This window comes from Lycium barbarum, chromosome 8 (assembly GCF_019175385.1).
Source record: "Lycium barbarum isolate Lr01 chromosome 8, ASM1917538v2, whole genome shotgun sequence".
Lineage (NCBI taxonomy): Eukaryota > Viridiplantae > Streptophyta > Magnoliopsida > Solanales > Solanaceae > Lycium > Lycium barbarum.
In genome coordinates, this window is record NC_083344.1 from 71,055,496 (window position 1) to 71,127,584 (window position 72,089).

Below are 72,089 nucleotides of genomic sequence, written 5' to 3' on the forward strand. Positions count from 1 at the left end.
CATGCATACTTGTTTCTGATTCATCTTCTCGATCTTAGGACAAAAGATAAACTTATTCCTTGGTACTAATACAACATTGCATGACTTGAGTGCCTTTGAAGGTCTGCACCCAATTTCTTTTGTAGACTATATCATTCTGGTCCGTATACCTTAGAAGGCATACTATATACTTTATAGGCTACTCACAGATATTCCTGTAATGTTCTGCTTAATATCTTATTTGCTCTCCCGCATTAGAACATATCCATTGGTAGAACACATAATTCGGGCCTTGACTTTCTGTCAAGACCCAACCCTGTGGGCCATGACTAGTGCCCGACCTGGACACTCGTACATACCTGTTGGATATAGTCAAACTGAATCTAAGAACAATATGGAAACTTGCAAAAGAACTCCAAGGTTCATAACGTCGTCACGTATATATATATCTAGATAAATTGTCTCCTGAGGAGTCACAACTAATCAAATCATAAAACGATACGCAAGCCGACAAGGCTGCTATACATATCAATATCATATGCAAGTTGACAAGACTGCCACTACAGACGAACATCATATCATAGCACATCGTACAGACACAGCTGAACAAAACTTATACACAACCCACACATATGTCTACAAAACTCTAAGAATATCGATAGCGAAATATAACGGGACAGGGCCCCGCCGTACCCCTGGATAAACATATACGTATACTTCATAAGATCTGTACCAAAAGTCTAGGATCCGGAACAACGGAGCTTTCCAAGACAGCTGAGTAGAAGTCCTATGCTGAAGGGTCACCAAACCGACTATCTGTACCTGCGGGCATGAAACGCAGCCCCCCAAAGAAAGTTGGGTCAGTACGGAATATGTACTGAGTATATAAAGCATGAAATACAGTAAAGAGAATCATACTGAAATAGGGAGTATAGGAGACAAGTATAACATCCAGAATACCAAAACACTTGCCTTTTGAAACATAAATCATACATGTCAATATCATATATCATACCCGGCCCATTACGGGACTCGGTGAATAAGGTCGCCACATACCATCCTTGGCGCCATAAACACATCATAACACCATCACATCATAACACCAACACATCATAACGCCATCACATCATAACACCATCACATTATAACACCATTATATATATACCGTACCCGACCCTCTAGTAAGGGACTCGGTGAACAATGCAGTGAAATTGTGCACGAAAATGTATCCTGGCCCGGGACTCAGTGAAAGATATGTTGAGGCATGCACGAGTAGAGTAGTGAGCAACCATATGCAAATTAAATCATATTTGAGACTTAATAGAATAATCAAAACGAACTATCATTTGAAAATCAAGACAATAGTCATATCAAGTACCTTTCGAATATCACTATGGATTATATCCAAATAGAACACCTGGAATCATAAACACGTATCAAGACATGATGAAATAGATTTTGGAAATAAAGAACATTAGCCATCCTAGTGGCTCTAGGAATAGGAACTTCTTTGGAATCATATACATGTCGTCTGTTTGTTTCATAAAGATCATGCCAAAAAGAAAGAAGGGTTAGCTTTACATACCTTTAACGCTTATCCGTAACACAATACGTATATGCTGCCCGAAGTGTCTCAACCTATATTAAGACGTCAAGAGCTATGGTTAAGCTATGGGAAGGTTCAAAACGTATCCCAACGTTAGTAGTTCATTTCTAAAAAATTAGGCGACGTTTCCCTTATATTCAAACCAACCACATAACAACCAAGTTAATATCAACAACCACACATTCCAGTACTATATTAAGAACAGATTCGAGAATACTCCGAACAGCCCACACGACATTCCAATCGGCCCACATATTACAACATTCGATAATAAGCTACATACGATTACGGCCTATTCAGGTTATCCTTAATGGTCTATAGTCATAACATTTTATCGAAACGATCTTATAACAGCCCAACCAACACAACAACACAATGTATAATTTTAACTATACTTAATCTTCCGATTCAAACAGAATAACAACCTTAATATCACCATAAATCCTTTCAGCAGCCCATAAAACAAATACAATTCCGACTTTAACCATTTAATTCCTTCATTCTTATCATATAATTCATGATAACAACAACCACAATGCTAATTAGGATCTATTAACCATTTCCAAATAAAACACGTAGGAAAAAGGATTGAATCTTACCTTAAGCTATAACAACACAACGTTGCTTGAAATTTGAGGACCCGATCAACAAATGTTTTTGCTTCCCCAATGATCCAATTTACGTTGTTATCACCTTGAATATTTACCACAACTTGAAACCTTAATTTTTCTCCATCAACACCTCAAGTTCGGCTAGGAGTGGCCATGGCCGAAAGCCTCCCTCTCACTAAATCTTCACCTCTCTCTATAACTTGTCTTTGTGGAAGATGAAATGAATGTAAGACTAAATGTATTAGTCATCAATACACTATTTATATAGTGTCCAAGGGCTAGACACGTGCCCCACTTATGGCATGGGCCAATCAAATTTGGCCATGCCATGGTGGGGTCCACTTGGCCCACAAATTGCCTAATTAATGACAATTAGTCTCTAATCCCCACTTAATAATCTAATCATGGTTAATTAATCCCTAATCTCCGCTAATATTTCTATACCAAATCAAAATTTATAAGCAATTCGTGCATTAATTAAAATTGAAAATTAAAAGTTCTGATTTCATATCCAAAAATAATCCTGTCCTTAAATTATGTCGATTAGCTTGTGAATAATTCGACGTATAAAAATACGGGATATAACACTTGCAATGGCTTGGTTCATCACATATCACAAAACTCGCAATCTTTCAAGATGTTGACCTTAACAATTACTCCAACAAGCTACCTTATAAGCATCTTGTAATCCTTAGTCAAAATTATATATATTCTATAATCTAGTCCTTGGCAGGGACCTCAAATTCACTGATTAACTCACTTTCTGATCCTGCTCCTTACTTTCCAGTCTATGAAGCCTTGATTCACATACACTATTAATACAAATCATCCAGTATCCTTTTCTTTGATCACATACCGCAGTCCTTTTCCATAGGTATCTGCAAATCTCATCTACTCGTATCTACTAAACCTTCTATCATTGGTGACTTATTCCTTTATTCGGCTTTTTTTTTTGTTTCTTTCCTCTTAAAGGCCAATATACTATATGCCCAAGGGGTTTCAATCTAATACTGCTAATAAGTGTGGGGGAATGAAATATCACCTCATCTTTCTTCAATTTCTTACAATTCTTATGTCCCACCTTATCTGCTTAGTCATACTACAACTTCTATATCCATCTTTGAGAAATCTCGCTGAGAGTACATAAAATTAAATGACTTAAAATTTCAATTCTCACTTCAAAATCCATGTCCGTAATAAGGATGTCCTGACTATAATTATTCATAAGAACAATCCATTATCAACTTTCTGAGGCCCCAGAGTAACGAATGATCGATGATATCCTGAGATTAGGTCATCTACATATAAACCATAACTGGTTCTGACGGAAAGGGCCATATACCTGTAACTAAGATGCTGGAGAACTTAGGTCCGATATATCTAGGAATAAAGCCCCTTTGTCCTTGTTAAAAGCACTGCTTCTTAACTGACTCTCTTCTTCCTCTCTCTCGTACTCCCCACGATCTGTGGGTAACTCCTGGTTAACTAAATCCCAAGATAGATAACTAGGTACCTTTGTGATACTAGCATCAGAAGCTGGCCTAACACAATGCTGAAACGTAAGGAAAATTTGGATGTGCCAAGCTCTGTACTTCCTCAATTGTGTCTTCGTCCACAGGAGTCTCGTGAACCGTTAAACGGGTTTTTGTCATATGATTTCTCAGTCAGGTCTCCTCCTACTGGAGCCACATCCTCCGATGGGTCTGTCTCAATGGAATAGCTGATGCTCTTTCTTATGCCTCTTGACTTCCTCGATCCTAAGTCGACGGGTGATACGGGTCTCATGTCCACCTTCGGAGCCTTAATTATGCTCCCATTAACTGAACTTGTCCTCTTCTCCAATACAATCTAGCAATTTAACAAAAATCGTACCAAGAACGAGCTTTCCTACCATTAGCTCTACTGCACGATCTTTGATCAGAAAGAAAGATGACCATCCTAAATATCCTACGGCCTCTTGCCTATAAGTGTGGTGCACGACACACCCATAAACAAGACTCTGTTGGATACGTCTAATAGACAAACCTAGGATGAACTGCTCTAATGCCACTTTTGTCACAGCCCAACTGGAGGGCTATGGCAGACACCCAGAAGCTGACCTCCTAGATGCCACAAAACATACATAACATACCTGTTCATGCTCATTCTGGGCCACCAGAGGGCCCTCACAACATGATCTGCTGCTTGATAGATATCATAAACTGGAGGGTCACAGCCCTCAAAATATATATATACATGCATCACTAGACTGAACCGGGGTACAAGCCGACAAGGCTACCTGATAAAACTATGTAACCAAATATGTGCTGAGTGGGCCACACTATCTGACTGAACATAAGCGTCTATGAGCCTCTACTGACATACTAGACATGCTATGTACGGGACAGGGCCCCTGCCCTACCCATATACATCAAAACATATACCCGGTCTAGACAGCAACTCCGGCAAGAGAGGAGTGCTCTGCTATCCAGCAGAAGAAGCAGCCTAAGGATGCGATCGGTCTTCCTGGATATCTGAACCTGCGGGCATGAAGGCAGCCCCCCCCTCCCCGAACAATAGGGGAGTCAATACGGATAATGTACTGAGTATGTAAGGCAGAAGAGTAACATACACATAGGAGTCATGAAGAAACTCTGAAAATCCAAAGCTAAACTGACTGACTGAATACATCTGTATGAATGCATCTATATGTCTGACTTTCTAAACATATCTGTATATCTATGCTTACTGAAAATTCTTTTGAGGGCGTATGATATGCATAGGTCATAGTGCCGAGGAACGTACGGCCCAATCCATATCCTATATAATAGTGCCGAGGAACGTATGGCCCGATCCATATATCATATAGGCCCCTTCGGGCAGCCCCTGCGGGCATCATAACCATCATCACTGTGTACCTGCTGATCAGGTGGTAATGCGTATATAACACCTCGACCTTTCCCTATGCCCCACATACATATATTATACGCGTATATAGCGCCTGCTGGTCACGGATCAATATGCATATATGTAAATGAATGCAATGCATAAATGTGAACTAACATAATCATGAAATAAAACTCATGACCCATTAACAGAAGGGACAATCATAAGAGGGGTACATGAACATCAAAGACTGAAGTACTCCTAGGTCTTCTAAGATTAGAGTAATATGAAAGCTCGTTTACTCGTTGTTCACTCATATCATAGGATCATGCCAAAAAGAAAGAAATGGAAAGCCTTAACATACCTTTTTGGTCGCCTTAACTTTAACTACTCAACGCTTGGCTTCCCAGGCTCGTAAATCTATATTCAAGAAAATTTATACTATTGCAAGACTCATCTTCATAGGCCTATCTTAAGCCCCAAAACTAACTCTTTCTAGAATATGCCGAAATTTCAGCAGCATCTCCCCTATTTATATCCCTAGCCCGAAATAACAATTACCAACAACCAACAACAACAACAACAACAACACCAACATCAACAACATCATCACTAACATCAACATACTCCATAAGATGTTTATCCGATTTCTTAACTGATAAATTAATTATACGCTCATTTAATCGCTCTGCCTTTGTAAATAAACCTAAGGCAACATTAATAAGGAAAGATTCATACCTTATCTTATTAAAACAGCAATATCTCCGATGTTCACTTTGAATCCACGTCAAATTCCACCACAAAACGATGCTATAATCACAACTATTCACCACCCGAGCCTTGATTAGCTAAAGTCGCTCCAATCCCTCAATTTTCTTCGATTTTCTTGATCCTGGAACCTTTAGACATTTTCTTAACACTTGTTAAGAGTGCTCATTAACCTTATAAGGGTTCCATGACCTTTTCGAGCTTATGTTACTTTACTCACAATGCACATGACGCGAAAATTTTCGAGGTGTAACATTATCTAAGTGGAGTAGAGACACATATGGGGACATTTTCAAGAAAATTGCATCTTTGGAATAGGTGGTAAAGGTACATGAAATGGAATTTTAGCAACATCCTTCTTGTGCAAACAAGAAAAGGTTACAAATGGTACAAGCTGAGCTAATCAGATTCTATGCAATGGAGGAAAAGTTCTGGAAGCAGAAAGCTAGCATGAAATGGTTCAAAGATGGTGATAGAAACACCAAAGTCTTCCATGCACAGGTAAAAGAAGTAAATTGCAGATTAAGAAGATAGAAGATCCTAATGGGATGTGGCTTGATCAGGAGGAAGATATCATTCAGGAGGCAATTAGATTCTACAGTGACCAGTTCTCTGAGAAACAACATCTAACTGATTTTTAGATTCTTAATAATATCCCTAGGATGGTTTCTACAGAACAGAATATAGAGATTCATAAATTCCCAGATGTAGATGAATTATGGAAAGTTGTATTTGGCTTAAATGCTGACAGTGCTGGTGGTCCAGATGGTTTTACAGGGAATTTTTTTTAGCATACATGGGAGATAATTGCAGATGATATTGTACAAACGGTGCAATCCTTTTTCTTTTGGCATCAGCTACTTAGGTATATCATTTGCACTAATTTGGTGAATATACCTAAGAAAAAGGTGATTTTAACTTTCTCAGCCTTGAGGCCTATCAGCTTAAGCAACTTTACCAGCAAGATTTTCTCTAGAATCATACATGAAAGGTTGGTACAGTTACTTCCAGATATTATCGCACCTCAACAAGTAGGTTTTGTAAAGGGCAGATGTATAGTGGAAAATATTCTGTTGGGTACGGGAAATAGTGCATGACATAAGGATAACAGGAAAACCTGCTAATGTTGTGATGAAGTTGGATATCACAAGGCATATAACAGGGTTTCTTGGTTATTCTTGACAAAAGTGCTAAGGAAAATGGGCTTTGGTGAAATTCTAATGGATATGGTTTACATGATTGTCTCTAATAATTGGTATTCTATCCTTATTAATGGAAAACCACTGGTTTCTTTAAATCCACAAGAGGGATGAAACTGGGAGACCCTCTTTCTCCAACCCTTTTTATTCTAGTTGCTGAATGTTTGTCTAGGGCATTGACTGCTTTACATCAGAAGGAGAAGTTTAAGGGGTTTGGAATGCCAAAATGGAGTCCTTATATAAATCACCTATCCTATGCAGATGACACGATCATTTTCACCTCTGCTGATGATTACTTATTGAAGCTAATAATGCAGACTCTATCTGATTATAAGAAGTCTAGTGGATGGCTGATTAATAAGGCAAAAAGTGTTGTTTATATGCATGAAAAGGCTTCTGATGTGGCTGTGAACCTAGTGCATAATATTATAAGGATTCCAAGAAAAGATTTCCCTTTCACCTATCTTGGGGTGTCTATTTATGAAAGCAGAAAGATGATAGCACATTAGGAAGAAATTACTGACAAGGTTAGTAACAGGTTATTCTCCTGGACGGGTAATGTTATAGCCTGTATTTTGTACGTTCGGATATTTCAAGGAAGTCGTGATAAGTGAAGGGCAAGACCATTGTCCAAAATTATTTTAATGTACAAGTTGGTTATGAATATTATTTATGAATATTATTAGTAGGAAAATATTGAGAAAGGCTAAGGGCAAAAAGGAAAATTCGCAAAGTGGCTCAAGGTAATATTGTGGAAGGCTAAGGGCAAAATGGGAATTTCACAAAGTATTCAAGAAATTTCTTAAATGAACCATGGTGGTCGTCCAACTTAAGGTTGGCCTTGGCCCACCTAGATGAATTATGTGTATATATATAAGATATATTGGTCATATTCCTCCACAAAAATTCTAGAACCTTGGAGAGAAAGAATAGGGCCCATGTGTCCATATTCTTACTTGAGGGACTAAAATATAAATATGGATAAATGGTGGGAAAAAAAAGAGATAAATAAGACATATTGATCTTCATCTTTTAGAAAGATGAAGAAACTTGGAGAAGGAGAAGAAAGACACAAGGCCATTCGGCCATAAGGGAGAAGAATTGAGCCCTCAATTTTGATCACCATAAAATAATTTCTTCTAGCTTTTCTACCAATTGGAAGGTCCTCTACAACATGGAGTAGTTGTTGGAGCAAGAAAACCATTTATTATTGCAAGTTCATAATCCAAGCCAAGTAAGAAGACAAGTGGAAAAAGGTAAGATTTAATCTTCTTTTATATATTATGGATGGTTGTGTATGTTGTAGTGTGTGGAAATGGTTGAAATTCATGAAAATATGGAAGTTGTGTTGTGACTGTGTATGTGTTGGGGTTGGCCGTGTACATGCTATGTTGTAGGAATGATGAACTAAATTTAATTAGTATTTGATTGTTGTAGTTGTGAATTCCATGATGTGAAATAAGGATTTAATGTTTGTGGATTATGAAAGAAGCTAATGTGATATTAGTATGGTTTCTTATGATTATAAGAATGAATGATATTGCTAAATTATAGATTGTTGATGTAGTTTATGAATTTGGAAGAAAGAATGAAATGTGTCGTTATTATTCTTATTGAATTTGGAAGGTTTCGGGTGGAGTAATATGTTGATTGGGTTGTTGGAATGTTATGTGAATTGTTTGAAGTATTCTTGAATCATGTTAGGAAGATTTCGGATTAATACTTGAATGTGAGATCATTGGTATTGGCTTGATTTCATGTGATGAAATTGAGTATAATGGAATGCCGTCGGATTGTGTTGAAAGAATTGTTAATGCTAGAATGCGTCTTGAATTGATTGTTGATGTTGTTGGCACGATTGTTGGTATTGTTGTTGATAGCTTGGCCGAGTTGCATTCTCGGGTTTGCTGTTGTAAAATTGGCCGAGTTAGATTCTCGGCGATGGTGTATTTACAGGGGAAATGTTGCCAAAATTTCGGTAGAATATGAATGAATTCATTTGAAAGGATAAGACAAGTATATGTCGATGAATCTAATGATTATGTCAATTCTCTTGAATGTAGACTAGCAAGTTTGGACGAACAAGCGTAGCTAATAGGACCTGGAACAGGTATGTAAGGCTTACCCTTTCTTTCTTTTGGCATGTCCTAGAGCTCAGTAAGGTATGACATGACACGCACTTTGGGGTAACTCCACTTTTTGATTCCGAGCTTGGTTATGATGCTTATTCTCTTTGGTCATGAGCATGTTTCATATGGTTGAGTCTATTGTATGATTAATAAATGAATAAGCTACTTCATATGGTTTGGATATGTATCCATGATTCCGAAGCTCCGTTTGATATGTTTCCGAGTTTGTCTATGATTCTTATTCACTTTTGATATGAGTACGCTCGATATAGTTGAGCTTATTATATGATTGAATAACGAGACGAGCATGAAGAATTCTGTTTCTAAATGAGTTTTGTAAGTTTTAATGTCCCTAACTTTCGTAAAAGATCTTGGATTTGCTTTGAAACGTTCGTAAAAGTTCTGTGGTAAAAACGTCCGTTACTTTCTCATAATAACTCGGATTGACCCGAAACATGTTTATGATCCTTCAAATGTCGGTAAGTGTACATATCTATCGAGTCTTGATTTATCTGCATATGGTTTCGCACTACTCTGTTCGTGCAAGTCTCAGTATGTCCTTCACTGCGTCCCAGGCCAGGGTATGTTCTCGTGCGCACGTCTCTGCATTGTTCACCGCGTCCCTCTCACCTGCGGCCGGGGCATGTTATATATGATATGATGCCATTATGATATGATGACGGGGTGGTGGCCAGGATGGCATATTCACCGCGTCCCGCAATAGAGGGCCGGGGCACGTTACATGCATACATGATACATGACATGGACATATATGATTCTACTTACCGCGTCTCTCAATAGAGGGCCGGGGCACGTTACATGCATATGTGATACTTGATATTGGCATACATGACTTCATTCACCGCGTCCCTCAATGGAGGGCCGGGGCACGTTATATGCAAATATGATATATAATGATGACATACATGATTCCATTCACCGCGTCCCTCAATGGAGGGCCGGGGCACGTTATATGCATATATGATACGTGGTGATGACATGCAAGAATTTACTCACCGCGTCCCTCACCAGAGGGCCGGGGCACGTTCTATGATATATGATATACGCTGATGGTATACATGACTTCCATTTATGATTTATGATGACATACATGATTTTCATTTGAAAAGGCAAGTGCTTTGATGTTTTAAAAAGGTCATACGTGATTCTGGTAAATCTCGGTTTCAGTTATAATCCTCTTTTCTGTATTCTATGCCTTACATGCTCAGTACATATTCCGTACTGACCCCCTTTCTTCGGGGGCTGCGTTTCATGCCACGTAGGTACACCTAGATGAGTAAAGGACATTGCTAGAAGATGCTTCAGCTGGATTGGAAACTCCAATTGCTCCTGGAGTGTTGCCGAGTCAGAGTATATGTGCTATGATGTTTTGTTCGAAGTTAGAGACTTTGCAGACAGAGTCGTGGGTATAGAATGTCAGTTCTGTGAGCGGCTCCATCAGCCGATGTGTCATTTATGTTATGATATAAATTCCATATGATCACAGATTTTGTTTGATTTGAGAACGATAAAAGAAAGATTTTGAAAGCTTACTTTGTATTTTACTTTTATTTGATTTCAAAGTCCGAAGAGATTATGTATGTAATAAGAGTCTTTGGGTTCGCTCGACTCCGAATATGGGGTCGGGTGCCCATCACACCCTAGGGAAATTAGGGTGTGACAAAGTGGTATCAGAGCAGGTTTGTCCTAGGGGTTGTCTGCAAAGTCGTGTCCAGTAGAGTCCTGTTTATGGTGTGAAGCGCGCCACATTTATAAACAGGAGGCTACGGGGCATCTAGGGATTGTTGACCTTCTTTCTGTCATAGATCGTGCGATAGAGCCAAGTCATAGGGAAATGAAATTTCATATATAAGCCTTACATACGACGGAAGGAGGCAAGTGACGATATGGAAAGGTCATAAAGGTAAGTCTGGATATACTTGTTCTGTTACCTGAAACTGAAAGCTCTGGATGGTTGGAATGTGATATATAGCTGTATGCTCTGTAAGGCATTGTTGGTATTTGCTGCGTACAAATTTTGAATGGTAAGACTGGTAAAGGAGACCTGGTCAGAATCTTTTCAAAATCAAGTGTGGAAAGGGAATATCGTAAATAGACAATAAGCGGGATCTGATATTTTAGAGAAGCTACGAATTTGGGTATGGCGTGAAGAATGATTGTGAGAAAGATGATTAGCAGCCCAGAGGATTAAAATGGATAACATCCGAGGTTTAGTAAGAGTGAGGTCTGTTGGAAGATTCAGAAAGTCGAGAACCGGTTTTATTGTAGATTATTATGTAAGGATGGTGAGTAAAAGTCCGAACTGGCTAGTAATCGAGTATGCATAAGTAACGGCGACGAAGGAATATTTGCTACCATCGGGAATCTGGGAATCTAGGACGAAAGGTAGTTATATACGAAAGCGAAAAGTGAATATTGAGGAGCGGAAAGGGTAAAATAGTAATTGTAAAGGAAGGAGCGTGTTACGAGAATGTCTCGGAATCTGTAAGACCTCGACTAGCCCCAAATCATGTGATAAAGGTCATATGAGGAAGCGGACGCGAATATATCAGCATTAAGGCACCGGATCGCACTAAAGTTTCGAGGTTAAGCGTGCTAAGGTGGGAGCAATTTTAGGATGGGTGACCCCCTGGGAAGTATGCAAGAAATTCTATATATATAGACATACGAGGCAAATGAGAAGTCAGAATAACCTAAAGAAAATTAAAATATACAGAGTGGTTAGAAACCTTAAAGAGGTCGCGTAGGCTAAGGCAGACCAGATTGGTGGAGAGAAGAAAGCACAACGCAACTCTGGAATCAGAGTAAGTTCGAATAGTGTTTGGAAATGTTTTGTGAGCGAGGTGGGAGTGAATGTATATGTATACATATGACATCTCATCTATGACTGTATCGACTGATAGGTGAAACCTAGCAACCAGTGTTGCGATGTATAAAAGACACTAACTGAATAGACTTCAAGAGACAAAGCGAAAGATATGGTATAGAGGTTATGAAATAGACTGACACTGATTTCACTACAAGTAAGATTGGAAAATTCTAATACAACGATATTTGGAAAAGAAAGAGAGCGAGTAAATGGAAGGTAAGGAGATCAAAATGTCAGAAAAAGTGAGGGGTAAGAAACATGATTGAGCAAAACCTCCAGAAAGAGCCGACGGGCAAAGCATGAAACTATTTGCGTAGAATTTGAAAGGTAGGTCTGTAAGAGAACTAGAATGTGATAGAATAGGACGAAAGAGGAACAAACCTGAGAAAGGTTAACGGTGGAAATAGAACAAGCATATGGGAGTAAGAAGGATACCTTAACGAGTTAGTAATAGGGACCCGATTACGTATCACGGAAGGAATAAGGATTTGGAAATTAAAGGTGTGGGGCGAGAATTCATGTGAGGTCTGAAAGTTTTGATCTTAGAACAAATGCAAATGAAATGCAAGAAACGTGCGTGGGAAATCGCTCAGTCATAGCATCATGAGTATAGTTAAAGGCTCAATGAGCAAGGATAGAGAGAGTGTAAAATGTAAGGAATTTGTGCTAAGAGCAAAAGTAGCGGAACGCTCGAAAAATATGGACGCGCAGTTGCGACACAAGTGCATGGTTAAGAAAAATTATGAGTGAGTGAGCTAAATGGGTGAAAGGGGCTAACAGTGGGATGGAAAGATATGGAAATATTGATAAGAATGATGATATAGGTGCAAATGAAAGAAAAAAAAACTTATGGTAAGAAGTTTCGATATGTTATGCACAGAGTTGGAAAGAGGTTTCACAAAAAGACTATCGACATATGAGGAGCCCCTAAAAGAGGGGGGGGGGGGGGGGAGAGCATATTACATTAGACTTAAAAAGGGAATCGCAGCACTGTAGACAAAATAAGAGTAAGCAACAACCTGTTGCCATATTGGATTGTCAAGTGAACATTGCGTGCCAAATACATGGCTTCTGTTAAGGTGTGGTGACGAAACAATAACAGAAGAGATGACCTGGGAAGGACAAGGATAATGAGTTAGTGCAGTGGATTAGAAAACCCATGACACGGAATGAAGACTCATGTAAAGACCGAGGAGTTCGATTATAAAGAAGATAGGGTGAAAGATAAGGAATGGCCGTGAAGAAAAGGAACTATAAAAAGGGACCCCCCCCCCCCGAAGTAATATGATACCCCATGAGGTCATTTGAACATTCGAGGACGAATGTTCTAAAGGGGGGGAGGATGTGATAGCCTGTATTTTGTACGTTCGGATATTTCAAGGAAGTCGTGGTAAGTGAAGGGCAAGACCATTGTCCAAAATTATTTTAATGTACAAGTTGGTTATGAATATTATTAGTATGAAAATATTGAGAAAGGCTAAGGGCAAAAAGGGAAATTCGCAAAGTGGCTCAAGGTAATATTGTGGAAGGCTAAGGGCAAAATGGGAATTTCACAAAGTATTCAAGAAATTTCTTAAATGAACCATGGTGGCTGTCCAACTTAAGGTGGGCGTTGGCCCACCTAGATGAATTATGTGTATATATATAAGATATATTGGTCATATTCCTCCACAAAAATTCTAGAACCTTGGAGAGAAAGAATAGGGCCATGTGTCCATATTCTTACTTGAGGGACTAAAATATAAATATGCATAAATGTTGGAAAAAAAAGAGATAAATAAGACATATTGATCTTCATCTTTTAGAAAGATGAAGAAACTTGGAGAAGGAGAAGAAAGACACAAGGCCATTCGGCCATAAGGGAGAAGAATTGAGCCCTCAATTTTGATCACCAAAAAATAATTTCTTCTAGCTTTTCTACCAATTGGAAGGTCCTCTACAACATGGAGTAGTTGTTGGAGCAAGAAAACCATTTATTCTTGCAAGTTCATAATCCAAGCCAAGTAAGAAGACAAGTGGAAAAAGGTAAGATTTAATCTTCTTTTATATATTATGGATGGTTGTGTATGTTGTAGTGTGTGGAAATGGATGAAATTCATGAAAATATGGAAGTTGTGTTGTGGCCGTGTATGTGTTGGGGTTGGCCGTGTACATGCTATGTTGTAGGAATGATGAACTAAATTTATTTAGTATTTGATTGTTGTTGTTGTGAATTCCATGATGTGAAATAAGGAATTAATGTTTGTGGATTATGAAAGAAGCTAATGTGATATTAGTATGGTTTCTTATGATTATAAGAATGAATGATATTGCTAAAGTATAGATTGTTGATGTAGTTTATGAATTTGGAAGAAAGAATGAAATGTGTCGTTATTATTCTTATTGAATTTGGAAGGTTTCGGGTGGAGTAATATGTTGATTGGGTTGTTGGAATGTTATGTGAATTGTTTGATGTATTCTTGGATCATGTTAGGAAGATTTCAGATTAATACTTGAATGTGGGATCATTGGTATTGGCTTGATTTCATGTGATTTAATTGAGTATAATGGAATGCCGTCGGATTGTGTTGAAAGAATTGTTAATGCTAGAATGCGTCTTGAATTGATTGTTGATGTTGTTGGCATGATTGTTGGTATTGTTGTTGATAGCTTGGCCGAGTTGCATTCTCGGGTTTGCTGTTGTTAAATTGGCCGAGATAGATTCTCGAGGATGGTGTATTTACAGGGGAAATGCTGCCGAAATTTCGGTAGAATATGAATGAATTCATTTGAAAGGATAAGACAAGTATATGTCGATGAATCTAATGATTATGTCAATTCTCTTGAATGTAGACTAGCAAGTTTGGACGAACAAGCGTAGCTAATAGGACGTGGAACAGGTATGTAAGGCTTACCCTTTCTTTCTTTTGGCATGTCCTAGAGCTCAGTAAGGTATGACATGACACGCACTTTGGGGTAACTCTACTCTTTGATTCCGAGCTTGGTTATGATGCTTATTCTCTTTGGTCATGAGCATGTTTCATATGGTTGAGTCTATTGTATGATTAATAAATGAATAAGCTACTTCATATGGTTTGGATATGTATCCATGATTCCGAAGCTCCGTTTGATATGTTTCCGAGTTTGTCTATGATTCTTATTCACTTTTGATATGAGTACGCTCGATATAGTTGAGGTTATTATATGACTGAATAACGAGACGAGCATGAAGAATTCTGTTTCTAAATGAGTTTTGTAAGTTTTAATGTCCCTAACTTTCGTAAAAGATCTTGGATTTGCTTTGAAACGTTCGTAAAAGTTCTGTGGTAAAAACGTCCGTAACTTTCTCATAATAACTCGGATTGACCCGAAACAAGTTTATGGTCCTTCAAATGTCGGTAAGTGTACGTATCTATCGAGTCTTGATTTATCTGCATATGGTTTCGCACTACTCTGTTCGTGCAAGTCTCAGTATGTCCTTCACTGCGTCCCGGGCCAGGGTATGTTCTCGTGCGCACGTCTCTGCATTGTTCACCGCGTCCCTCTCACTTGCGGGCCGGGGCATGTTATATATGATATGATGCCATTATGATATGATGACGGGGTGGTGGCCAGGATGGCATATTCACCGCGTCCCGCAATAGAGGGCCGGGGCACGTTACATGCATACATGATACATGACATGGACATATATGATTCTACTTACCGCGTCTCTCAATAGAGGGTCGGGGCACGTTACATGCATATGTGATACAAGATATTGGCATACATGACTTCATTCACCGCGTCCCTCAATGGAGGGCCGGGGCACGTTATATGCAAATATGATATATAATGATGACATACATGATTCCATTCACCGCGTCCCTCAATGGAGGGCCGGGGCACGTTATATGCATATATGATACGTGGTGATGACATGCAAGAATTTACTCACCGCGTCCCTCACCAGAGGGCCGGGGCACGTTCTATGATATATGATATACGCTGATGGTATACATGACTTCCATTTATGATTTATGATGACATACATGATTATCATTTGAAAAGGCAAGTGCTTTGATGTTTTAAAAAGGTCATACGTGATTCTGGTAAATCTCTGTTTCAGTTATAATCCTCTTTTCTGTATTTTATGCCTTACATGCTCAGTGCATATTCCATACTGACCCCTTTTCTTCGGGGGCTGCATTTCATGCCACGCAGGTACACCTAGATGAGTAAAGGACATTGCTAGAAGATGCTTCAGCTGGATTGGCAACTCCAATTGCTCCTGGAGTATTGCCGAGTCAGAGTATATGTGCTATGATGTTTTGTTCGAAGTTAGAGACTTTGCAGACAGAGTCGTGAGTATAGAATGTTAGTTCTGTGAGCGGCTCCATCAGCCGATGTGTCATTTATGTTATGATATAAATTCCATATGATCACAGATTTTGTTTGATTTGAGAACGATAGAAGAAAGATTTTGAAAGCTTACTTTGTATTTTACTTTTATTTGATTTCAGAGTCCGAAGAGATTATGTATGTAATAAGAGTCTGTGGGTTCGCTCGACTCCGGATATGGGGTCGGGTGCCCATCACACCCTAGGGAAATTAGGGTGTGATAGGTAAATTGCTTTCTATAGGAGGTAGGATCACTTTAATGAAACATGTCCTACGAAGTATGTTTATTCAGCTTTTGTCTGCATGTGATCCTCCTTCTGGGTTAATTGCTAATCTTCATAGGATGTTTGCTAATTTTTTATGGAGTAATTCAGTAGGAAATTCTAGCAAACCTTGGACTTCTTGGACTGTTTTGTGTCATCCTTATGATGAAGCGGGACTTGGGTTTAGAAGTCTTCAAGATGTATCCAAAGCTTTCTTTGCTAAACTTTGGTGGAATTTTAGAACAAAACAATCCCTTTGGAGAATGTACTTAAGTAATAAGTACTTTCAAAAAAGAAAATGTTGTTGTAGTTTCTTGGAAAAGGGGTACTTATGTTTGGAAAAAGATGTTACAATTGAGAGATCAAGTGGAACATGAAATCTGGTGGCAACAAAAACAAGGGTTGTCTCAGTTTTGGATAGATAACTGGACTGGTTTAGGGGCACTGTACCATGCTACTGGTGCAGATTTTGAATGTGATAGAATTGTGGTTCAAGTTCAGGAAGCTGTGGAAGCAGGGGTATGGAATGACCCTATGCCGAGAGGACTACTCCCCAGTACAATAGTGGAACATATCATGAACAAGATAGTACCACCAAGAGAACAGGAGGCAGTACATAAACCATTTTTGAAGCCTGAACCTAGAGGTAAATATATTGTTGGATCGGCTTTCCAATTAGTGAGTCAGAGACAGGAGACAAGCAGCCTACATAGAAACATGTGGAAGGATTGCCTTGTAAAATCTCATTCTTAATGTGGAGATTTTGGAAATATAAACTTCCATTAGATGATGTTGTACAGAAATGGGGTTTTCAATTTCCCTCTAGATGCTACTGTTGCCAGGTTCCAAAGGTTGAAAACTTTTCCATGTTTTCTTAAAAACCCTAGCAGCTCAATAAATATGGAGACTGTTTAGTGGACCAGTGGGAATTAACATTCAGGGAATACATATAATTCAGGTGATTAATTTATGTTGGGAAGCTCTAGTTAACCCTCATGCAAGGTACATTTTTAAAGCTATTCCAGCAATTATATTGGGGGAATTATGGAAAAAGATAAATACCATAAAACATGGAGGAAAGATGTCTAACGTTAAACTCATTTATCAGATCATGTATATTGTTATTTTATTCATGAAGGTAAGGAGGAGTAACTTTAAATATGCTCCTTACAAGTGGAAGGAACTAGTTACTGTATTACAAACATATACCCTTAAAGTTCAAATTTGAATGGTGATGTGGAAACCTCCTGAAAGGGGATGGGTTAATTGAACTACAGATCGTGCTTCAAGGGGCATTCCAGGAAGACGTTCATGGGGTTTTTGTGTTAGAAATGAAAAAGGGGATATCATACATGCTCAGGCAGAGGAGATGGTAGATGTTTCTAGCACAAATAGCCAAGCTGAAGCCATGGCTATTCTAAAAGCTATGAGGTTTTTAAGAGGCACTCATGTGAACCAGTTGAAACTAGAGATAGATTCCTTGTTACTAGAGAAGTCAATTCATAAAAACTGGGAAGTTCCATGGTAGATTGTGATATTAGTAGAGGAGATTTGGAAGCTTATGGAAGGCATTAACATCACAGCGACTCACATTCTAAGAGAAGGAAACAAAATTGCTAATTATCTTGCAAATATAGCTTTGGATCAGGGGAGTGTATGCACCAATTCTTTTCAAAAAATGGAAGTGGAGGGGAGAAGATTATTAAACAATGACAAGCTACAATTGCCTTACTTGAGAAGGAAATCACGCAGAAGATTAACATGGAAAGTTGCTGGTTTCTTCTTACTCAAATCCTTTGAGAGGAGATCATGGAGAATTTTTTAACTAATTGTTTGTTTCATTTTGTAGGTGTTACATTTTCAAGGAACACAAATGAGAAATGTGGAAGCGGAGGAAACTAGCACAACACACAGCGTATCGATTGATCCTTATGAGGCAAAAATAGTCATCAACACAGGGAAATAACTCGGTGTTCTATAACATATTCACCCAACTGGTAATTGCTCGATATGTTGTATTAGTACCATTTGGTACTCATCCTATTGAACACAAATCAAAAGGATTGAATATGATGCAGATAAAGAGGTTCACATAAAAGACATATAGAAACATTCCTAATACAACAAGAACAGTGCACATCCACAATTTTCAACAATATGCAAGAGCAAAACAAGAGGAAGGGGAGCAGATTCAGGGTGAAAGTACTGAAGCGGCATGGATTCGGTAACAATGGCAAGAAAAATTCAAAAAACATATATGAATTTTAAGATTATATCAAACAGGATGAAAATACTGATGCAAGAACAGGAAAGTGGACAAATTTACCTGAACAAAGATGGATAATTCCATTCTTCAATCGATTAGGCATCAAATGCAAAGATGTTATTTGGTTTACCCAAGGTAAAATTAAGGCTCTAAGATACACTGGGAGCAACATCAATCGGAACTATCACCGGAGAGAAGGACGAATTGCAGATCTTAGCATGAGCTTGAGCTCTTCACTCGCCATTTTAGGGTTTCCTAATCCTGCCTTTCTCTCTCTAGAACATATCTGGTTGATGTTGTTGTTTTTACTTTTCTACTTATGTGTTAAGACTACTTTTATTAATAATAAATAAATAGCTCGTGGGGCCTTGTTTTAAAAAAAATACAAGCAGTCTCAAATCATATCATAAATAGTATGTAAGCGCGGAAATGCAACAACTACCCAAGGAATCTAGTCAAGTCACAATACAAGAGCTACTAAGTAAGTGCATGTTACACCTCAGAACTTTGGGTTGCTGAGCAGTGGATGGACTAACGTAAGTTAAGGTGTACATGATGTCCCTACAAGTAAGAAGGGATGCTTAATAATTCTAATAATGATTCCAAAGAAGTTAAAGGCAAGGGAGAAAAGTTCATTAAATGAAACTTCACCGCAGTTCTGCGAAAGGGGAGTTCGACGGTCGTTCTTTGTACCGTCGGACGAGTCAACGCTTCGTCGATTGTGCAGTAGAATTGAGCTAGAGTGAAGGCCATTCGACGAACAGGTCGACGCTCCGTCGAGCAGGTCGACGCTCCGTCGATCAGGTCGATGCTCCGTCGAACAGGTCGACGCTCCGTCGATCAGGTCGACGCTCCGTCGAACAGGTCGACGCTCCGTCGATCAGTTCGACGAACCGTCCTTCTCACCGTAAAATGAAAGGAAACAAAAGGTTGCTCACTGGAAATTTAACGACTTCGACGACCAGATCGACGCTTCGTCGATCATACCGTATATCTCGGTCGGGACAGATTTTGTGATTTAATATAAGGACCATTCCCTCATTTTATTTCATTTCATCTTCCACTCTCCTCTCTTCAAGAAACCTCTAGAACCTTCTCCATCATTCACCCACAATAAATCCAAGGAAATCCATGATCAACTACACCAAAACCATGAAACCAAGTGTATGAAACCCATTAAAAGTTCATCTACACCAAGGAAACTCAAGAGAAGAGAGTTAGGGTTTTGGTGCAAGAAGAGGAGTTCCACTCAAAGGTTGTTCATCCATCATCCAAGGTAAGATTTATGGTATTTACATGTTGTTGAAGGTGTTGAAAATTTGAAACACTTTGATTGTAGAAGGAGGGAGGAAATGGGTCATAAATATGTGAATAGTGACATTGTTGAGTAGTAGTTGGAATGAATCATGAAAATGGATATGTTAAGATTTTAAATAGGTTATTAATGACATGTAGAACATGGAATGAGTATTATATGTGAAAGAACATGATAGTGAACTATGGTCATGATTATGGATGAATTAAAGTGAAATTGTGAAATGTGGATAATAATAAATGAATGATGCTTGTCGTTTATAATATTGGGAACGTTGTTATGAATGTTTGGGAGTTGATATAGAATATGGGAAAAGTTGTATAAACGAAGGAAATGTCGTCCAATGTTCTTTAGCTTTAGTGAGCACGTTCAAGTAATCGATTAGCTAATGTTCATGCGACTTCTCTTAAAGGTAGAAACGTGGGCATTGAAGGAGAACAAGCAAACGATAGATTAGTTAATTGGAAAAGATATGTGAGGCTAGTCCTTTCTTTCTATGGCATGAATCTTATGGCTTGGCTTTTCTTTCTTCTTCATGAATCTCCTACATTCCGGAAAACAAAGAGTCTATGTTCATGACAAGCCATATGAGATAAGAGATATATATATCATGAGCCCAATAATGATGATGAGTTTAAGTCTAAAGATTCTAGAGTTCATGATATAATATCCCTACAAAGTTAATGATGTTGTTTATTCTATACACTCACCTTATATAATATTTCCTTCAAGGTGAGGTAGAATACTTATAAATGATCCATAATGGAATTGAGGGTCCACGACTTTATGTCACCTCGATAAAGTATAGCTACCTCTGAGTTTCTATGCATGCATTATGATGAGTACATGTTGATGATATTACACCGCGCCTATATAACCGGGCAGCACCGCTAAGGCGGGCGACTTATAGATGATTACACCTTGTCTATATGGCACGGGCAGCACCACTAATGGGCGGCATGAGAAGGTACCCCGGACGCGGGAGGCCTGGACGCAGGCTACTGATTATCACACCGTACCTACAAGGACGGGCAGCTTATACATTTATGCATATATGATATGATGATGATTATGAGTAAGACAACATGTATTATTATTTCTTTTATAAATGGCAGTCAGATACAGATGTTCGTTATTGATGCTTCCTTTATCTCGTTGACGTATCACTATTGTTTATGCCTCTCATACTGAGTACAATGTTCGTACTGACGTTCATTTTCATTGGACGCTGTGTTCATGCCCATAGATAGACAGGGAGGTGGTGATCTTGATCCAGACTCGTAGGAGCTATTAGCGGCTTTGAAGAGCACTCCATTTTCCGGAGGTGCCATTGATTATTCTTTTGGTATATATGTATATGTATGTGTATGTTTTTGGAACGACGGGGTCCTGTCCCGTCCATATGTCTAGTACTCTAGTAGAGGCTCGTAGATACGCAGTGTGGGTTATATGGTCTCACGAGAATGCTATTATGTATATATTATTTTGATAACCGAAAGGCTTGCGTATATAAAAGTATTTATGTTTCCGAATGAAAGATGATTTTCTTATAATTTGAGTATGATTTTGATAAAAGAACGTTTAATGAGCATGATAAGTAGTAGAACGAGAGGTGCTCGGTGGTTAGCCCTGGGTACCCGTCACGGCCCCTGGTCGGGTCGTGATAGTGCAAAAGTCTGAATAGTAGAAATACATCTAGTCTATACAATATTGTCTCGAATAAAAGGGACATATATCATGATAGAAGAGTTTTTCGGGTAGCGGATGGGAACATGGCTCACCCTGGAAACTCCAACTGACTGCCTCGGGAAACTCACTCACGAGGGCCTGATGTGAAATTTGTAACAAACTCTGCACTAAGAGTAGAATATAGCCAGGTAGCATTAGTACAAAAAACAAGTACTGGTAAGCATCATAGGCCGACTAGGATTAGCTCACGCATATGAAACACAAAATCAGACAAGGTAAGCACACAAGCACAAACATCCACACAGATCACAAATGATCAATAGTCGAGTCATAGCCTATGGTGAAGCACCTAAACTATCACGACCCAGCCCCGTGGGCTGTGACTGGCGTCCTAATTGGACACCCAAACCCATTCACTTACCAAATCGACATATCAAAGACTTATTCAAATTTAACATACGTTACTTTGCACAGATATTGAGAACACATGTCATCTTAAGCGGTCACCTGTACAAAAATATCTTACAAAAGCCGGCTGGATGGCGGAACACACATCGCCCGAATATACATACATATACAAACATATAGGCCGTTTTGGCCATAATAGCAAACAGGACCGCTTAAGGCATAAGTCACAGACATAATCAAACAAACACGACCCATGACCCACATATATGTCTACAGGCCTCTACAAACCATAACAGAAACATATGACAGGACAGGGCCCCGCCGTACCCCAAATAGTCATATATACAGAAATATGTGTAACAAAAGATATGTACTAACAATATGAGCTCCGGATCAAAGGAGTACTCCAAATAGCAGAATAAGTGTCCTACACTGGCGGGTCACCTGAATGAACGGCTTTACCTGCGGGCATGAAACGCAGCCCCCGAAGAAAGGGGGTCAGTACGAAATATGTACTGAGTATGCAAAGCATGGAATACAGAAATCCAAATCAGAACTGAAGTGAGAAGTACGGAAAATGGATACAGAATTAGTATATCAAAACCTGTGCTGAAAACATAAATAATGCAAATACAAATCATGCATAGGGCTCAAGAACGTGGTCGCCACTCCGACGTTGGCGCCACAACACATTATACTCCAGAAGGTTTCAAATCTCTGTACAATCCCCGAACATATCGTATCATTAGAACATATCACAACATCATAACACATCATATGCCATATCACATCATCACGCCGTATATAAGAGGTACCTGTTATATCCCGTGTTTTCACACCTTTGGAAAAATTGGAAATAATCTTCTCTTGTAAGAAATAAGGCCATAACTAACTTTTATTTGACATAGGAGTTGTATATGAAAGAATATTAATGTGAAAGTGTCGAATGAGGCCAAGGACAAATTTGGAATTTTGGAAGTTAGTTTCGGGAATTACAAAAATATGGTTCATAAGTCATTGGGGTCAAAAAATTGAAATGAAATGAGGCCCAAAGACTTTAGGGGTGGCCGGCCAAGTCAATGGCCCAAACCCATGGTTCTTTTAATTTTCCATGTGCCTAATTAATATAAGTGACCTTATTTTATATAGTGGTCCTTATCTCTTAGATGAAGCAAGAAAGAAACAAAGCAAAAAAAAAACAAGAGTGAAAGGGAGAGGGGTTTCGGGTATGGTGGAGAAAAATCACCATTAAAAATATTGCTCCAAAAATTCTTGTGTTGTTGAATTTCTACTAAGTTTAGTACCCTTATTAACTTGGTGTAGTTGGTTTGGAGAAAGGAGACCTTATTTCATCAAAGTGAACACAAGTTCAAGTGAAGAAGACTTGAGGAAAAGGTGAGAATTTATTCCTTATTCTTGTGTTTTAAAGTCTTGTTTGTGTTGTAGCATATAAAAATGTGTTGATTGTATGGAAAAATGGAAGTTTGCAAAGTGGGTGTGTGTTATAAGTGTGTGGCCGTGTGCATGTATATGTTGTATAGCCATAAGATGTTGAATTCATGTTATGTTCTAGTTGCGGTTGTGATGAAATGCATATTGGAATAGGAAGTTGAATGATTTAGTTGAAGTTGACAAAAAAAGGCTTTTCGCCGTGTGGTATGTTGGATTTGGGATGGAAATGAATTAAGTTGTTTAGTATGTTAGTGTGTTATTGTGATGGTTGCAATGTAAATGAAGTTAGAATGATATAAGTTTGTATTGAATGGGAATGTAGGAACCTATGTCGTTTTAGTATGATTTTTCCGACATTAAGAAAATGAAGTTGTTTAGTTGCTAATTGTGATGATCATTGATGAGTTTGGAAGTTGGAAGCATGTTATGAAGTTGTATGCCAAAGATTTGATGTTTTGCACAAGTTATGACTTTGACGGAAAGTTATATATTATGTATATCGAGTGTATAACTTAAGGAAAACGATATGAAATGTTTCTAGAACTATATTGTGATGATCTTGATTGTTAATGAATGTGAAATCATTGGTATTAGTTTGAAAGTTTGGGTTAGAATGAAGGTTATGTCAACTTGTTAGAAGGATGACTAGTTGAAGGATATTTGTGTTTTTAATGTTCGTTGTTGATGTTGATGTCATCGTTTGGGTTGTGGTTGATGGTTTCTAACCGAGTTGAATTCTCGGGGGTGCTATATGTATAGGGGAAGTGCTGCCGAAATTTCGGTAGACAAATATGCATTAAGTTGAAATCATGGCACCCATAACTCACAATTGGTAAACTTGACCAATTGCAGATTTTTGACGAAACGGGAAGTGAGTTTGGAAAGGCGTAAGGAGTTTGAAAGGTATGTAAAGCTACCACAATTCTTCCCTTGGCATGCCCTTAGTGTGTTAGGGTCGGATTCGGGCCTCGAAATACTTCTTGGAGGGCACAATTTGAGCCCGCCGCCTTGTTTGTCCCGAGGCGGGCCCACTATTCCCGGTTTTGCCCTTAATGTACTAAAGCTTTCTTTTTAAGCGATTTTTGAAAGAAACGTTTCGACTACCCTTTTGCTTACCTAACGAATATGGTTTTAAATATTCTATTAAGTCTAATAAATTATTTTGACACTCGGAACGAATTCGGGAAGACTATACTTCTGTAAATTAATATGATATCCGAAATGCATCTATTATGATCCCGTCCAACTCCATTGGATTTGTTTGTCTTTGATACGCTTCATCGAGTCTTTGAAAACATTTATGATATTTTTTAAATTGCATTAGTCTCTCACTACTCCATTCGTGGATGCCACAATGTTTCCCACACTGAGCCCGAGCCAGGATATGTTGTCAAGCGTGATCCTTTGCATTGTTCGTCGTGCCTCGATGTGAGGGGGCAGGTATACGCGTACATGAGTTTGTGGAGTATGCTGTGCCATGTACGCTTATTCTGATATGATTTACTATGGCCATCTGATATGACATATTATGTTACGGGGTTATGCCCCTATTCTGATTCTTCTGTGTTGTGGCACCAGCGTCGGGAGGGTGGCCACGTTCTGTCTGCCGAGTCCCTTGGCAGGGGCCGGATTTGATATGACATATGTTTCTGTACACACTCCGCATGTTTTAAAAATATATATCTGATACTTTGTATTTTCTATTTACTTTTTGTACGTTCTATACCAGTTATGATTTTGTTTCTGCAACTCAGGCTTTACATATTTCGTACTGACCCCCTTTCCTCGGGGGCTGCGTTTTCATACCGCGCAGGTACCGACGATAGGTTTGCTGATCCGTCCGCTTAGGATCTCATTCTGCTATTTTTGGAGCGCTCTTTTATTCAGAGCCATCTTTTGGTATAGCCTGTCACTTCTATATGTGTATATTCTCGTTCATGGGTACGGCGGAGCCCTGTCCCGTCATATGATTCTTTTGGTCTGTTAGAGGTCTGTGGACATGTTTGTGGGTTGGGATCTTTCTGTACAGCTGTGTGTATATGTTGTGTTTGGGCGATCCCATTCGCCGCGGCGGCCGGTCCGCATATATTTAAATGTTACTCTGCTGGCCCTGTGTGGCCTTTGTTGGTATTTTCTGCGTGCAGGGTATATAGGATAGTCCGTAAAACAAAGGAAACTCTGCCGAATGTTTTTTTGGAAATTATCTAAATTGGAAATAAAGCCTTGTCAGCTTCTGCTTTATACTCGAATGTGTTTGAGTGCCCAGATCGGGCACTAGTCACGGCCTACGGGGTTGGGTTGTGACAAAAGTGGTATCAGAGCGGTTCGTCCTCGGAATGTCTACAGACCATGTCTAGTAGAGTCTTGTTTATCGGTGTGTTGTGCACCACACTTATAAACAGGAGGCTACAGGGCATTTAGGATACTACCCTTCTTTCTGTCTTAGATCGTGCGATAGAGCTGTGTTATCAGGATGATTCCTCCCTAACGAATTGTTACATTTGCAGTTATGCCTCCAAAAAAGGCGACAGCGGCCCAAAAGGCCAAGGCAGCAGCTGTGGGAGAGACTAGTCGGGCCCAGAGGGTTACCAGGGCCCATGCTCATATTGCTCCTGATGTTTTGCCCCCGGCAGAGGGCTCTTCCACACCGCCACATGTAGAGGAGATTGGAGCAGCAACAGCTGCAGGTCAGGGGCGGCTCCACCGCCAGCTCCCGCAGTTCCAGTACCTGAGCCCCCAGCTCCACGGCCAGGCACTGAGGATCAGACTATGAGAGAGGCAGTCGAGCTATTGACCAGACTTGTGGCGGGACAGGTTCAGGGGCACGGACTGGGAGGTGACCGAGCATATAGGCGTGACAGTTCGAGAGCTCGTGAGTTCTTGACTTGTGGCCCTCCAGAGTTCTTCGGGACAAAGCCCGAGGAGGATCCTGAGGAGTGTATCAGGAAGATGCGGTGCACCTTACATTTTATTAATGCTTCCGCGACAGAGTCAGTCACATTGGCTTCGTACCGATTGTATGATGTAGCGGCAAATTGGTACGAGTCATGGGAGTTATCTAGAGGGGACGACGCTCCCCCAGCAGTTTGGGATGATTTTTCTCAAGCTTTTCTTAGCCATTTTCTGCCTCCGGAGTTACGGCGGGCCAAGGCTGACAGATTCTTATTGCTGAGATAGAGGGGTCGCAGTGTTCGAGAGTACAGTATGGATTTCGACTCATTGGCCCGATACGCACCTGCTGTGGTAGCTACTATGGCTGACAGGATGCACAGGTACATTATGGGGCTGGACCGTTATTTTGTCGACAGCTGTTTGGTATTGGCTGCTCAGCCCGGCATGGATATTGCCCGGATTCAGGCGCACGCCCAGGGCATGGAGGACCGGCATAGGGAGCGTCAGCCTGATAGGAGCCAAGATCGGAGACAGCCCAAGAGGGCCAGATCATCTGGGTATTCTGGAGATTTTCGGGGCAGACAGCCTCAGCAGCCGCAGCAGCCTAGCAGACATCTATCACAGCCGGCACAGAGCGCACCTCCACAGCCTACAGGTCGTAGATTTGATAGCCCAGGGTATTCAGGAGCAGGTCAGAGCTCCAGGGCTTCAGGTTCGCGGACAGATAAGGGTTCTGGTCAGACGAGGCCACCTAGGCCTCAGTGTTCCTATTGTGGTAGATACCATCCGGGAGAGTGCTACAGAGCCACCGGTGCATGTTTTTCTTGTGGCCGTCAGGGCCATTCTGTGAGAGATTGCCCGTATAAGGGTAGTTCGGGTGGTGCAGCGCAGCCTACCGGATCAGCCGCCGGGTCTTCATCTTCATCAGTGGCTATGCGCCCTACGGGGCCAGGTACTTCAGCACCAGCGGGTCGCGACAGAGGCCGTGGTGGAGCTTTTGGTACTAGCGATCCTTCGAACCGCATTTATACTCTCTCCAGCCGCCAGGATCAGGAGGCATCGCCTAATGTCGTTGCAGGTACATTATTGGTTTTCTCTCGGTCTGTGTATGCATTGATTGATCCAGGTTCGACTTTGTCATATATTTCGCCTCTGGTTGCTACAAAAATTGGTATAACGTCTGAACCTATATAGCCGTTTGAGGTAGCCACACCGATTGGGGACTTTATTGTAGAAAATCAGGTATATAAAAACTGTTCTGTAATTGTATGTGGCCGTGACACTAAGGCAGATCTGGTGGAGTTAGATATGGTCGAGTTCGATGTTATTATGGGAATGGACTGGCTAGCCTCCTGTTATGCTAACGTTGACTGCCAAAATAAGGTAGTTCGTTTCCAGTTTCCTGGGGAGCCAGTTATAGAATGGGCCGGTAATACAGCATCGCCGAAAGGTAAGTTTATTTCATACCTTAAGGCGAAGAAAATGATCAGAAAGGGTTATTTTTATCATCTGGTTCGGGTACAAGACTTGACAGCAGAAACGCCGACTCTTCAGTCAGTTCCCGTGGTTAATGAATTTCCGGATGTATTCCCAGACGAGCTTCCAAGGCTTCCTCCGGAGCGGGAGATAGATTTTACTATTGATTTGCTTCCAGATACTCAGCCGATATATATTCCCCAGTACAGAATGGCACCGGCAGAATTGAAAGAACTAAAAGAACAGTTGAAGGATCTGTTAGAAAAAGGCTTTATCAGGCCCAGTACTTCGCCTTGGGGAGCCCCGGTATTATTTGTGCATAAGAAAGACGGGTCGCTGCGTATGTGTATTGATTATCGGCAGCTGAATAAGTTAACTATAAAGAATAAATACCCCCTCCCCAGAATTGATGACTTGTTTGATCAGTTGCAGGGCGCCAAATATTTTTCGAAGATAGATCTTCGGTCAGGCTATCATCAGGTACGGGTACGAGAGGCTGATATTCCTAAGACAGCATTCCGGACCAGATATGGGCATTATGAATTCAGAGTTATGTCTTTTGGGCTGACTAATGCTCCTGCGGTATTCATGGATTTAATGAACCGGGTATTCAGGCCGTTCTTAGACATGTTCGTAATTGTATTTATCGATGATATCCTGGTTTATTCTCGGTCCGAGGCAGAGCACGCAGATCATCTTAGAGCGGTACTTGGGGTACTTCGGCATCGGAAATTATATGCAAAATTTTCTAAATGTGAATTCTGGCTGGCCTCAGTGGCATTCCTGGGGCATATTATTGCAGCTGATGGTGTCCGGGTGGATACACAGAAGATTGAGGCCGTGAACAATTGGCCCAGACCCTTGACGCCCACAGAGGTACGTAGTTTCCTGGGGTTAGCAGGCTATTACAGAAGATTTGTGGAAAAGTTTGCTTCGATTTCAGCGCCTTTGACAAGGCTAACTCAGAAGGGAGCCAAGTTCCAGTGGACTGATGCTTGTGAACGAAGCTTCCAGTTGCTGAAAGAGAAGCTGACTACAGCCCCAGTTCTGACTCTTCCAGAGGGACCCGATGGATATGTTATTTATTGTGACGCTTCTGGCGTGGGATTGGGCTGTGTATTGATGCAGCACGGCAGAGTTATAGCTTATGCTTCTCGGCAATTGAAAAAGCATGAAAAGAATTACCCTACTCACGATCTGGAGCTTGCAGCGGTGATCCATGCCCTGAAGATATGGAGACATTATTTATATGGCGTTCATGTTGATATCTATACAGATCATAAGAGTCTCCAGTATATTTTCAAGCAGAAAGAGCTTAATTTGCGGCAGCAGAGGTGGCTGGAGCTCCTGAAAGACTATGATGTGGATATTCTGTATCATCCGGGCAAGGCTAATGTTGTTGCAGATGCGCTTAGCCGGAAATCTATGGGCAGCTTGGCAGATTTACAGCCAGACAGGAGAGAGATAGTGCGTGACATTCATCAGTTGGTTAATCTTGGGGTTCGTCTGGCCGATTCTGGAGGTACACGGATTTCTGTCCGAGGGGTTTCTGAATCATCTATTAAGGAAGATATCAAGCGGCATCAATATGAAGATCCTGTTTTGGCTAGATACAGAGACACAGCCTATGATAAGGAGAAGACTCCGTTCGAGTTCACTCCGGACGGGACTTTATTATACAGGGGCAGGTTGTGTGTACCTGATATTACAGGCCTTCGGCAGCAGGTTATGAGCGAGGCACATTATGCTCGCTATTCGGTCCATCCTGGGTCTACGAAGATGTACCACGATCTCCGATGCTTATACTGGTGGGACGGTATGAAGCGGGATATTGCAGAGTTCGTCGCCCAGTGCCCTAATTGTCAGCAGGTCAAGATTGAGCATCAGAAGCCGGGTGGACTGTTGCAGGAGATGGAGATCCCGGCATGGAAGTGGGAGGTTATTAATATGGATTTCATTACAGGTTTACCTTGCACTCCGAGGAAGTATGATTCCATCTGGGTCGTTGTTGATAGGCTGACGAAGTCAGCCCACTTTCTTCCCGTCAGGACTACTTATTCCGCCGAAGATTATGCCAGGCTCTATATTAAGGAGATTGTGAATCTTCACGGAGTTCCTCTATCCATTATTTCTGACAGAGGCGCCCAGTTTACGGTGCATTTCTGGAGGTCTTTTCAGGAGGGACTAGGGACTCAGGTGAGTCTGAGCACAGCATTTCATCCTCAGAGCGACAGACAGGCCGAGCGCACTATTCAGACGCTGGAGGATATGTTGCGGGCCTGTGTCATTGATTTCAGAGGCAGTTGGGATGATCACTTGCCATTGATTGAGTTCGCATATAATAATAGTTACCACTCCAGCATCCAGATGGCTCCGTACGAGGCTTTATATAGCAGGAAATGCAGATCGCCGATCGGCTGGTTTGATATTGGCGAGACAGAGTTGATTGGCCCAGATATGGTCCAGCAGGCCGTGGACAAGGTGAAACTTATTCGAGAGCGACTGTTGGCAGCCCAGAGTCGACAGAAATCATACGCGGATAAACGACGCCGACCGTTGGAATTTCAAGTAGGCGATTGGGTATTTCTGAAGGTATCGCCTATGAAAGGTGTGATGCGGTTCGGCAGAAAGGGTAAGCTCAGTCCGCGTTATATTGGGCCTTATCTGATTGTGCGAAAAATTGGTAACGTCGCCTGTGAGTTAGATCTGCCATCTGATTTGGAAGCGGTATATCTGGTATTCCATGTATCTATGCTCCGCAAATGCATTGGTGATCCCTCCAGAATATTTCCTGCAGATGATATTCAGGTGACGGAGCAGTTATCTTACGAGGAGCAACCCGTAGCCATTCTAGACCACCAGGTAAGAAAGCTCCGGAACAAAGATGTAGCCTCTGTTAAGGTGCTGTGGCGGAACGATAATAGGGAGGAAATGACCTGGGAGGCCGAAGAGGAGATGAAGAAGAAATACCCTCATTTGTTCCCTATGCCCTCAGGTAATCTCGAATCCTTGCTTAATTCTATTTCCTATAATGAATGTGTGTCGTATGGGTTATCTATAAGCATAAACTCCCCCAAAAGCATTTTTAGACCCTATAGGATTAATTTAACATTCGAGGACGAATGTTCTAAAGGGGGGGAGGATGTTATATCCCGTGTTTTCACACCTTTGGAAAAATTGGAAATAATCTTGTCTTGTAAGAAATAAGGCCATAACTAACTTTTATTTGACATAGGAGTTGTGTATGAAAGAATATTAATGTGAAAGTGTCGAATGAGGCCAAGGACAAATTTGGAATTTTGGAAATTAGTTTCGGGAATTACAAAAATATGGTTCATAAGTCATTGGGATCAAAAAATTGAAATGAAATGAGGCCCAAAGACTTTAGGGGTGGACGGCCAAGTCAATGGCCCAAACCCATGGTTCTTTTAAATTTCCATGTGCCTAATTAATATAAGTGACCTTATTTTATATAGTGGTCCTTATCTCTTAGATGAAGCAAGAAAGAAACAAAGCAAAAAAAAAAAAACAAGAGTGAAAGGGAGAGGGGTTTCGGGTATGGTGGAGAAAAATCACCATTAAAAATATTGCTCCAAAAATTCTTGTCTTGTTGAATTTCTACTAAGTTTAGTACCCTTATTAACTTGGTGTAGTTGGTTTGGAGAAAGGAGACCTTATTTCATCAAAGTGAACACAAGTTCAAGTGAAGAAGACATGAGGAAAAGGTTAGAATTTATTCCTTATTCTTGTGTTATAAAGTCTTGTTTGTGTTGTAGCATATAGAAATGTGTTGATTGTATGGAAAAATGGAAGTTTGCAAAGTGGGTGTGTGTTATAAGTGTGTGGCTGTGTGCATGTATATGTTGTATAGCCATAAGATGTTGAATTCATGTTATGTTCTAGTTGCGGTTGTGATGAAATGCATATTGGAATAGGAAGTTGAATGATTTAGTTGAAGTTGACAAAAAAAGGCTTTTCGCCGTGTGGTATGTTGGATTTGGGATGGAAATGAATTAAGTTGTTTAGTATGTTAGTGTGTTATTGTGATGGTTGCAATGTAAATGAAGTTAGAATGATATAAGTTTGTATTGAATGGGAATGTAGGAACCTATGTCGTTTTAGTATGATTTTTCCGACATTAAGAAAATGAAGTTGTTTAGTTGCTAATTGTGATGATCATTGATGAGTTTGGAAGTTGGAAGCATGTTATGAAGTTGTATGCCAAAGATTTGATGTTTTGCACAAGTTATGACTTTGACGGAAAGTTGTATATTATGTATATCGAGTGTATAACTTAAGGAAAACGATATGAAATGTTTCTAGAACTATATTGTGATGATCTTGATTGTTAATGAATGTGAAATCATTGGTATTAGTTTGAAAGTTTGGGTTAGAATGAAGGTTATGTCAACATGTTAGAAGGATGACTAGTTGAAGGATATTTGTGTTTTTAATGTTCGTTGTTGATGTTGATGTCGTCGTTTGGGTTATGGTTGATGGTTTCTAACCGAGTTGAATTCTCGGGGGTGCTATATGTATAGGGGAAGTGCTGCCAAAATTTCGGTAGACAAATATGCATTAAGTTGAAATCATGGCACCCATAACTCACAATTGGTAAACTTGACCAATTGCAGATTTTTGACGAAACGGGAAGTGAGTTTGGAAAGGCGTAAGGAGCTTGAAAGGTATGTAAAGCTACCACAATTCTTCCCTTGGCATGCCCTTAGTGTGTTAGGGTCGGATTCGGGCCTCGAAATACTTCTTGGCTATCGGAATCCGCAAGAGAAAATCTCAGTTTTTCCTTCAGTAGAATTGAACCATTTTGGTATGCTTTTCTTGAAGTTATGAAATTTTGTTCTAAATTACTTGGAAAGTCCTAGAATGTCTGTAGAACCTTTTTAGGTGACCCCATAAGCTTGGAGGGCACAATTTGAGCCCGCCGCCTTGTTTGTCCCGAGGCGGGCCCACTATTCCCGGTTTTGCACTTAATGTACTAAAGCTTTCTTTTTAAGCGATTTTTGAAAGAAACGTTTCGACTACCCTTTTGCTTACCTAACGAATATGGTTTTAAATATTCTATTAAGTCTAATAAATTATTTTGACACTCGGAACGAATTCGGGAAGACTATACTTCTGTAAATTAATATGATATCCGAAATGCATCTATTATGATCCCGTCCAACTCCATTGGATTTGTTTGTCTTTGATACGCTTCATCGAGTCTTTGAAAACATTTATGATATTTTTTAAATTGCATTAGTCTCTCACTACTCCATTCGTGGATGCCCCAATGTTTCCCACACTGAGCCCGGGCCAGGATATGTTGTCAAGCGTGATCCTTTGCATTGTTCGCCGTGCCTCGATGTGAGGGGGCAGGTATAGGCGTACATGGGTTTGTGGAGTATGCTGTGCCATGTACGCTTGTTCTGATATGATTTACTATGACCATCTGATATGACATATTATGTTACGGGGTTATGCCCCTATTCTGATTCTTCTGTGTTGTGGCACCAGCGTCGGGAGGGTGGCCACGTTCTGTCTGCTGAGTCCCTTGGCACGGGCCGGATTTGATATGACATATGTTTCTGTACACACTCCGCATGTTTTAAAAATATATATCTGATACTTTGTATTTTCTGTTTACTTTCTGTACGTTCTATACCAGTTATGATTTTGTTTCTGCAACTCAGGCTTTACATATTCAGTACATATTTCGTACTGACCCCCTTTCCTTGGGGGCTGCGTTTTCATGCCGCGCAGGTACCGACGACAGGTTTGCTGATCCGTCCGCTTAGGATCTCATTCTGCTATTTTTGGAGCGCTCTTTTATTCATAGCCATCTTTTGGTATAGCCTGTCACTTCTATATGTGTATATTCTCGTTCATGGGTACGGCGGGGCCCTATCCCGTCATATGATTCTGTCGGTCTGTTAGAGGTCTGTGGACATGTTTGTGGGTTGGGATCTTTCTGTACAGCTGTGTGTATATGTTGTGTTTGGGCGATCCCATTCGCCGCGGCGGCCGGTCCGCATATATTTAAATGTTACTCTGCTGGCCCTGTGTGGCCTTTGTTGGTATTTTCTGCGTGCAGAGTATATGGGATAGTCCGTAAAACAAAGGAAACACTGCCGACATTTTTTTTGGAAATTATCTAAATTGGAAATAAAGCCTTGTCGGCTTCTGCTTTATACTAGAATGTGTTTCAGTGCCCAGATCGGGCACTAGTCACGGCCTACGGGGTTGGGTTGTGACAGTACCCGGCCCTATGGCGAGGAACTCGGGAACCGTAACACATCATACTGCCGAATATAACATAGTGCGCACGATCACAAAACCGGCTCGGGACTCGGCGAACGATGTAATAGTAGTATGCACGAGCGGAGTAGTGAGGAAACCATATGCATATAAGTAAATAAATTCCAAGAGTTGATGAATAAATATATGTACCGATATCAGAAAGCTCAGAAACAAGTATCGGGTCAATCAGAATTAGTATACGAAAGTTGTGAGCTTTTGAAGTACAGATCCTTCTAAAAAGATTTCATAAGCCATATTTGGAAATTCAAGTATCATACATATTAGGTAACTTTCGAATAACATTATGGATCGAATCAAATGGAGGCTTTAGGGCCATATTTACGTATCAAAATATTCATCAAAGACTTTAGTCATCTCGATTTTCTTTCGAACAACATTCGGAAACATAACAACTAGAATCTTCGAACATCATAAATACGTATCAAGCCATATGGAATAGCTTATGGAAGTCAAAGATGTTAGCCATCCTAGTGGCTCTAAGAATAGGATTTTCTTTAGAAGCATACATATACGTTATTTGTTCATTTCATAAAGGTCATGCCAAAAGAGGGAAAGGGAGGCTTTACATACCTCGATCGCTCGCTAAACAAATCCCGACTCAAGTTTCGAGCTCTCCAATATCTACAATAACGTTATCAATTACCAAACATTAGCTACAAGTACTTAGAAATCCAATTCTAACTAGTACTTGTCTACAAAAATTTCGGCAGCATCTCCCCAGTAAATTCAACATCCCCGAGAATTTAACTCGGCCAAATTTATCAACAACCATACCAACAATACCAACAACCATACTAATAATCATCAAGAATCAATTTAAACGTATTCTAACATTAGTAACTTTCTTCTCTACGTAGCTTATCATATTCAATTCGACTACGTACATTCAAGCCAATATCAACGCTCACATCTTCATTACTAATCCAAAATCATTCAAATACAATTCAAAAGCATTTCAAACATTCTACAACATATTCAAACAATTCCTCCAACACCATACTCCACCCGAAATCTCTACAATACAACAAAAGCCACAACAATACAATTTCTTCCTTCAAATTCAAAAACAACAACAACAATTCACGCTTTAGCAACTCCATTTCCACAAATACAAGAACTACGTTAATGACCACGATGGCTTCCAAAACGGCCCACAACCATCACAACTTCAACATAAATCATCAAATTCTCATTTTCATCATAGAATACATATCAACAACAACCAAATTACTACATAAAAATTAGTTCATCTTCCCTACACTACACACACATACATGGCCACATACACTCATACACACCCACACGACCACATCCACAACACACAAATTTCATACTTTTCATTCATTTCCACATACTACAACATATATAAATCTTCCATAACATGTAAAAGAATAGAAATTCTTACCTTTTCTTCAATTTTCCACTTGCCACCAAAGTGGTTTTCTTGCTTAAATAATTATACTACGTTGAAGAGGGTCTTGAATTTAGTAAGAATATTAGAAAATTATAATTTTTGGATCAAGGATTGATGGCTTAAAATTTTTTTCTTTCTCTCTTGCTTGGCCGAATTTGCTTCTTGCTCTCACTCTTCTTTTGTTTTCTTGAATGTTCTAATTGATGACAAATAATAGGCCCTCTTTATTTATTTGGTCAATTTAATTTCACATGGGCCTTGGGCCATACCCTATGGCCGACCACATTTGTTGGGCCTCTTTTTTTTTTAATCCCAATTACTTTTGGTTTTTATTTTGTAATTCACGAAACTAATTTGAAAAATTCTAATTTTGCCCTTAACCTTCCTCGATATTTCCGCATCAATATCTTTCATGAACAACATATATATTAAATAGAATCAAAATATTGCCTTATCTCTTACTAGTCACAATTATTTCAAAATTTCCGAATATGCAAAATACGGGATATAACATCCTCCTCCCCTTTAGAACATTCGTCCTCGAATGTTAAACTAGCCTTATAGGGTCTTACAAGCACATATAAATCATTCACCAATCAATATAACCAATTAAGGAATTTAGATTACCTGTAGGCATAGGAAACAAGTGAGGATACTTCTTTTTCATCTCGTCCTCCGCTTCCCAGGTCATTTCTTCTCGGTTATTGTTCCGCCACAAGACTTTAATAGAAGGCACATCTTTGGTGCGCAGTCTCCTCACCTGACGATCCAAAATAGCTACAGGTTGTTCTTCATAGGACAGTTCCTCTGTTATCTGGATATCTTCTATGGAAAATATTCTGGAAGGATCACCAATACACTTACGGAGCATTGATACATGAAATACCGGATGTACTGCTTCCAGATCGGATGGTAAGTCTAGCTCGTAGGCGACCCTGCCTATCTTTCGAACAATCTAATAAGGCCCAATATATCTCGGACTGAGCTTTCCTTTTCTGCCGAATCGCATTACACCTTTCCTAGGCGACACTTTCAGAAATACCCAATCACCAATCTGGAACTCTAAAGGTCGACGTCGTTTGTCTGCATATGATTTCTGTCGACTCTGAGCTTCTAATAACCGCTCCCGAATGAGTTTCACCTTATCGACTGCTTGCTGGATCATATCTGGACCAATCAATTTAATTTCACCCACATCGAACCAACCAATCGGAGATCTGCATTTCTACCATATAAGGCTTCATACGGTGCCATCTGAATGCTGGAATGATAGCTATTATTATAAGCAAATTCAATAAGCGGCAAATGATCATCCCAATTACCTTTGAAATCAATAACACAGGCCCGTAGCATATCTTCCAGCGTCTAAATAGTACGCTCGGCCTGTCCGTCAGACTGAGGGTGGAATGCTGTACTAAGACTCACCTGGGTCCCTAATCCGTCCTGAACGATGTCCAAAAGTGAGCTGTAAACGGTGCACCTCTGTCGGATATAATAGATGTAGGAACTCCATGAAGCCTTACTATTTCTCTAATATACAATCGGGCATAATCTCAGCCGAATAAGTAGTCATGATCGGAAGAAAATGGGCTGATTTTGTCAGGTTATCAACAATAACCCATATAGAATCATACTTCCGAGAAGTGCGCGGAAAACCTGTAATGAAATCCATATTAATTATTTCCCATTTCCAAGCTGGAATTTCCATTTCCTGTAACAATCCACCGGGCGTTTGATGCTCGATCTTAACTTGCTGGCAATTTGGGCACTGAGCAAGGAACTCTGCGATATCTCTTTTCATACCATCCCACCAATATAAACATCTGAGATCATGGTACATTTTTGTGGATCCCGGATGAACAGAATACCGAGCATAATGTGCCTCTCCCATAATCTATCGCCGCAGCCCTGCAACGTCAGGTACACATATTCGGCCTCCATATAATAATACCCAGTCAGGTGAAATTTCGAACTGGGTCTTTTCCTTATCAAGGGCCGCATCTCTGTACTGTACCAGAATAGGATCCTCGAACTGACGTCGTTTCACCTCTTCCATAATAGATGATTCAGCAACTTCTCGAACAGAAACCCCAATATTTCCAGAATCGGCCAAACGGACTCCAAGACTGGCTAGCTGATGAATCTCACGAACTAAAATGTCGGATGATATAAAATGTCGACGTCATAATCCTTCAATAATTCAAGCCATCTCCTCTGCCGCAAATTCAGCTCCTTTTGCTTAAAAATATACTGAAGGCTTTTGTGATCCGTATAAATATCAACATGAACCCCATATAAGTAATGCCGCCATATCTTCAAAGCATGAATTACCGCGGCTAGTTCCAGATCATGAGTAGGATAATTTCTCTCGTTCGGTCTGAGCTGCCGGGAAGCATAGGCTATAACTCGACCATGCTGCATTAATACACAACCTATCCCAATACCGGAAGCATCACAATAGATAACATACCCATCTGGCCCATCGGGAAGAGTTAGAATCGGAGCTGTAATCAATTTTTCCTTCAGCAACTGGAAGCTGCGTTCACAAGCATCGGTCCACTAAAATTTTGCTGCCTTCTGAGTTAGCTTTGTTAATGGTGCTGCAATCGAAGCAAAATTCTCCACAAACCTCCTGTAATACCCTGCTAATCCCAGAAAAATGCGTACCTCAGTCAGTGTCGTAGGCCTAGGCCAATTCTGTACAGCCTCGATCTTCTGTGTATCGACCCGAATACCATCTGCTCCGACGATATGCCCCAAGAATGCCACTGAGGTTAACCAGAATTCACACTTGGAGAACTTAGCATATAATTTCTGATGCCGAAGTGTGCCAAGTACTGTCCTCAAATAATTTGAATGCTCCTCTACTGATCGGGAATAAACCAGAATATCATCAATGAATACGATCACAAACATGTCTAAAAACGGCCTGAATACCCGATTCATCAAATCCATAAACACTGCTGGAGCATTAGTTAGCCCAAAAGACATCACTCTGAACTCATAATGCCTGCATCGGGTCCTGAAAGCAGTCTTTGGAATATCTACCTCTCGTACCCACACCTGATGATAACCCGAGCGCAAATCTATCTTCAAAAAAATATTTAGCACCCTGCAACTGGTCAAATAAATCATCAATCCGGGGGAGGGGATATTTATTCTTTATAGTCACTTTATTCAGCTGTCTGTAATCAATGCACATCCGCAGCGACCCGTCTTTCTTTCTTACAAACAATACCGGTGCTCCCCAGGGGGACGTACTGGGTCTGATGAAGCCTTTTTCTAATAGATTTTTCAGCTGCTCCTTCAATTCTTTCAATTCTGCAGGTGCCATTCTGTAAGGAGGAATAGATATAGGCTGAGTATCTGGCAGCACATCTATCGTAAATTCTATCTCCCGTTCAGGTGGGAGACCTGGAAGCTCGTCCAGAAATACATGTGGAAATTCATTGACAACCGGGACTGACTGGAGAGTAGGTGTCTCTTCTTTAGTATCATGCACACGAACCAGATGATAGATATGCCCTTTCTGAATCATCTTCCTGGCCTTTAGGTATGAAATAAACTTACCTCTCGGCGATGCTGTATTTCCTGCCCATTCTATAACTGGTTCCCCTGGAAACTGGAAACGAACTACCTTTTTCTGACAGTCAACGTTAGCATAACAAGAGGCTAACCAATCCATGCCCAGGATAACATCGAATTCCATCATATCTAATTCTACCAAATCAGCCTTAGTGCAACGGCCACATATAATCACAGAACAATCCTTATATACCTGCCTCGTTAGAATAAAGTCCCCGACCGGCGTAGCTACCTCAAACGGCTCTATAGGTTCAGGTGTTATCCCAATTTTACCAGCAACGAGGGGAGAAACATATGATAAGGTAGAACCTGTGTCTATCAATGCATATACAGCTCGAGAGAAAACCAATAGTGTACCTGTGACTACATTTGGCGACGCCTCCTGATCCTGTCGGCTAGCCAATGCATATATGCGGTTCGAAAGACCGCTAGAATCAGAAATCCCGCCACGGCCTCTGCCGCGGCCTGCTGGGGCTTTCGTACCCCGCCCCATAGGGCGCATAGCAACAGAAGTGGAAGATGAACCAGTAGCTGATCCCGTCGGCTGAGCTGCACCACCAGAACCACCCGCCAACGGACAATCTCTCATAATATGGCCCTGGCGGCCACAAGAAAAATAGGTTACTATAGCTCGGTAGCACTTTCCTGGATGAGACCTCCCACAATAAGAACATCGAGGCATAGGTGGCCTCGCCTGGCTGGAACCTCGACTCACCTGCGAACCTGAGGCTCTGGAACTCTGGCCTGCTCCTGAGTGCTCTGCACCGTCAAATCGTTTGTCTGTAGACTGTGAATGTTCACTCTGGCCTGACTGAGGAGGATATCTGCTATACTACTGCTGAGGCTGCCCGCCTCAAGACTCCCCTGAATAACTGGCTGATCTCGCCCTCTTGGGCTGCCTCCTGTCACGATCTCTATCAGGCTGGCGTCCTCTGTGCCGGTCCTCCATACCCTGCGCGTAGCCCTGTAACCAGGCAATGTCCATCCCAGTCTGCGACGCCATCGCCATACAACTATCAACCAAGTAATGATCCAAACCCATCACATACCGGTGCATCCTGTCGGCCATATCAGCTACAATGGTGGGCGCATATCTGGCCACAGAATCAAACTCTAAGCTGTACTCTCGGACACTCCTGCCTCTCTGCCTCAGCCGTAAAAATCTGTCAACTCGCGCCCGCCGCAACTCTGGAGGCAAAAAGTGGCTGCGAAAAGCTGCTGTAAACTCATCCCACATGGCTGGAGGAGCATCCTCACCTCTGGACAGCTCCCAATACTCGTACCAATTAGTCGCTACATCTTGCAATCTATGTGAAGCCAGCTCGACAGACTCAGTCTCAGAAGCCCTGACCAGTCTCAGTGTGCGCTGCATCTGTCGAATGAAATCCTGGGGGTCCTCTTCGGGATTAGACCCGTAGAACTCAGGGGGATTACAGGTCAAGAAATCATGGACCCTCAAACTGTCACGTCTGTCACCATCATCACCCCCTAGCCCACGTCTGCGAGCCTGTCCTGCTACCAATCTCGTCAATAACTGCACAACATCCCTCATCGCCCTATCCTCCGCCCCTGGCTGGGGAGCTAGAGGCTCGGGCGCTGGAACTTCTGGGGCTACTGGTGGAGCCGGCCCCTGATCCATGGTAGCAGCGGCTGCTGCTCCAGGCTCCTCCAATGGTGGGGGTGTAGCAGAACCCTCTGACTGGGGTGCAATATCGGGCATAGTCTGAGCACGAGCCCGAGTAACTCTCTGTATCTGGCTGGTCTCTCCTGCCACTGCTTTACCCTTCTGGGCAGCTTTCGCCTTCTTCGGAGGCATCACTGTAAACATAACAGTCGGTCAGAAAGAAATCATCCTAATAGCACAGCTCTATCGCACGATCTAAGATCCAAAGAAAGGTAACACCCTAAATGTCCTGTAGCCTCCTGTTTAAAGATGTGGTGCACAACACACCGATAAACAAGACTCTACTAGACACGGCCTGTAGACATTCCGAGGACAAACCTCGCTCTGATACCACTTTTGTCACGACCCAGCCCCGTGGGCTGTGACTGGCGTCCTAATTGGACACCCAAACCCATTCGCTTACCAAATCGACATATCAAAGACTTATTCAAATTTAACATACGTTATTTTGCACAGATACTGAGAACAGACGTCATCTTAAGCGGTCACCTGTACAGAAATATCATACAAAAGCTGGCAGGCTGGCGGAACACACATCGCCCGAATATACATATATATACAAACATATGGGCCGTTTTGGCCATAATAGCAAACAGGACCGCTTAAGGCATAAGTCACGGACATAATCGAACAAACACGACCCATGGCCCACATATATGTCTACAGGCCTCTACAAACCATAACAGAAACATATGACGGGACAGGGCCCCGCCGTACCCCAAATAGTCATATATACAGAAACATGTGTAACAAAAGATATGTACCAACAATATGAGCTCCGGATCAAAGGAGTACTCCAAATAGCAGAATAAGTGTCCTACACTAGCGGGTCACCTGAAGGAACGGCTGTACCTGCGGGCATGAAACGCAGCCCCCGAAGAAAGGGGGTCAGTATGAAATATGTACTGAGTATGTAAAGCATGGAATACAGAAATCCAAATCAGAACTTAAGTGAGAAGTACGAAAAATGGATACAGAATTAGTATACCAAAACCTGAGCTGAAAACATAAATAATGCAAATAAAAATCATGCATAGGGCTCAGGAACGTGGTCGCCACTCCGACGCTGGCGCCACAGCACATCATACTCCAGAAGGTTTCAAATCTCCGTACAATACCCGAACATATCGTATCATCAGAACATATCACAACATCAGAACACATCATATGCCATATCACATCATAACGCCGTATATAAGCGGTACCCGGCCCTATGGCGAGGAACTCGGGAACCGTAACACATCATACTGCCGAATATAACATAGTGCGCACGATCACAAAACCGGCCCGGGACCTGGCGAATGATGTAATAGTAGTATGCACGAGCGGAGTAGTGAGGAAACCATATGCATATAAGTAAATAAATTCCAAGACTCGATGAATAAATATATGTACCGATATCAGAAAGCTCAGAAACAAGTATCGGGTCAATCGGAATTAGTATACGAAAGTTGCGAGCTTTTGAAGTACAGATCCTTCTAAAAACATTTCATAAGCCATATTTGGAAATTCAAGTATCATTCATATTAGGTAACGTTCGAATAACATTATGGATCGAATCAAATGGAGGCTTTAGGGCCATATTTACGTATCAAAATATTCATCAAAGACTTTAGTTATCTCGATTTTCTTTCGAACAACATTCAGAAACATAACAACTAGAATCTTCGAACATCATAAATACGTATCAAGCCCTATGGAATATCTTATGGAAGTCAAATATGTTAGCCATCCTAGTGGCTCTAAGAATAGGATTTTCTTTAGAAGCATACATATACGTTATTTGTTCATTTCATAAAGGTCATGCCAAAAGAGGGAAAGGTAGGCTTTACATACCTCGATCGCTCGCTAAACAATTCTCGACTCAAGTCTCGGGCTCTCCAATATCTACAATAACGTTATCAATTACCAAACATTAGCTACAAGTACTTAGAAATCCAATTCTAACTAGTACTTGTGTACAGAAATTTCGGCAGCATCTCTACTGTAAATTCAACATCCCCGAGAATTTAACTCGGCCAAATTTATCAACAACCATACCAACAATACCAACAACCATACTAATAATCATCAAGAATCAATTTAAACGCATTTTAACATTCGTAACTTTCTTCACTACGTAGCTTATCATATTCAATTCGACTACGTACATTCAAGCCAATATCAACGCTCACATCTTCATTACTAATCCAAAATCATTCAAATACAATTCAAAAGCATTTCAAATATTCTACAAAATATTCAAACAATTCCTCCAACACCATACTCCACCCGAAATCTCTACAATACAACAAAAGCCACAACAATACAATTTCTTCCTTCAAATTCAAAAACAACAACAACAATTCACGCTTTAGCAACTCCATTTCCACAAATACAAGAACTACGTTAATGACCACGATGGCTTCCAAAACGGCCCACAACCATCACAACTTCAACTTAAATCATCAAATTCTCATTTTCATCATAGAATACATATCAACAACAACCAAATTACTACATAAAAATTAGTTCATCTTCCCTACATTACACACACATACACGGCCACATACACTCACACACACCCACACGGCCACACACGCAACACACAAATTTCATACTTTTCATTCATTTCCACATACTACAACATATATAAATCTTCCATAACATGTAAAAGAATAGAAATTCTTGCCTTTTCTTCAATTTTTCACTTGCCACCAAAGTGGTTTTCTTGCTTAAATAATTATACCACGTTGAAGAGGGTCTTGAACTTAGTAAGAATATTAGAAAATTATAATTTTTGGATCAAGGATTGATGTCTTAAAAAAATTTTCTTTCTCTCTTGCTTGGCCGAATTTGCTTCTTGCTCTCACTCTTCTTTTGTTTTCTTGAATGTTCTAATTGATGACAAATAATAGGCCCTCTTTATTTATTTGGTCAATTTAATTCCACAGGGGCCTTGGGCCATGCCCAATTGCTTGCCACATTTGTTGGGCCTCTTTTGTTTTTCCAAGCCCAATTACTTTTGGTTCATATTTTGTAATTCACGAAACTAATTTCCAAAATTCCAATTTTGCCCTTAACCTTCCTCGATATTTCCGCATCAATATTTTTCATGAACAACATATATCTTAAATAGAATCAAAATGTTGCCTTATCTCTTACTAGTCACAATTATTTTAAATTTTCCGAATATGCAAAATACGGGATAAAACATAAACACAAGTCCGCCAAGTCTTTAACTATTTCCTCATAATAGCCACAACACAGGTACAACTACAAATTCGATCAATATATGTTAAATGAGATGATGATATATGAAATGCAATGAGATGGATGTCAATCCAATGTGATGCAATGCAATGGCCAATAACACAACCTATACACACATGATCCGGACGGAATCTCGACGTCTCGGCAGTCATGACCCGCTGGTGACCCATGATGTCCATGTACCACTCGCGCTAGAACAGACCTCGGATCACAAGCCCATATACCTTTCGCTTCGGAACAGACCTCGAATCACGGATTCATATCGTACTTTCCTCAAAGATGTCACATTTTCTTTCATAGATGCCATAGTCTTTCATCATTCATTCCCGAACCATTGCCATCAAGTATGAGTGAATGAATGCAATAATGCTAAATCAATGCCAATGAATATACAATGAAAGTCACAACACTATAAGCCACATCAAGACTTTTATAAATCAACTCAACCATGGAAAGGGAATCAACAATCTAGTTCAATCAGTATACTGAGTCTATCATATCACTTCTCTTCCAAACATAAGAAGTATACCAAAATCACAATGTGTAAAATAACGGCGACAAGTCCACATAATTAGAAATCATATCAACCTAAGAGTATATCCATCCCAACATCATGTCTGAAGACCTAATCATGCTCTCTCTCATCAATTCTATGCATATATACATTTTGATAATCAAAGTCTAACTAGAGTAAGCCATAACCTACCTCAATGTCGGGCTGATGCCACGAACAATTAAACGTGAGCCTTGCCCTTCCGAGGAGCTTCCGAATAATTTAAGTCTAGTCAACACGTAATCTAAGTCAAAAAATGAGACTAACGATACTCATATTGCTATAGACTTATTCGAATCGAAGATTAGACTTTAAAATGAAATCGGGCCCGCAAGGGTAAAACAGAAATTTCAAGAATAGAAATGGTAATCAACCGTTCTATAAGTTCAATTCCACTCTTCAATTGCTAATTTAGATCAATTTGTCATCGATTTCATCATTTAATGGGAAACCCCAAAATTAGGAATAAACCCTAACTATCCATAATAAATTTCTTAATCCAATTTAGAGATACAAGCTATAATCCACTAATTCTAAGATTTCATGCTTAGTCTAGAATGATTTTCCAATTAAACTCAATTTCCAACTTAAAATTCAAATACCCAAAATAAGGTTGAAAGTCATCTTCCCCAACTAACCCCATTCATAATCACCATAGATTTCCCTACTAATTATAATATAAGTAATCAAGACGGTTAAGATCTTACCCTACTAAAGTTTCCAGCCAAATAACTCTCCAAATCTCCCTTAATGCTCTCTAGATCAATAATTTGGTAAATAGGAGGAATGGTTTTGAAGTTAAAATTAAAATGGGTTTTCTGATTTAGCGTCACTCGCTCCCGCAGGCAGTCTCGAACAGAGCCCTGCTACAGCCAATGACTGCCCACTGGGCCCTAACTCATTAAATGACCAGGATGCTTGCGCTTGGGGGCCAAGTACCATTGGGGCGAACCTAAAGGGGCGTAACTACACTCGCCGGAGCGAGACACCAAAAACCAGTAGAAATCTGGTTTCAACAAATCTACATCCAAAATCCTGACACCTATCCGAGGCCTGCCGGACACAAATCAGATATGCAGACGTATTTAAAAACACACTACAAACTTACTTATGGCCTCAGAATTCTCAACAGAGGTCTATTTGACCGGGTCAACCCCTAAATGACCAAAAACCAACTTTCCAATGGGACAAAATGCCTCTGAATGCCTCGGGAATAGAACTGAATATCCCACCAAATCATAATCGACCCTTTGGATCTCATAGAATTGATGGAAATCCGAAAAAGGTCCATTTATCTAAAAATCAACTATTGATCAAACCTTTTTACTTTAAAGCTCTAATTCTCATAAATCAGAAAAGAACTAACCCGATGATTTCGGGAACCGTGTCGACCATCCCCACGGGTCAAAATCATACTAACTGGGCTCGGGAAAGGTCAACGGGGGAAAATGGGTCAAAAGTGCCATAACGACCAAACAGTTCGTTACATAAGAAACTTGAAGGACTTAGTCACTGTTTGTTCATTATTACTGCACTCTAAATGAAGAAGAGCATGATCTGAACCATGTTTTATAAAGTGAGAAACTTCACTTATTGTCGTAAGATTCAAGAATTCTTGGTTACACCAAATTCTATCCAATCTCTTAAATATATAATCATCTCCAGTTCTTCCATTCCACCAAGTATATTTAATTCCTGAGAATCCCAAATCATTGGGGCCACACGAACTGATACAACGAGAAAACTCAGTTGTTTCACATGTATAAAAATGTAGGCCCTCTAGCTTTTCCTTATAAGAAAGAATAACATTAAAATTCCGCCAACTAAACAGGAAATGTTATTTCATGATATCCCCTTCTTCTCCTTGATTTATTGTCAAGGGACTATCTGGTTCGCCTACCTGGGGGGACAGTGTAGGTGTCATCATGATTCATGAATTGGATCGTGACAACTTGGTATCAGAGCCCTATGTTACCGGTCTTACCCTTAAAAGAGCATGCCTAGTAGAGTCTTACGGATCGGTACTATCACGACCCAACCGGAGTGCCATAATGTACACTCGGAGTTAGCCTACCGAGTACCTAAAAACATACATCTCATAGTCGTATCTGAGTGGGCCATGAAACTAACTCATAAGTATCATAACTAGAAAAGGCACATGCCCAAAAGATATACATATATAAATGTACGTCATCAAGATATGCCCATATATACTAGCCGACATGGCTGTCAAAGGATATATCAAAAATATAGACTGAGGAGGTTATAAAACATCTAGCTGTACAAATCTGTCTACGAGCCTCTATGTAGAATGCCTAACATAGTAAGAACGGGACAATACCCCACCATGCCCATGCATATACAAAAGAATCATACCACTCTGAATGGCATCTGGAACAAATGGAGTGCTCCTGTACCAACGCTAAAGTGGAAGGCTAAGGATTTGTACCGTCTCCCTGTCTACATGCGGGCATGAACGTAGTGTCCACAAGCAAAAGGACGTCAGCACGGACAAAGTACTGAGTATGTAAGGCATGAGAGTAACATAAGATAGACATAAGAATACTATAATGTATATGAATGCAACTTGTATGTCTGAACAGTCCATGAGAGTAAATCACGTATATACTTACTATGCAACTCAACTGCCTCTAAGGGCTGATGATATGCAAAAATACTGTACATGCATGCATCAGGTCATACATCTATATATATATATTTCGTATCGGCTGGCATCATCATCATCACTATCATTATCACTCTATCATCATCTTCGTATCATCATATGACTAGCTGCAGGTGGTAGTGTGTATATAACGCTATCACCTGTCCCCATACCCTATACATATATTCATATATAATACATAATATACGTGCATATAGCGCCTGAGGGGTCTCGGGTCTATCTATGCTTACGTATATATATAAATACAATGCAATGCATAAAACATGACAGGAATACAAGTAGCTCTAAAGATTATACTGAATCTGAAAGAAGACTTTCTAAATATACATTGTGGAACACGAATCAAATGAGTCATCCCTAACTCTAAAAGTGGAACCAATTTGGATTAACGTTACATGTACGTTTGGTTCACAAGGATCATGCCAAAGAAAGAAAAAGGGATAGCCTTACATACCTCGTCGTCTCCTTACTACTCAACCTCTATCCTCCCGAGTTTGCAAATATACATTCAAGAGGATTCATACTAAGGTCAAGCCATTGAAACGCCTATAAGGTCAAACTAAACTAATAAATGAGCTAACGAAAATCGGGTAGTATTTCCCTTATATCTTTTACTTCCTCCAACACCAAAACAACCCCCAAAACCACAATCAGAATATCAACAATATCATAATTAAAAGATTACATTCAAATTATACTCAATTCAATCTCAACACTCATTTTCATAATCTATCCATATCAAAAACTTCAACACACCCCTTATACACTTGTGTACCACACTTCTTCAACATCATTAGTTTCCCTCATAACAAGATCATGCTCAAAACATGCTAATAATTATAGCTCAAGTTAATTTACAGCTAAAAGTATCATCAAATTCATATTTGAACTTCCTTTTTTACTTTCTTCCTTCAATCAAGTTGTATAACAATCAAGAAACCTCAATAACTTGTAATTGAGAGGAAACCTTACCTTAATCATGCAAGGACAAGCTCCGGATCAAATTATTCCACTAGGATGAAACCTCAGACTTCAATACCAAAGGGATGCTTGAACTCTACAAACCTTAGTGAACTCTCTAACACTTGAATCACTTGGTTCTTGCTTTTTAATCTTTGATTTCACTTGCGGTTGGTCATATATGTTGGAGAAGTCCCTAGATGTGTTTGGAGACTGAAGAAATAAGCGAAAATGAGTTAAAAATGAAAGGGTACGAAATATATCATAACAAAAATTTTGCACCGACTTAAATTTACGGTCCACTTTTACGGACCGTAAAAATCATACAGCCCGTATAATTGGTCCGTAAAATCCAATCAATGGCTCACCCTTACTGAAATCAATTTACGGTGGGGGTTAGTAAAATATACGGTCCGTAAAAATTATACAGTCCGTATGCCCAACCGTAAAACTCAACTTTTTCCCGAAACATACTCTCGTCAATTCGTTCAACCTTTACTCCTCTCAACTTATTCTAAGCATGGACTTAAACCCTCATATGCTTAAGATGAACATGTCTAATTTCATATATCCTCATAAATAACTCCGCTTCGGAATGTATTGCAACTAACTCATGAATGGACTCGACGTACAAAAATACGGAGTGTAACATCATTTCTCCTTTAGAAATATTCGACCTCGAATGTTAAAGTCTCAGGAATCCCATAGAAATTTTGGTAGGGTTACCCCTGTAACTGTACCACTATCAAACTGCCACAGCAACCCAAAATATACAATGCCTTACAGGGGCTACAACAAAAAATAACAATAATGGCCTCACACGACCAATAATCATAAGAAATGAAACACTATGCACCTAAAGGTATTGGCGTCTCCGTCTGGACCTCCTCTGGGAGTAGAAAAAAATGTGGATACCTGGATCTCATATCTTCCTCAGCTTCCCTAGTCATTTCCTCAAAATTCTTGTTTCTTTAGAGAACTTTAGCTGAAGCTTCATCCTTATTCCTCAACCTTTGAACTTGTCTGTCTAGAATGGCAATGCGAACTTCTTCATATAATAGTTGCTCGATAACCTGAACATCATCTACGAGTACGACTCTAGAAGGGTCTCCAATACACTTACGAACCATTGATACATGGAATATAGGATGGACTAAATCCAACTCTAGGGGTAGATCTAACTAATAGGCCACTTGGCCTACTCTACGCACAATCCTGTAAGGTCCAATGTATCGAGGAATAAGCTTACCCTTCTTATCAAATCTCATGACGCCTTTCATAGGTGACACCTTCAGGAATACCCAATCATCAATCTGGAATTCTAAGTCTTGTCAACGATTCTCTGCATAAGACTTCTGATGACTCTGGGTTGCCAATAATCGATCCTGAATAAGTTTGACCTTCTTAACTGCTTGTTGGATCAAATTTGGTCCTACTAACTTAGTCTCCCCCACTTTGAACCGTCCAATTGGTGATCTATATTTCCGTCCATATAGAGCCTCATATGGGGCCATCTGGATACTGGAATGATAACTATTATTATATGCAAACTCAATATGATCATCCCAGTTACCTCTAAAGTGTAACACACATGCCCTTAACATATCTTTAAGAGTCTGGATAGTATGCTCAGCTTGTCCGTCTTTCTGGGGGTGAAATGTTGTGCTAAGACTCACTTGAGTCCCCAAACCTTTCTGGAAAGTCCTCCAGAAATTAGCTGTAAATTGCGCACCTCTGTCGGAGATAATAGATGCCGAAACACCAAAGATTCAAACTATCTCCTTAATATAAAGTTTTGCATAATCCTCGGCTAGGTAAGTAGTCCAGACTGGCAGAAAATGGGCTGATTTAGTAAACCTATCCACAATCACCCATATGGAATCAAACTTATGATGAGAATGAGGTAAGCCTGTAATGAAATCCATAATAATTGCCTCCCATTTCCTTATTGGAATTTCCATAGCTTGCAATAACCCACCGGGTTTCTGATGTTCAATCTTCACCTGTTGGCAATTAGGACACTGGGCCACGAACTCTGCTATGTCCTTTTTCATTCCATCCCACCAATAGACTTCCTTAATATCATGATACATCTTCTTCATCGCCGGATGAATAGAATAACGGGAACAGGGAGCCTCCCCCATAATCTGATGACGTAATCCTGCAATATCAGGAACACATAGTCTGACTCGGTATCTAAGAACTCCATCTGCTGAAATCTCGAATGGTGACTTTTTCTTTTGAGGGGTTGTGTCTCTATAATGAACTAACATGGGATCCTCGTATTGGCACTCCTTCACCTCAGCAACTAAAGATGAAACTGCCGCATCATGAATAGAAACTCCCGGATCGCCCGAGTCCAATAATCGAACTCCTAGACTAGCTAACTGTTATATCCCGTGTTTTCGTATAATTGGAAATCGTGAAATAATTAAGACTTGTATGTTATAAGAAGATAAATTTATTTTAGTCATTATGCCTATGTTGGTTATGAAACCATTGGTGCTAAGACGTCGGGGAAGGCCGAGGGAAAATTTGGAATTTCGGAAATTAGTTTCGGGAATTTGCAAAACGAGATTCCAATGAATTGGGCCAAGAAAAATGTAACAAAAAATTGAGGCCCAAGGTTAAGGGGTGGCCGGCCAAAGGCCTTGGCCCATGCCCCACTTAAATGGTCATGTGAAATACATGTGACCATATTAGTCAAGCTTGTATATATTTAAGTATATCCATAGAAAACTCTAGAGAAAAATCAACACTCAACTTTGAGCTAATAGCCCCTCTCGGCCGAACCCATTTGGAAAGAAAGAAAAAAAATTCTAGCTTTTGTTTGTGGCTCAAAAATCTTGTTCTTCCCATATTTGTAGTGTACTCAAGACGCTCTTCAACGGGATACAATTAGTTTGGCAAAAGGAGAACGTTTGCGACAAGTCGGATTTTCAAGAAAAGGTAGGAATTTTGCCCCTTAAAGTTTATGGAAATTGTATGAATATGATAAGGATTGAGAATAGACGAGAACTTCGTAATTTTGGTGTGTGTATGAAACCGTGGGTGTGTGTGAATATGGTGTTGTGGCCGTGGGTATGTGGTTTGGAAGGGGAGATTAATTGAATTCTATTTAGTTGGTTAGTTGCGTCGTTGTGACGTTTATAACGTAAATGAATGTTTAACGAATCGAATTGGCATTGGAAAATGGTTGCGGATTATTATGGGAAAGTATATGACTTCGGTATATTTGTGTATATTCTTGTATAATTATGACATTAAGACTTTAAATGTGAATTATGGTTGTTGTTAACGAACTTGGAATGAAACAATGCGAGTTAGTATGTTCGTCGTAGTTGTTGACATTTCAGATGAAATATGGAAAGTGACGAACTCCTAGAACTTATGTATATTGTTTGGAACATAATTGGGATGTGTTTGAATGACCTTGAATGAGTGAATGAATACAATAATGTGGACATTAGTTTGGTATTGTGAAGTTTGAATGAAAGTTGTCAACTTATAGAAAAAGGAAGAATATTGAAGTTAGAGTGATTTAGTTATGGTTTATGTTGTTTGTGATGTTTGGGTTGTTGTATTGATGTTTATTGAGCCGAGCTAAGTCTCGGGGGTGTTACATATATAGGGGAAGTGCTGCCAAAATTTCGGTAGACAAAAATGAAGTTAAGAAATTCTTGAGCTTAAAAATATCTAATTGGTAACTTTGACCATTTGCAGATTCTGAACGAAACGGGATTTGAGTTTGGGGTGAGCATAAGACGTTTATAAGGTATGTAAAGCTCCCCACTTCTTCTTTTGGCATGTCTCAGTATGTTAGGTTGATATCGGAACCCCGGGAGCAATTCTGCTCCTCGAAATCCGATCTATAAAACGGTTACTATTCATCCAATTCAATTGAAGCCTAATGACCCTATCTTGGCTAGAAAGCAAGTAAGCGTCCGAAACTTATGCAAATGCAATCAGATTACTTCGAAATCTTTATGTATGATCCCATAGACACTAAATGTTCGTAATTTATGTTCGCCACCTCGACTTGACCCTAGGTGGGCCCGCTAACCCCGAGATGCCTTATTCGTTCTATTAGGCTCTCTTTTTTTGGATAAGTTTCGATAAAGAATCTTCAATTTTGAAATTGTCCTCTATGAAATAATGTTTTGATTACTATGATATACTAAGCTATGTTGTGAGCAATACGTACCACTTTGGAAACATTTTTGTGAAATAAACTTCCGTACTAACTAATTATCCGACTACTTTGGTTAATGAAATGACTTATGAAGTACTCAAGTTTTGAAAGGCTATTTTGATATACAAATTGCTTTTTTTGCTCACGACTCCGCTCGTGCCTTATTATGACTTCGTTAACCGGTTCCCGGGCCGGTTATGATTCGTGCGCACTATGATAAATTCGGCCGTATGCTGTGTTACGGTTCCCGAGACTTCGCCATAGGGCCGGGTTCCGTTTGGAGTTATGCTGTGATATGGCTGGTGATATGATATGCTGATATGTGTGTGCTCGGGGATGTACGGAGATTTGAACCTTCTAGTGTTATGCTGTGTGTGGCACCAGCGTCGGAGTGGTGACCACGTTCCTGAGCTTTGCATGATTTTGTTTGCATTATGTATACATGATTTTGATACACATTTTGATATACTGTTCGGCATTTCTCTCTTTTGTATCCTGTTCGCTTTCAGTTGTGGCCTATACTTCTGTACTTCATGCTTTACATACTCATTACATCTTTCGTACTGACCCCCTTTCTTCGGGGGCTGCGTTTCATGCCCGCAGGTACAAACACAGGTGATCCACCACTGTAGGCTCCACTTTCTGCTATTTCGGAGTACTCCTTTTGATCCGGAGTCCACTGTTGGTACATACATCTTTTGCTATGTATATATATTTTTGTATATCTGACTATTTGGGTACGGCGGGGGCCCTGTCCCGTCATATGATTCTGTCGGTCTGTTTAGAGGTCTGTGGACATGTTTGTGGGTTAGGGTCTTTCTGTATGGATATGTGTATATGTTGTTTGGGCGATCCCATATGCCGAGGCGGCCGGTCCGCATATGTTTATACGTTGCTTTGTTAGCCCTGTGTGGCCTTTGTTGGTGTTTGCTGTGTACAGGGTTATTCTGGATAGTCCGAAAAACAAAGGAGACTCTGCTGAAACTTTTCTGGAAATCATCTAAATTTGTAAATACAGCCTTGTCGGCTTCTGCTATTTACTTGAGTGTATTGGATAGATGGGTCTGGGTGCCCAAGTAGGGTGCCAGTCGCAGCCCACGGGGCTGGGTCGTGACACTAACTGTGGAAGCCCACGAACAATCTCTCTTTTCTTTGGCTAGACATCACATAAACTACCCATACATTTGCGGCTAAAGGCATCGGCCACTTCGTTCGCCTTTCCAGGATGATATAAGATACTAACATCATAATCTTTTAATAACTCTAACCATCGCCTCTGTCACAAATTCAACTCCTTCTGCTTGAAAATATAGTGGAGACTCTTATGGTCTATATAAATATCCACGTGAATGCCATACAAGTAATGTCTCTACATTTTGAATGCATGAATCACCACTGCTAACTCTAGATCATGTGTTGGATAGTTCTTCTCATGCTTCCGCAACTGCCTTGAAGCGTAAGCAATAACTTTACCATGCTGCATCAACACACAACCTAGCCCAACGCTTTAAGCATCATAATAAATAACACAGCCCTCCGATCCTTCTAGAAGTGTCAGAACCGAGGCCGAGGTCAATCTGTTCTTCAACTCCTGAAAACTGCGGTCACAAACATCCGTCCACTGGAACTTGGCTGATTTTTTAGCCAGCTTCGTCAATGGTGCAAAAATAGAATAAAAACCTTCTAAAAATCTCCTATAATAGCCTGCCAAACCTAGAAAACTACGAACCTTCGTGGGTGTTGTGAGTCTCGGCCAAGTCTTCACAGCTTCAATCTTTTGTGCATCCACCCAAATACTATTAGCTGAAATAATATGCCCATAAAAGTCACAAAATTCAACCAAAAACTTACCTTAATCAAGCAAGAATAAGCTCCGGATCAAATTATTCCACTAGGATGAAACCTCCAACTTCAACACCAAAGGGATACTTGAACTCTACAAACCCTAAGTGAACTCTATAACACTTGAATCACTTGGTTCTTGCTTTTTAATCTTTGATTTCACTTGGGGTTGGTCACATATGTTGGAGAAGTCTCTAGAGGTGTTTGGAGACTGAGGAAATAAGAGAAAATGAGATAAAAATTGAAGGGTACGAAATATATAAAACAAAAATCTGGCGCCGACTTAAATTTGCGATCCACTTTTACGGACCGTAAAAATTATACGGCCCGTATAATTGGACCGTAAAATCTAATCAGTGGCTCCCCCTTACTGAAATCAATTTATGGTAGGGGTCGGTTAAATATACGATCCGTATACCCAACCATAAAACCCAACTTTTTCCCGAAATATACTCTCGTCAATTCGTTCAACCTTTACTCCTCATATGTTTGAGATGAACATGTCTAATTTCACATATTGTCGTAAATAACTCCACTTCTGAATCTATGGCAACCAACTCATGAAGGGACTCGACGTATGAAAATACAGAGTGTAACAAGTACGATGAGCTCTGTACCTATCTGCGAGAGGCTATAGGACATTTAGAAAACTTCCAATTCTTTCATTCTTTCATGCTACTTCATTCAAATTGGTATCTAGTCGATTCCAATTGGTATCTGACATGCTCGTCAAACTAAGGTTGCAAGTTGTACGAGATTGGATTGTGTACCAGGATGTCTGTTGCCGCGAAGCTCATGACCGTTATAGCGAGCCCGTTGTACCGAAGATCATAACTACATGATTAACAAAACCCCAAACATAGTTTTCAAGGGAGAAAGAGCCAAATTTTGTTCCATTCATTGGTGAAGCATCTTTTAGGCTAAGTGCCTACCTTTATTTGTTCCTTTACCTTTCTTCTTTAAGTTCCATGTTTAGTTTAAGGTTCTCTAATGGTGAATAAAAATCCTAGAACCCTAGAATTAAGAAATCCTTGATTAATGAATGGGTTGTTGATGTTATTGCTGTTTAATCATCTAGGTGTATAGATTATTACTTCCTAGGATGAGAACTTGTCTATTAATGGTGGAACTTGTTGAATGAAACCGAGGGTTTCATAAAAATGATAACTTTGGCATAAAAACTGCTTGTAAAAGGGGAGAATTGATTAGAAAACCCATGGATTGGAATAGTATGATTGTAGCGATAGAAGTTATGAGGAATTCAGCATCAAGTGATAGTTCACCCAATTGAAAAAGGTAGAAGTAATTGGGTCTTCTTCCCCAATTGTGTTCTTGTTTGATTAGAAGGTCTATCGCTTACTTAGCATTATATTTCTAGATATGACCGCTTTGAGGTGCTTCGGAAACAAAAGGCTCGTGTAGAGTAATTCGTGGCTCCTGTTCTGCATTCGAGGTAGGTTACAACTTACTTTAGCTAGACTTTGATTAGTGAAATGTATATATTGTGTAGAACTAACGGGAGAAGGCATAATAGGTGTTCGGACATGGTGTTTGGTTGGATATTACCGAGGGTGGTATGACTTCTGATTATGTGGGATTGTCGCCATTACTTTATGTATTGAATAGAAGGTGTATTTGTGTGATATGGGAAAGAAGGAGTTAATATATACTCGTGTCGTTGATTGTGGCTTGTTGCCCTGTTATTGTGATTAGACTTGTTACCTGAATTGTTGTGTTGTGATACTTGCTACACTAAATTCTACCTTATGGTGTCATATATCATCGGAGAAAGGAAGGCTAATGAGAGTGTTACACCTCGGAAAAGTCCCCGTACATGTACAAGGAATAGAACGACAAGGGTATGAGTGTGGGGTGTTTTACTAAGCAAGGGATGATGATTCGTGAATTTTTGGAAATGGAAAAGTTGTAGAATTTCATGCAGCCCAGTGGTCGTATAGTGATTTACGGCCCGTAAAGTGATTTACGGACCGTAAACCACCATCGTCCTCCAGCCTTTCAAATTCCAACTTTCTGTTAAAGTGTGGGAATGCTTAAATACGACTTGGAATACGGCCCGTAAACCTCGATCGTAAACTGCAATATTCTTCAACCAACTTCTCTGTTTTGGACATGCTTAAATATGACCATGGAGGAAGGCTCGTAAACCAGTTTACGGCTCATAAACTGTGGTTTACGACCACTGTTCACCCCGACTGGAATTCATTAAAGATCAACTTTGAGTTATTAAAAGGGACCAAAGCCTCATTTTATTTCATTTTTCATCCATACAACCTTCAAGATCACTCTAGAAGCTCTCCAAATATTCATCCACAAAATTCAAGAGATCAAAGGGAAACCAATATCATCAACATCTAATACATGAAAGCAAGTGCATGAGACTCTATTGGAAGTTATCTTCTTCAAGAAATCTCAAAAGGGCTGAAATAGGGTTTTGGTATAAAAAGAGTATTGTTGCTCAAGGCTTGTTCCACCATCATCCAAGGTATGTTTCATGACTATACCATATGGTTCAAGGTATTGGAAGGCTTAGATACTTGAAATTTATAAGAACATAGAAAATGGGCCTTGCATGGGTGAATAGTGGCACAATTGAATAGTAGTTGAATGGAGTCATGAATGTTCATAAGCTACGATTGTGAATATGTTATAAATAACGTCTAGACCATGAAATAAGTATTATATACAAGAAAATGTGATAACGAGCTATAACCATGGATGTGGAGAAATTGGAGGAAAATGGTATATTTTTCTCAAAGTGTATAAGTGATGATTGTTGAAATTAATATTGTGAGTGTCGTTACGAATGTATGAGAGTTGAAATGAAACATGGGAAAAGTATTAGAAATGAAGGAAGTGCTATCCAATTTTCCTTAGAAATAGTAGTCCGTTCTAATAATTACTTAGCTAACGACGACATGAATTCTCTTGAAGGTATATACGAGTGCATTAAGGGAGAGCGAGCAAGTAATAAGAATTGTAAACGTCGAAGGTATGTGAGGCTATTCCCTTTCTTTCAAAGGCATTATCCCTAGCTTACGATTTCATAAATGCTCCCATCATTTCCTTGCTATCAAAGGTTAAATAGTCTAAGATTCCAAAGCATGATTTCCTTCTTGATATTCCATAAATGTTTTCCAAGTACTCCTATTTTCCAAAACCAAAGGTTGTGATTATGTGAGTTCTTATGATAACGACGAAGGATATTTTTTTTCAATGACAACGATGATGTCAAAAGTGAGAATATCATTATGATGACTATGATGAGAACGATCTTATGTTTAAAAGTTTCAAGTTTATGATTTCAAGGACTATATGAGAACGTCGAGCTATTTACTGATTTCTCAATTTATTCATGGATGGTGACTTTATTTCTAAATCTTCCAAAGTATATGAATGGATGCCTTATGAAGTTCATGATTTTATTCTATGTTTTCTTTTAATGTTATTCTTCATTGATAGTCTCACCTTATAATAATTGTTCCTTCAAGGTGAGACGAAGCGACAATGATTACTCCATAACATAATCGGAGGCTTTCGACCTTACATCACTCCGACGTACTTACAGTTTTTCTTTGGGCTCTCATGCATGCTAAGTATATGGTATAAGTATATGATATGTATATGTATTTAGGGGATATGGTGAAGGTGAGGCACTATAGACGCATAGCCACCTGGTCAGCTGGCATATCATGATTTCATCCCGGACGCGGGATATATGGGTTATGGATCGGGCCGTACGTTCCTCGGCACTAACTTATTATATTTATGGATCGGGCCGTACGTTCCTCGGCACTAACATATGATGCTTTATGAGTATGCATGCATGGATCCGCCTTAAGAGGTAAGCAGTTATCGATTATCTCCTTGTACTTACTTTACTTTCTTATTCTTACTTTATTTCTTGATGTATGCCTTACATACTCAGTACAATGCTCGTACTGACATCCTTTTCTTTGGATGCTGTGTTCATGCCCACAGGTAGACGGGAAAGCGGTCCAGACTGATAGGAGTCACTAGCCGAGCTGAAGAGCACTCCATCTTCCGGAGGTGCTGGTTGTTCCTTTTGTGTATATATTTGTATGCCACTCAATAGAGGCTCATAGATGCTCGATGTGGGTTGTGTGGTTCCACAACGTGGGTAGTACGCATGTGTATAAGTATATTGAAATATGTTTTTGTATCAACGCGTTATATTTTTTGTAATGAAAAGCAAATCCTCTTTTTAAAGTTAACCGGAAATAGATGAATGATTGTTAAATGGGTTAGGTAAATGATAGCACGAGCGGTGCTCGGTGGTTAGAACCGGGTACCCGTCGCGGCCCCTAGCCGGGTCGTGATAGAAGTGGTATCAAAGCAGTTCGTCCTAGGAAGTGTCTACGAGCTGTGTCTGGTAGAGTCTTGTTTATCGGTGTGTTGTGCACCACATCTATAAACAGGAGGCTACCGGGCATTTAGGAAACATGACCATCTTTCTTCTTTGGGTCTGACCGTGAGATTAGGAAACATAGAGCTGTCTTATAAGACTATCTCTCCCCTAACGGTGCGTTGTCATTTCAGCAAAACCGATGAAGGGAAAAGCTACGACGGCCTAGAAGGGCAAGATGGTGGTTGAAGAAGGGCTTGATCGAAAGCCGTCTACGGATATGGAGGAGGGCGAACCCCAGAATAACGCCCCACTTCGATTTTCCCATACCTCGCCCACTTTTACGGATCAGAGGGAAGCCTCGATCTTAGCTCCAGTACCCCCCGTTCCTTCGCAAGATACCGCGGGCCAAGAGATGAGATATGCCATTCTTTTACTGACTCAACTGGTAGCCGCTCAGACTTAGCGGCAGAATGCGAGTCACAATGACAGGGGTTGGAGAAAGGGAGTTAATTCCTTTGGGTCTGACCGTGAGATTAGAGATGCGCCTCCACAGTTTCCCAGACCCAGATTTGATGGACCTGCTTATTCAAGGTCATCCCAGAGTCTCAGAGTTTCTCGTTCTCGGGTTCAGAGTGATTCCGGGCAGAAGAGGTCACCAGTTTTCCACGATGTATTTAGTGTCGCAGGTTACATTGGGGACCGTGTCGCCGGGGCTCGGATGTTTGTTATGCCTGTGCTAGGCCAGGCCATTTAAAGCGAAATTGTCCATCGCTACGTGGTAAAAGTGAGGTTCGGACTACGGGAATGGTAACGGGCTCTTCATCATCGACACGCCCTCCAAGGTCAGGGCCACAGGGGCTAGTAAGCAGTGGTAGAGACCGAAGAACGCCTAGTCCAAGCGGATCCCAGCATCATACCCAGGCGTTAGCTGAACGACGGGATCTTGAGTCTTCCCCTGATATTACCCCAGGTATATTGCTAGCACTCTTTTATGATTAATGCGAATACGTGTGCAAATAAGCCATATGGTAAATGTAATGTGACTGACTATAAAGGATAACAAGTTGAGTATGTCGGCTTCATGAAGCTACCCTATGTTATGAGCAGGTTTGCAAACGAGATCAAGAAGTGTCACTCTATAGGGTGGATTATGATCTGGGTACAATGAGCCGTAACAAGAATTGTTATGTAAAGTATAGCGAGAAGACGCCTAAGGGCATGGATGATATCTTTAGTTGGGCGTATAAGGCCGAGACTACGGTGAAGATAAATAATGAAAGTAGGATAATTAGTAGGAGGAAGGTCAACGCGATAGGAGCGAGATGGGGGATGATCAGGACGGATAGAATTAGTTTTAGGCAGCAAGGGATGGATTGACACATGTGGTGTATCCTAAAGAACAAAGCGGTACTAAGTTAAGAATATGGTTCCTCATGCGAAGAGTCAAGGATCGATTATTAAGTGGGAGGAGATAAGATAGCAAAGAGGAAATGTACGAAGCACGAGTGCCTAAAGAATAGTGGCGTGGTAGTTAAAGGAGAACATATCTCCTACAAATATCCCATACCAAGTTAGAACGAGTGAAGTGAATGAGGTAAAGAGTTGAAGAGGAAAAGATGATCATGAGTTATGGGTCTACTGTACGACGATGAAGCGATGAAGTAGAGTTATAACTAATAATGATAGTGGTACAATGCGGATATGAAATCGGTTCCAAGCGCAAACAAGAGTAAGAGAATAAGGAGGCATGGGGCGCATTAGCGGCGTAATAGAGACCTAAGCCCTAGGGAAACGAAGATGGCGTTACAAGAACATTTTGAGCGCCGAAGAAGAGGGCAAGTGACATTAGATGGGTGGCATGGATAGCTAGACCCACTATTAATGTAAGCATCCCTATGGGGCAGGAAGTTGTTAATCGGAGCAGATTCAGATACAGACACATAACTACTGGATGAGCTAAGTAACGTACGTTTTTTCTCGGAGTGTTATATCGGGTGCATTTCTTGGTTATAAGACTGTAAGGCGAGTACGCTAAGACTCCACGACTCCACGTATGAATTGTTATAGCCATAGACTGTAGGGGACGGAATAAGTAAGGCGTAGTGTATCCAGGAGTACGTGGATTCGAGATTTAAAGGTACGAGTAAAACCCTTAAAAAGGGGGGAGCAAATAGAGAGGACACCAGTGTGAAGGTTGAAATGATGAACCCTACGGGAGTGTATTGACTAAAAGCAGTAGAATAAGGACACGCAAAAGCAAGAAGAAGGGGGAAGAAGAAGAGTCGTGAGTCGGCAAAGATAGTAAAACACTGGTGACGGGCAGAGGTGGACCCACAATTCTCTAAGATTATACCACCTCATCGTCCCTCTAAATTATAAATCTCAGATAAATTTGTAGCCAAGTATAAGGCCGATCTGTGAGACGTTGTGTCCCATAAGGTCCCAAGTGGTGCAAAACGAGGAATAAAATTGCGAAACTCTGATTGCGTGACATGGTTGGAGGAGAGTTGGAATCAGTTTAGGGAGTACTGATTAGTTACTATTACTCTTCCAGCAGAATGGAAACTCTCGTTTCTCTGTCCTTATATTGATTTAATGACTTCCGGGATTGAATACTCTTTTAGCCCAAATGAAAATATAACCCCGGAGAATGTTGTGAATATAGTGTGTGACGGTAGCCCCAAGAAGAAGGCATGCAGGCCTGAGACACAGAATAATTCATGATATTAACATGGGTCTTATTGTAAAGTTACCCCGTTCTCGAGGTAAGGGCGTTAGCGAAAAGGTCATTGAGAAGGAATTTGACACTTAGATGAATATGACCATGGATATGGCATACAGATGAATATGACTATGGATGCGAAGACAGACATGGATACAGGTTTACGGATGGATGGGTACGAATGCGAATCACGCAAAAAGAGCATGTAATTCGTAGATAGTTACGCGTCGCCAATGAGACCAAGTGAACACTTAGGAGAAGAGTAAGAGGTAAAGTAAGGGTGAGAGAGTCATGATGCCCGGGGTAAGCTGAAGGAGGGTATATGGTAAACGGAACTGAAATGTCGAGTTGGAATTGTTGTGAGAGACAAATGGAATAATTGCTTGGGGCATAGTATAAGTACAGGTTACGTACTCACCATAGAAGACCGAGGATATGACAACCTGCGAGAGCGATAGAATCACGGAATAAAGGGGGAGAGTTAGGTTCCGATGCATTAGATCCTATAAGAACGTATGCAACAAGCAAGGTAGCTTATAAATATGTTAGAACTCCCACTAGGAGCATGTCAATAAAATGATGCTCAAATGACAAGAAAGTTGATGTTTGAGAAAGTACCCTTTGCCGCATAAGATAGGTAAGTGCGAGGACTTCGAAATAAGGAGGTGGCTTAAATCATAGTTTGGTGGCAAAACCAGTAATCGGGAAGAAATACTAGGGAAGCCAAAGTGAATGCGGAAGCCAAGTATCCGCACCTAGTCGAATCTCCAGGAAAAGTTCATAATGGTATGTGTGCTTACTTTTGACTTCTGGGACGTGTGTGACCATGGACATGTTGGTATTGTGTTATAGCCCTGTGAGGCGATGATATTATGGGTTATTGTGACAAGTTGGTAGTTCCATACAACAAAGGAAACTCCGGAAAACTTTTCTTAGAATCCCCGCTGATTTAACATTCGAGTACGAATGTTCCAAAAGGGGGGAAGAATGTTACACCTCGGAAAGGTCCCCGTACATGTACAAGGAATAGAACGATAAGGGTATGAGTGTGGGGTGTTTTACTAAGCAAGGGGTGATGATTCGTGAATTTTTGGAAATGGAAAAGTTGTAGAATTTCATGCAGCCCAGTGGTCGTATAGTGATTTACGTCTCGTAAAGTGATTTACGGACCGTAAACCACCATCGTCCTCAAGCCTTTCAAATTCCAACTTTCTGTTAAAGTGTGGGAATGCTTAAATACGACCGTAAACCTCGATCGTAAACTGCAATATTCTTCAGCCAACTTCTCTGTTTTGGACATGCTTAAATAGGACCATGGAGGACGGCTCGCAAACCAGTTTACGGCTCGTAAACTGTGGTTTACGACCACTGTTCACCCCGACTGGAATTCATTAAAGATCAACTTTGAGTTATTAAAAGGGACCAAAGCCTCATTTTATTTCATTTTTCATCCATACAACCTTCAAGAACACTCTAGAAGCTCTCCAAATATTCATCCACAAAATTCAAGAGATCAAAGGGAAACCAAGATCATCAACATCTAATTCATGAAAGTAAGTGCATGGGACTCTATTGGAAGTTATCTTCTTCAAGAAATCTCAAAAGGGTTGAAATAGGGTTTTGGTATAAAAAGAGTATTGTTGCTCAAGGCTTGTTCCACCATCATCCAAGGTATGTTTCATGACTATACCATATGGTTCAAGGTATTGCAAGGCTTAGATACTTGAAATGCATAAGAACATAGAAAATGGGCCTTGCATGGGTGAATAGTGGCACAATTGAATAGTAGTTGAATGGAGTCATGGATGTTGATAGGCTACGGTTGTGAATATGTTATAAATAACGTCTAGACCATGAAATAACTATTATATACGAGAAAACGTGATAATGAGCTATAACCATGGATGTGGAGAAATTGGAGGAAAATGGTAGATTTTTCTCAAAGTGTATAAGTGATGATTATTGAAAGTAATATTGTGAGTGTCGTTACGAATGTATGCGAGTTGAAATGAAACATGGGAAAAGTATTAGAAATGAAGGAAGTGCTATCCAATTTTACTTAAAAATAGTAGTCCGTTCTTATAATTACTTAGCTAACGACGACATGAATTCTCTTGAAGGTATATACGAGTGCATTAAGGGAGAGCGAGCAAGCAATAAGAATTGTAAACATCGAAGGTATGTCAGGCTATTCCCTTTCTTTCAAAGGCATGATCCCTAGCTTACGATTTCATAAATGCTCCCATCTTTTCCTTGCTATCAAACGTTAAATAGTCTAAGATTCCAAAGCATGATTTCCTTCTTGATATTCCATAAATGTTTTCCAAGTACTCCTATTTTCCAAAACCAAAGGTTGTGATTATGTGAGTTGTTATGATAACGACGAAGGATATTTTTTTTTCAATGACAACGGTGATGTCAAAAGTGAGAATATCATTATGATGACTATGATGAGAACGTTCTTATGTTTAAAAGTTTCAAGTTTACGATTTCAAGGACTATATGAGAACGTCGAGCTATTTACTGATTTCTCAATTTATTCATGGATGGTGACTTTATTTCTAAATCTTCCAAAGTATATGAATGGATGCCTTATGAAGTTCATGATTTTATTCTATGTTTTCTTTTAATGTTATTCTTCATTGATAGTCTCACCTTATAATAATTGTTCCTTCAAGGTGAGAAGAAGCGACAATGATTACTCCATAACATAATCAGAGGCTTTCGACCTTACGTCACTCCGACGTACTTACAGTTTTTCCTTGGGCTCTCATGCATGCTAAGTATATGGTATAAGTATATGATATGTATATGTATTTAGGGGATATGGTGAAGGTGAGGCGCTATAGACGCATAGCCACCTGGTCAGCTGGCATATCATAATTTCATCCCGGACGCGGGATATATGGGTTATGGATCGGGCCGTACGTTCCTCGGCACTAACTTATTATATTTATGGATCGGGCCGTACGTTCCTCGGCACTAACATATGATGCTTTATGAGTATACATGCATGGATCCGCCTTAAGAGGTAAGCAGTTATCGATTATCTCCTTGTACTTACTTTACTTTCTTATTCTTACTTTATTTCTTGATGTATGCCTTACATACTCAGTACAATGCTCGTACTGACATCCTTTTCTTTGGATGCTGTGTTCATGCCCACAGGTAGACGGGAAAGCGGTCCAGACTGATAGGAGTCACTAGCCGAGCTGAAGAGCACTCCATCTTCCGGAGGTGCTAATTGGTTGTTCCTTTTGTGTATATATTTGTGTGCCACTCAATAGAGGCTCATAGATGCTCGATGTGGGTTGTGTGGTTCCACAACGTGGGTAGTACGCATGTGTATAAGTATATTGAAATATGTTTTTGTATCAACGCGTTATATTTTTTGTAATGAAAAGCAAATCCTCTTTTTAAAGTTAACCGAAAATAGATGAATGATTGTTAAATGGGTTAGGTAAATGATAGCACGAGCGGTGCTCGGTGGTTAGCCCATGGTACCCGTCGCGGGCCCTAGCTGGGTCGTGACAGAGAGTATACCTGAATCGTGATATGTACTTATGATAATACACAAATGAAAACGTGAAGTATGATGTACTGTTGATGATGATAACATGCATGGCTAGACTCTCATTTCATACGTATGCCGATATTAAATTATGACATGGTAATGTTGATGATACATGAGAAAATGGAGCACTTGATGACACAAGACTTAGTTGTGAAGTGCACTTGTTTAATTGTAAGGAAAAGGGTGTTATAGACTCTTTATGTAGACTGAGATAGTGTGTATAGTTCATTCCATTGATTTACATAAGTCTTGATATGGCTTATAGTGTTGTGACTTCCATAGAATATTCATTGGCAATGATTGCAATTATTTAGCATTTTTGCATTCATTCGCTCATACATGATGGAAATGGTTCGGAAACGATTCATGAAAGACTTGTGCCATGATGCCTTGTGTTTGACATTTATATTCCTAACTGTTCATAGTCCATACATACTGATGAACTGGAATACGCTGAGACATACACTGTGATGAGAAAAGATTATATATGTGTAAGGTACATTTGACAGGGGGTGACGATGTGGCCTAGTTATGGGCTCGTGATCAGAGGTAAGATTCTGGAGCAAGTGGTACATGGACACCATGGGTCTCCTGCAGGTCATGGCTAATGAGTCGAACATTACAATTTAGCATGTGTGTACAAATATGTGACAGGTTTTGAGATAATTGGCCGGTACATTGCATTGCATTGCACATCATTATATTTTGCATTGCACATCATTACATTTTATTCTGGATAATTATATGGCTCGTTTAGGTGTGATTTTGGCGTGGTTTGTTGAAACGGTTGTGTGGTACATATATGATTAATGATGGAGTTAAATTGTAGATTAGTGACTCTACCTGGGGTCGGAACTTGGATTTGTTATTATCGGGAGATAGTGTTGAGACTCGACAGACTTGTGGGTTAGAAGCTTCATCATAGGCTGTGATTCAGTTATGGGATATTCGATGACCTTGATTTGAGAATTATGTGCCTAGTTGCTTATCTTGTTGATTTTATGCTTATATGTGTGAACTAATCTTAGTCGGCCTATAATGCTTACTCAGTACGTGTTGTTTGTACTGATACTACTCTTGTTGTACTCTTCTTTTGAGTGCAGAGTCTGCTACTAGTTTCAGTTCCTGTCGTCGAGAGTGATCCGAGTCTGCTTGATCGATATTCCAGGGTGAGCTTAGGCTAGATCCACAACCCGGAGATTCTTTCTATATTTATCTGTCTACTTTGTATTCTGGAGAAAGTATTATTATTTTGAGATTTCTATTTTCCTTTCAGACATTGTATCATCTTAATAGTAGCTCATGTATTAGTCCAGACCAGATTTTGGGATTATAATATTTTCCGCACTTGTTATTTATATAACTTGAATCTGTTAGTTTAAAACACTGCTTATTTCCGCATAATTCTTATGAATAATTAAAATGATTTGGGAATGGTTCGCCTACCTGGGGGGACAGTGTAGGTGCCATCACAATTCACGAATTGGGTCGTGATAGATCAAATCTGAGTCTTCTTCTTCTAGAGTGCCTCCGAATGATCCCAATCTATCAAATATGAACTATACATTAACACCTGAGTTTGTGGACATGTTACACCTCGGAAAATTTTCCGTTCATGCATAGTGAATAGACTGACGAAGGGCATGACGTATACGATGTTTTGATAAGTAAATAAATAACATTTGATGATTGTAAATGAGATTTCAAAGACATGTGAGGTAGGAGATGGAAGTTGTTAAGGAAGGAAAAGTATATGTTGTGTTTTGAAAAGATTGACGAGTAGCGAATTAATGATGGCTTAATGATATTTTGGAGAAGAGTTACAATGTCCCTTAGATTGTTAATGAAGTATTAAACAAGTGTTAAGAAGGTGGTATAAGGATTGGAGATCAAACGAAACTACGAGGACAACTTCGTAAAAAACTGTGAGTTACACGATCACCTTATACGGACCATAGAACTTTATACGGACCATATAAGGGTTCGTATAACTCAACAGCAAGAAGGTTTTCCAGGGTGGTGAACCACGGACACTTATACGAACCGTACAATTTTATACGGACCGTGTAAGTGGTCCGTATAATTCCCGACGGACTGATTAAGTTGCAAGTATAAATACATGTTCCCACTTTTATTTACTCATTCTTTCCACTTCTTCATCTCTCTAAAGAGTTTGAGAGGGTTCTAAATATGTCATCAACAAAAATTCAAGACAAATCAAAGGTTCATATCATAAATCCAAGAGAATCAAGTGCAAGAAGCTCACTAGGGTTCATCCAAGACAAGAACTCTCTTTGGAAGTGGAACTAGGGTTTTGCTCAAGTAAAGTGTTTCCACCTAAAGCTCGTTCTCATACTATCAAAGGTAAGTTTTATGATCAATTCATGTTGTTTAAGCTATTTGAAAGTTGAAATACTTGGATTGTAGAAGGATATAGAAAAATGGGTCATGAATGTGGGAATAATGTCATATTGAGTAATAGCTTGAATTGAGTCATGATTCTTGATGTGTTGTGATTATGATTATGCTATAAATGATATTAAGGGCGTGGGATAAGCATTATATGTGAGAAAACATACTAGTATACTATGACCATGAATATGGATGAATTGAAGTGGAATTGTGAAATGCGGGTAATGTAGATGATTGAAGATTGTTGGTTATGATATTGCGAATGTTATTATAAATGTTTGGGAGTTGATATACAATATGGGGAAGGTTTTATAAACAAAGGAAATGCTGCCCAATTTTCTCTAGCTTTAGTAAGCACGTTCATATAATCGATTAGCTAACAAAAATGTGAATTCTCTTGAAGGTAGAAACGTGAGCATTCAAGGAGAACAATCAAGCGATGGAAATTGTTAAACGAAAGAGGTATGTAAGGCTAGTCCCTTCTTTCTAAGGTATGACTCTTATGGTATGAATCCTCCTATCTCTCCATGATTTTCCTACATATTAGGAACTATGAATCTACGACTATAAAGAACTTCATACGAGTTAAAGAAAAGAGATACGTTACGAGCATGACAATACCGATGACAAATCTAAGTCTAGAAGTCCTAAAGCTCATGATACGACATTTCTACGAAACTAATGATCCTTATATATGATTCCTACGATATTATTTTCCCTACTTCTCCATGACTTTCTTACATTCCAGGAACTATGAGACAATATCGATAAAGAGCTTCTTATGAGATAAAGATGAGAAATATGTCATGAATACGAAAATGATGATGGTAAGTTTAAGCCTAGAGATTCTAAAGTAAGACATGATGTCTATGAAGTTAAAGATCCTACTTACGATCCCTTGATGTTGTTCATGGTGTACACTCACCTTAAAATGTTAGTTCCTTCAAGGTGAGATATGATGAATATGGTCACTTCATAACGTAATTAGGGGTTCTCGACCTTATGTCACCCCGATATAATAATAGATTGTCTATAAGCTCTAATGCATGTCCTATGACCAATGTTCCGAAAAATTACGAGTCTATGTTCATAGAGGATTTCGTATGAGGTAAAGGTAAGAGATATGCTATAGAAACGATAATGGTAATGATGAGCCTAAGTCTAGAGATTATAAAGTCTATCATACGATATTTATACGAAGTTCATACTACGAATATGATATGATTTTCATAGATTGTCTTTAAATTCAAATGTATGCTCTATGAAAAGTTATGATAAGTTTATGAGATATATGTGTTGATAATAATGACGATGTTGATAGTGATGATGATAATAATAACGAAGTTGATAGTGATGATGATAATGATGACGATGACAACAGTGATGACTCTAAAGATATTTATGGGCTTTTATGTATATATGTACCTATGTATGGCTATTATGAAACCTCGAGCTTATATGGCCGGGTAAAATATATGTATATATATATATATGATGGTGCGCGCGCACCACTGTAGTTGGGTACAGAGAACACTGAGCCTTGGTAGGGCCAGGCATGGATATCACTGAGCCTTGGTAAGGCCGGGCACGGACAACACTGAGCCTTGGTAGGGCCAAGCACATATAACACCAAGCTTTATTATAGCTGGGCACGTAAGATACCGAACCTATATAGTCGGGTACGATATTACTATGTATTTAAATATATGAAAAGCCCGAAAAACATGTATGTGATATTGTTGAGCCACTACATGACCGAAAACGGATAATGTTTAATGTGTATGCACAGATACGGTACTATGATATACATATGGTATGATGACGTATAAGCTATGATGATACATGTATTATGTTTATATATGAGATAGGCATGAAAGGTATCCACCCTTAAAAGTTACGCAGGTTATATCTTCATCTTGTGCCTTATGATTTCTCTAATATGTTCATTTCATTCATGCCTTACATACTCAGTACAATATTCGTACTGACGTCCGTTTTCTTTGGACGCTGTGTTCATGCCCACAGGTAGACAGGGAGGCGATCTAGATTTATAGAAGCCAACAAGCAGACTTTTGAAAGAACTCCATTATTCCGGAAGTCCCATTGATTTACTATTTTATGTACATGTATGTTTTGGGCACGACGGGGTCCTGTCCCGTCCATATGTCTAGTACTTTAGTAGAGGCTCGTAGATACGTATGTGTGGGTAGTATGGTCTCACAGTTTCTCCTCGTATGTATACGCATTATTTTGATTTTGATAGCCGAGGAGCTTATGGATATAAAGTATATATGTTTCAAATAAAAAATGGCTTTTCTACGATTATGATTATAAGAAATACGATTATACGCAGAATGAGTAATATAACGAGTGGTGCTCTGTGGTTGGCCCCAGGTACCCGTCATGGCCTCTAGTCGGGTCGTGACAGGACACCCATATGGCTATACTTCTACCCGGAACCCAATAAGAACCCAAAATAGTCAAACCGAGCCCCAAGGACAAAATTGGAATTTTATTTCAAAAATAGTTTACCCAAAGCCTAAATAAGATAAACCCATAAAATCATCCAAAATTAGCCATGGGTTGACCTCCAATTTAAAGAAAAAACTCATTTTCCACCTTAGGGCAAAACCCTAAATTTCCCATCCAAACCATGATTTGAACTGCTAATTAATGATAGATATCTAGGGAGAATGACAAAATAAGTATTAGATTCTTACCCTCGAGCTTAAACGAGAAAACCCATTTGAAATTACTCGAAGCCTAGCTCTAGAACTTGAAGCCCCAAGGACAAAACAAGAATTTTTTTCTGAAATAGTTTACCCAAAGCCTAAATAAGATAACCCTATAAAATCATCAAAAATTAGCCATGGGTTGACCTCCAATTTCAAGAAAAACTCATTTTCCACCTTAGGGAAAAACCCCTAAATTTCCCATCCAAACCATGATTTAAACTGCTAATTAATGATATATATCAAGGGAGAATGACAAAATAAGTAATAAATTCTTACCCCCGAGCTTAAACGAGAAAAACCCACTTGAAATCACTCCAAGCCTAGCTCTAGAACTTGAAGTATGGAAGAATGAAATGGTTTCTCATTTTAGAAAGATTTAACACAGCCAGGTGCCTCTGAAATATGACCCCTAGTTCGCAAATGCGAGCACCGAAATTGCGACACCCCGCTCACAAATGTGACCTTGCAGATTCGACCCCTCCCTTGCAAAAAGTAAGATTTCATTACCTCCCCTGACTTTGTAAATGCGGCTAGGGCTTCGCAGTTATGAGCAAATCATCGCAAATGGGGCCACACCGGCAACTGAAGAAAATAAGCCAAGTTCTAAAGTTTGTTTTGACACCCGAAACATGTCACGACCCAACCCCGTAGGCCGCGACTAGTGTCCGTGCTGGACACCCGTACGTACCCAATAACCCAAACCAGTAAATAAGCAGAGTATACAGATATAGATGTCGAACGACGTTACTAACTATCACAGATAAACAGATATAGCGCGTGGAAGCCGATAAGGCTATCACAGAATATATCAACCCAAAACATATACACAACCCACATGTATGTCTACAGACCTCTACGAATAACAACAGAATCATAAGACGGGATAGGGCCCCGTCATACCCCTGAATAACATATACACGTACAATAGAAAAGTTTGTACCAAAATGTGGGCTCCGGACAAGAGAGCACTCCAAGACAGCAGAGTAAAATCCTAAGCGGGCAGGTCAGCAAATCGAGCGTCTGTACCTGCGTGGCATGAAACGCAGCCCCCGAAGAAAGGGGTCAGTACGGAATATGTACTGAATATGTAAAGCATGGAGTACAGTGAACAGAATCATAACCGGAACAGAAAGTACAGAAAATGAGTGCAATGTCCAGAATATCAAAATACATATTTACAAAACATAAATAATGTATGCAAAAACATATGCCATATCTGGCCCCATTATGGGACTCGGTGAACAGAACGTGGTCGCCACCCCGTTACTGGCGCCACAACACAACATACTCCAGAATAGGGAATATCTCCGTAACATATCATAGCATATCAGATGGCCACATCATATCATATCATCAAATGTCAGAATATGTGTACATGGCACAACATACTCCACAACCCATGTACATGTTATACCTGCCCCCTCACATCGGGGCACGGCGAACAATGTAGAGGAATGCGCATGATAACATATCCTGGCCCGGGCTCAGTGAAGGAAGCATTGAGGCATCCACGAGTAGAGTAGTGAGAAACTATATGCATCATAATTTTTTTTACAAAGACTCGATAGAATAGTCCGAACGATAGGTCATTTAGAAAAGAAATCAG